Raw genomic sequence first — 52,500 nt, 5'->3', positions numbered from 1 at the left:
AGAAACAATGGTATGCCAAAGATTACCATGAGGAATGATTCAGATAGCATGAGTGGTATTAAAAATGTTGAAATATATTTTCAGTGTTTCTGAAACGGAATGAATTTATATTTTAGTAAGTTAATTAATAGAGACATATAAAGACACATATGGTAATATACTCTTACTACTGCCGTGTGTGCGTGAGAAACACAATGTTCCACTAGTAAACGGTACCGCTACAAATTTTTGAATGTGAAGTGCAGCTGATTGTATAATCCCTGGAAATCTCGCCAGGGCAAACCAGAGAACCCGTGGTGTTTTCCGTACGTGTTATCGAGCTAAATCTCGTGAATCTAAAACGCTGTTTTTCGATTAAAAATATTGGCTCAGTTTGGTACCGATAGACTCCATTGTTTTTTGCTGCGAACCGACCATCATCTACGAACTATCTACTATCCAGTTGTGGCGATGTACTCCAGCCATCTACCGTCTAAAAGTGTCTACAATAGGGGTAAACAATCTTTTTCAGGTGGCGACCCCCTTTAAGAATTTTCAAAACAGCTGATGAAAATTTTTAGAAAAAAATATGAATTAAGGACGAACGAGACAATCGAGCGTACCACATTGGATTCAAATATGTTCGCCGGCATTGCCAGAAGGCCATACAAGCTTTCTTGATTCTGAACTTAATATGAGGTGTCCAGGAAAGCTTGGAATCAAGAATGACTCCAGCGTACTTTATCTGTTCAGTCACATTGATTTCAAAATCAAAGAGACGTAAAGGTCCAACGCCATAATGGTTTCACTTTTCCGTGAAAAGAACAACAGATGTTTTACTCGGATTTACCGAAAGGCCATATTGGCAACACCAACCCTCAACTACCTGAAGAGCGTTTTGCATCAGGTCGAAAAGGGTGCTGATGCACATACCAACTAACAATGTTAGGTAGTCGTCGGCAAAACCATAAGTAGGAAAACCGCTATTATTGAGTTGCCTCAATAGCGTATCTGCTACGAAATTCCACAAAAGTGGTGATAAGGCTCTCCCTTGGGGGCATCCACAAACACTCAATTTCCTAATCGCCGCTTGACGCAATGTCGAGAAGAGATGTCGGTTTTTGAGCATTTGGTGAATCCATTTAGAAATCATTGGAGATATACCATGACTCCGTGCGGCTTTCAATATGGCATCGAAAGGCACGTTGTCAAAGGCACCCTCGATATCTAAGAAAACATCCAAGCAGGATTACTTTTGAGCGAATGTCTTCTCGATATCACTTTGTGTAAAAGAGTCACAGTGGACTTTCCAGATTGGTAAGCATGTTGGTTCACATGAGGAGGCACGTTGGCCAGATGAACATCACGGATGTGATGATCGACAATGCGTTCTTAGCATTTCAGAAGAAAAGAGGTCAAACTGATAGGTCTGAAACTCTTTGCTTCTTCATACGACACACGACCCACTTTCGGAATAAACTTTACAGTAATATCCCGCCAGGATTTGGGAATATACCCTGTAGCAAAACTGCAAACAAGTAGTTGTTTCAAAACATGTTTGAAATGATCAAATCCCTTCTGAAGCAAAATAGGATAAATCCCATCTGCCCCAGAGGATTTGAAAGGAGAAAAGCTATTAAGTGCCCATTCAATCGATTCTAAAATTATGATACTCCGAGCCGAAGCTAAAGAATCATAACTACAAGAAAAGATGTAATATCCGCACATCCGGGGAAATGTGTATTGAATAAATATTCCAAAACTTCCTCATCAGAGGAAGTGAAATCACCATTTGGCAAACGAAGTTCATTCACTTGAAAATCCTTAGATTTTGCAAGGATTTTGTTCAACCAACTGGCTTCACTCTGTGAGACTCTTTCTCTGTAATGATTATTCAACAACTGTATTCATTATTTGTATACACTTTATTACCGATACTTCAATATTACATACAATGATTCACACTCCAGACAAGAATAACAACATCTCCACATATGACAGATCCTCAATGTAAACATACGCTAAACGTAATAGAGTAATACAATAATTTATTATGTGCATAACACAAGGTACCACATCTCGTTTTTTCTCCAGATCCGCAGCAAGGTCACTCCACGTTGTTTTCGCTTATAGTCTCCTCAGTAGATGAACGTCTCGCTTCAGTCTCACATCAGAATTAGTAGTACAGTCATCCATTTGGTCATCCATCTCTGCTCGGCATTTTGGTAAATTACTTGGCCGTTACTTATGGTTGTACCTAAAAAGAAATATTATTTTGACCCAAGTATTTTCCCAAATCCCAAAATATTTTAATACTGACTGTCAAGCTAAATATTACCTTTGCTGATGAATTGATTGAATTGCTTTCCTCTTCTCAAATGTTTTCAATGACAGGTAGCATGCAAACATTGTATACTGCCCACTTTTTTTTGACATGTCCTTTCATATAAGAATCTCATACAAAAGGTATGTATATTCAGATTTGTATTCAGACATTTTTTTTAACTAATATGTCGGAACACTGCACGAATGTTACAGTGAAAAAAATATCAATATCCATTAACTCGTTTTCGATTCAAAGTGTCCAAGTGTCATACAAACACTATTTCATTTTAAGTATTTTTAGCGAACTTCGCTGGAACTCGTTTCTTGTTCAGAATATATTCAGAAGTTTGGCTTTACAAATTTTGTTTTCTAAATATCGAAGGGATTGATACTTTTTTTAAATCAAATCACGATTTCAAAAAACGTTACTTGTCCAAAGCAATATTTGTAATACTAGTTTTAACTAAATAGTAATTTGAAAACTTGAAAACATCCAGTTTTTTAATTATATTTAATACATATTGTTCACAAAACTCACACTCGCACTAGCTGTTTGAAAGTATAGTAGAATATTAATATTCATTCTTTATTTTGTTTTTCATGTTGTAATCCTATAATTATCTCAAATTCTTAATACATACATCATCGTCGCAGTACCAATCGAGTTGCAGTTGTGACGTAAATTTGAACCGGTTGCTGGTATTGCGCATCATTAAGCTACTTAAGAGCACTAATCTAAATCTAGTTGCTATGTTTATAAGTAGGTTAATTGCACCGCCAGTCACTTCGGCTTCCAACCGAAAACGTAATGATAGTAGCCAATTAGTATATACAAAGCAATAGGGTCCTAAAATGAAAAATATTTTCCCGCTTTTGGTGCATAACACGAAAGAGCATGGTTTTCTGATCTCAATGGTAATTTTTCCGAACTTAAACAATAGTAGAATAGTTAATAAACTCGAAAATAAAATAATGATAAGCAGGTCTTGTTTGACATTCGAGGTCAACCTTGACGTAACGAAAGTGAAACGGCGGGTTGCAAAAGACACCACATTGGCTCACTTTTGACAACAAATGTTCCTGTTTGACATACACGGTAAACAAAATTTACCCAAAATTGAGTGCTAAACAAGGAGTGTTGCAAAAATTATTAAAATTTTTGAAAATATATTTTATGGGCTTTACCTATAATAGGAATACTTAAAAAATGAGTAAACATGTCGTTTTTATCAATGCTTGATCGAATTATACAAAATAAATCGATCATCTTATTGGAGCACTTTTCGACGGTTCACCTATACAGGTGTCCACGTTTTTAGGAATCATCTTTCCGATAATTTCGGAATTCTCATGATTTACCATTTACCTTTCAAACTGAATGAGTTTATTTTCACGGTTTGGTCGTTCAATAGGTTTACATTCTACGATGCATATTTCCCTGCATGAACTGGTGATTCGTGCTCTATCAAATTTATTTTAACATTACAAAACCAAAAAATTGTTCCTTTGATGTCGCTCTTTTGGGTTCTGAACTGTAGGGCTTATTTTAATGGTGTACCTCCAAAATATTGCAAAAGCCCCTCAACATGTTATGTTCTCACTCTAGATACCTAATGAAGCTATTTCAGCAAGCCTTTTCCAAATTATTCGCATTCAATGTACCGTCAAAATTTAGAACTTTTAATCTTTAAGTAACTCTGATTTTCTACATATTCTCATCATATTAATAATATTCTCAGTTCGTTGGATCGGACTAGAATATTCTGCATTATTACAAAGCCCAATCATCTGTCTATCATATCACTTATTTCACATCTTTTCGATGAAATACATCCTCATTTTTTTTTGTTAACGCTTACAATTCTGACGTATTTAGTGCACACTGACCATGATTGTCTGTGTCATGATGGCCCTTACGCTTGCCTCTACGATTCATTTCTATGTACTGAAACAATTTAAAGCACGTTTTTATTCAAATTTTCAATGAACTTATTAACACAAATATCACTTATACATGTACACACATTTTTATTGGTAAAAATCCATGGATTTGATATATAAATTTTATTTGTACACACTTACTCGTTTTCTACGCTGGATCACACATAAAATCGATGGACCTTATATAAACTATGCTGCCGTGAATCGCATATCAGTCCCATCTTTGCTGGATTTCCTATGCAAATGGGACAGATATGCGATTCACGGCAGTATGTGTATCTACACATTAAAAGGGTTATCTATGACAAATTGCAAAAATCTATGTGTGCGACACATGCATACAATATTTGCAGTTTTTTCAGTGTATGAAATCTAAAAATTCAAACAAGGTATTGCCCGTTGTGAAGATTTATAGATTCCGACGCACAAAAATGATTGAGCTCATTTTCAGCGTAGGTGCATTATAAATGTTTGTTTATAATTCAAAACTATCGCCAAATGTGTACTTAACAACGCAACGTAAAATATTCACCAGGACGTGGTCTGTTTTTATATCTGTGGGCCCACGCAAGAAAAATCCACGCAACTAATTTTCGCGCAGGAGTCTAAACAGGTGGAATCTCCGCAATAACATGTTGGTAAATGGTACCTATTTGCATTAATATGCTCGACTGAAAAACAAACCTCATAATCCAGCTTTCATAAGATATATCTATTCCTGTAGTTACAGAAATGATTATCTTTTATTATTCCAATATGTTGTGCTTTTGATATACTGTACGTTATTCTCCTCAATAATAGTTTCAATACTTCTTTAACTGATCAAAATTTGTCTCTTCCTGTAAGGAAATTATTGTGCAGAATTTGTTGTTGAGCGTACTGCTGTACCTTGTTCTCTAACTTGTTCCACAGTTCTTGGCACTATATCCAGTGTTAGGCAATCATAAGTCAAAATGCCCCTCCTGACCACACCCGATACATTTTATATTCAAAGACTTCAGAAGTGATTACTCAAGAACTCACTGTACTTGAATCGCATAAACATTTAGTGGCATTCAATAGGCTATAAAGCGCTTTTTACTCGAATTCCTGAGACTTCTAGTTAGGCCGAAAAGTTTCATTTTTTTATTTTTCGATTTTTTTTTTAAATATCCAATTCAACTAGTTATTTGACTAGCATGATACTTAACAGGTTAGTGGTTAGCAACTGCTCTGAATATGTCGTCTAGCTTCAACGAATGCTTTAACTGTCATTTTGACTTCCTATCTTGCAAACTACCAAGACAGTTTAATTGTTCTCACACATTGATGTTAATTTTCTTGAAGTTACATTTTTAGTCTTGTAAGAGAGGACAAAGCATTAGTTAAATCATGTCTTTATGTTAATTTGGTTTCAAGAGCCAACCCTTTTTACGTCTCGTAGACTTATTATACTTTACTGAGCAATGAACTTCAATATATATCACCTGAGGTGGGTCCACAACAATCTCAGTATTTGCTCAGTTATATTCGCATTTGGAACATATTCAAATACTATTCGTTCCTGTTTTTCTAGTCACGCTCAGCCTAAAGTTTAGTTTTGTCTTTCGCCTTCTCAGCTGCCACTTAATTGGTGTGAAATTTCATTTTTAATGGTTCAATTCAACTATAAAACCCAGATTGGAGTTCAAGAGAAATCGCTCAAGAAACTTCTAGAACGATTCCTGGCAGAAACTTTCTACGGTGACTGACATTTGAACTGTCATTTCTTCGCAACTGCGTACTGCGATCGAAGAAAAAACGGTTTCTTGAGCGATTCAGCCAAGGAATTTCCCATGCATCAAGATAGGCCGAGAAATTCCTTCTGATCTGAAAACAGCCCTTAAATCTGTGTTGGCTGGTAACCTGTTTCTTACGAAATTTACGACACTGTTGCGTTTTTAGTACTATTTTTAATAACACAATTCGCCTTATACGGCTCTACAAAGAATCGACTATATCTGTCTTGCAGGTCTTACCGCCTTCAACGGCATTTCCACCTTCAACGGCTTTTTCCGCCTTCAACGGCTTTTCACTGTCCGACGGATCTTTCCGCCATCGACAGTTTTTCGCCTTAGTCGGCTCTTCTGCCTATAACATTTTTCCTGCTTTCGAAAAGTCTTTCCGCCTTCAACGGCTTTTCTATCTGTGATCCTTTCCGCCTTTTACGGCTATTTCAAGAATGTCGCCTTCATTAGCTTTTATCGCCTTCATTGGATTTCATCGCCTTCACTGGCTTTTAACAGCAACGGCAAAATTTGATTTCAAAATATTGTTTCACTTCTACGCCTTCCTCGGCCATCCGGTTAACAAATCAATACTTCATTCATCATTCAGCATTTAAGTCTAAATTTAGGACAACAACCCTATTCAATGAGTATCAATATCACAATCAACAAAACTTAGATTTTCTTCACAGTTATTTATTTCTTTATCTGACAATAGTGATTGTCAACGATTTGAACTAAACAATACCGATCACCATCAAAATCTCTCACAGGTTGATCATTGACATTAGTCGAAGGTATAAATAGATTGTTTGATTCATATTGAACAGTTAGTACACAATATTTACCTTTTTGATTCCAATGTTGAAATTCAATCACAAGTCATCACCTGGAGGTCATCACCACTCTGCATGCACCACACACACCACTCATCTCTTTCTTTTTCCAAAGACGACACTTCCCGAACCGAAATTAAACTAATTTCACATGCACTGTTCACCGTTCTCGTCGCCAATGTGAGAATCTTTCTCTGTAATGATTATTCAACAACTGTATTCATTATTTGTATACACTTTATTACCGATACTTCAATATTACATACAATGATTCACACTCCAGACAAGAATAACAACATCTCCACATATGACAGATCCTCAATGTAAACATACACGCTAAACGTAATAGAGTAATACAATAATTTATTATGTGCATAACACAAGGTACCACACACTCAAACTGGAAATATTTGTGCGAAGGTTTTTCCAGCCGGATCGTTCAGCAGACCGAAGAGCTTTTTGGTGGGCCTTGCGAGCCGAACTAAGCCTCCGATCCAGCAGAACGTCATCTGTTCCAACTCTTTTTACATTGTTTCCTGAGTTTCGCCAGATCAGAGTTTCGCCAAGGGGTTCCTCTTATGGTTTTCACAGGCCGCAGAGGGCAAGCTTCTTCAAAAGATTCCATGATGAAGGCCGTTGTAGTATCAACGGCATCATCTAAATCACTTGGAGTGTCAATGGATGGTGAGTATCCATGAACTTTGGCTGCAACAAAATCGGTAAAGAGATCCTAGTTAGTCGACCGGGGGTTCTTGAAACGCAAAGTTTGCGAAGTAACATTCACATGTTCAAAAAATATGTAGCGATAGTCAGATAAAGATTCTTCATCTGACACATGCCAATTGATCAGCTCGGGACTAATTCTGCTAGAGCAAAGCGTTATGTCTTACACTTCCTCTCTAGCGATACTATGAAGGTTGGGCGGTTGCCTATGTTAAGTAATCCAAGATCTGTATTACTTAAGTATTCCATTAAACTGGAGCCTCTCAAATTGATGTCTGAGCTGCCCCAGATTATATGGTGAGCATTAGCATCACTACCAATAATTTGCGGGAGGCCTTTTCAAGTGCAGTATGCAATGACTAGAAAGCATCCGTAGGGGATGGTTCATCATGCGGTAAATAAACCGAACAATAAACGTAGGGTATCGCGCTACTTGGGCGGTGGCTTCTATATTCGTCTGTAACTATAACTATAACTCAGCAAGTTTTGAACCAGTTGACTTGAAATGTTGTACACGGGTAGATATTATACCTATCTCACCGCATTTCAAAAATTGTGTCAACTGGTTCAAATTTGACTGAGTTATAGCGGAAAACAGACGAATATAGAAGCCACCGCCCAAGTGGCGCGATTCCCTATTTCCTGTTTAGGTTTCCAACAGATACATATAATGTGATAGCACATACATTGGCGGAGCCAGCCTTTTCGGTTTTCTTACTCACTCTCCTAAACATACACGAGAAAGAGCGAGATGAAAGAGGAGGCATGCTGCCCCCTCTTCTATCTTTCTCCATCTCGTGTGTGTTTAAGAGAGTGAGAGAGAAAAAAGCAAATGCTGGCTCCGCCAATGAGCACATATACACTCCCGTTCAAAAGTTTGGGGTCACCCCCTCAAAAACATGTCATTTTTTTAGGCCCATATCTCCGCCAATTTGCGTCCGATTTCAAAACCCTAGGTTTCATTCAAAAGATAATAAGTCAAAGAAACTTTGAACATGATTTAAAAGATTCTTTTTCAAAAAATTTTGTTTGTAAACTTAACCCAAAGTTGCCAAATTTTCTAAAAAATGAATATAAACTTACGGCAGTGTCGCTGGAAGTTGGGTCGACCAAATTTTAAGATGAGAGCGGTAATATGACCCATTTTCTATTAGCTTTCAACTGCTTTTTACAGAATTTAGCTAAAAAATCTAGAAAAAAAGTTATTAAGTAAATTAATCCTTGATGTCATCGACCAAAAGTTTAGGGTCACCCCTCAAAATGCTGTATCGACCAAAAGTTTGGGGTCACTATCGTAAAACATGGAAAAGTTATTTGTTGATATCTTTGTCATCTTTCTTTCAATTTTAATTCTTCTTGGCTTATTTGAAACAAAATGAATGATACTTACGGCATAGACATTGAACCACACATATTTGTTGAAATTTACATACTAACACTTAACGTAAAGTTGCCTCATTTTTTGAAGCGTGGTAAAATGTGCTAACTTTACATAACATTTTTATATACAAAAATCGTGAAATACGTTAAGTTGAAGACATCAAACGTAAATATAGTTAATTATCTTTGAAATGAGCCAAAAATAATTAAAATTGAACTATAGATGACGAAAATATCACCAAATCACTTTTCCATGTTTTACGAAAGTGACCCCAAACTTTTGGCCGATACATCATATTGAGGGGTGACCCCAAACTTTTGGTCGATGATATCAAGGATTAATTCACTTAATAACTTTTTTTCTAGATATTTTAGCTGAGTTCTGTAAAAAGCAGTTGAAAGCTAATAGAAAATGGGTCATATTACCGCTCTCATCTTAAAATTTTGTGACCCAACTTCCAGCGACACTGCCGTAAGTTTATATTCATTTTTTAGAAAATTTGGCAGCTTTGGGTTCAGTTTACATACAAATTTTTTTGAAAAAGTTTCTTTTAAATCATGTTCAAAGTTTCTTTGACTTATTATCTTTTGAATGAAACCTAGGGTTTTGAAATCGGACGCAAATTGGCGGAGATATGGGCCTAAAAAAATGACATGTTTTTGAGGGGGTGACCCCAAACTTTTGAACGGGAGTGTATCTCTAGTAGTTAGTTCAGAGATGAGTGTAGCAACGACTGCGTTGTTGACAAGCACACATGCTCGAGGAGGCATGACACGTGAGTTTGCCATTTCATTTTTACTGAAAGTAGCAAACACCGGATTCACAAGGTTTCCTAGATAGAAATACCCCTTACGAAAGTAAGGTTCTTCGACTAACGTCACTTGGGCTGTACCATTTTGCATAAGTCTGCAAAGATTGATCGTTGCTGTTCTTTTGTGCTGAAGATTGATCTGAGCTATCCTAACCGTAGCCACTATCCAAATTAGGCAAGGTTAAACTCTTAACAATCACAGCACAAAAAAGAACAACAGCAATAAAACCAGATCGGTATGGATTGGAAAACGCCAAAAGCGAGGATACACAGAATACCCTGTGTAAAACGCATAATGCATAACTATATAGGTGAAAATTTAAACTAATTAATAACATCTTCATAATCGCACCCTTATGCAGCCTCAAGTATGAGATTGAAGAAGGGTAGCTTGTTGTCGCAAACAAACACAAGGTCCACCGCGATATTGCTACGGTTAGCACAGTAAGGGCAAATACTGTGGAGGGTGCCCTGGTACTCCACAGGCTCCGTTTGCGATTAGGTTTTCATAAGACCCCCCTAACCATTCATTCCTACGCATGGTAAGCGTAAAGCCGCATAACACCTTGAATTAGGGGTCACCTGTATAGTGGACTCCTACACGCAGAAAAATGACGCTTGTTTGAAACAATGAAACGCATGGTTGATTTTCAAACTGAGAGAGGTGGTGGTTGTAGGGGTATTGGAATTCAAGATGGCGGCTAAGATTCCAAGATGGCGGTCAAAACTTCAGAATATATGCTATTAAGGCGAAACTGGATCCATTTCTCCACTTTTTGGTTTTTGATTTTTTATAAAATAACGAAGCAATATTTTCAAAATTGGTTTTCGTGCACATGTAGAGTATGGATCAAGGTATCTCCTATTTTTTTTTTCCAGGTGGTAAATGTTTTTCGTTTTTGCAGAAACCATTTTTAAACAAAATTTCACAAAAAATGGTTTCTGCAAAATAAAAAAAAAACATTTTCTTCCTGGAAAAAAATCAGGAGATACCTTGATCCATACTCTACATGTGCACGGAAAACTATTTTGAAAATATTGCTTCGTTATTTTATAAAAAATCAAAAGCCAAAAAAAATGAGGAAATGCTTCCAGTTTCGCCTTAAACGGCAATGCTGCTTCGGATACGATGCAATATGGGTATCTATTGATCGGGCTTCATGAGTAGAACTCAACCATATCTATGAAGGCGGCCACGGAATGGTAGTTTGAGCTATGATACCATGCAATATGGGTATCTTACGATCGGGCTTGATGAGTAAAAGGGTAGAGGGTCAGGGTAGATGATATAATAGTGAGCAAGGATGGGATCATTCATTTTCAATCATTTACATTCACTTGCTGTTAACTCGCTTCAGAAACATCGCAGCAAAAATCAATGTATTGAACACTTTTTCATTTTTGTTTTACCTGAAACTTTGTAGAAGAATATATTAGCGTAGAATCAACAGTTTAGTCAACAGAAGGCAGCAGACGCAACTCTCCACGGCGTGAATGTAATTTACATTCACTGCGTGGAGAGTTGCCTTCACAGCTCGTTCACGGCTTTGGTATGCGTGTGCGACCCCAATGCTATTCAGAAAACTTTCAGATAAAACTACAAGGTTAAATTCATCCATACATTGTTTTTCGATAGCATGCTTAGTGAGTATGGTAAACGATGAAGCAGACGGTCGGGTGAAAGAAAGTGTAGAGGGGGTGGGGTAGAGAGTACGGTAGAAGGTAGGGTAAAGGATAAGGCAAAGGTATTAAGGTAATAATTAGAAGACAGGGTAGAGGGTGGGGAAGATGGTAGGGTTGAGGGTTATGTTTGAGTGCAGGATGGATGGTTGGGATAGAGGGTATAGAAGATAGTAAGGTACATAGAGGGTAGAGATTTGGGTGAAGAAGTGAGATGACATTGGATAAGATGAGATTCTATCGGCAACCTTAGATTTAGGATACCTATCGTGCCGGAATTTCTGATGGGATTGATTAGCATCAGAGATTTCTGCTGGAAAAGCTTTAGAAAATCCTGAAAGCATTCGTTCAGAAATTCTAGCCAGTATTCTTTTATGGATTTCTGCTGGAATTACTTCACAGTTTTATCCTAGTATACTTTCAAAGAGTTCTGTCGTATTATATTCAGAGAACCATAGTGGAATTCTTTCCGGTATACGTGCCGGAATCTTTCCTGGCTTCTTGGGAGTTTTTCATTTATTCGGCATTTCGGGATTTATACAGTAATTCGATCCGGGATTCTTCTGTGAATATTTCAGGGATTTATACCAAGCTTTCAGCTGAAATTCCTCTCAGAATTCTACTAGATATGCCTCTCAGAATTCCTTCAAAAAATCCTCCCGGGATTCCTTCAGGCATTTCTACCGGGATTGCTTCGGAAAATCTTGGAAGGTTTCTGTCACGTGTTCTATTCAGCATTCCTTTAAGAATTACTGCTGGAGTTCCTTCAAATATCCCTTCCGGAATTTTATAAAAAAAACCTTCAGGGGTTCCTTCTAAATAGGATTACTCCAGTTTGTTTTGTTTGTTTGTTTTTTATTTTTTATTAACGATCCTTTAATCAAACATGATCATTCGGGTCGGATTACTCCAGTGATTCCAACTTGTATTCTTTCAAAGATTCCTGTGAGTCTTGAGGATTAATTTTTACGTTGGGTTATGCTACGCATAGTGAGCACACTTCATTCGATTTGTTCTTGAAATTTAAATTTGTGAAATGTTGAACACTGCAGTTGAAATTACATGAAATTACAAGGGCCATGCATACTTTGAGGCGCTTATCGGGTAAGATTTCTGCCCCAATTTAGAGGTCCTTTTTCTATTCTTTTTGAGTGGTTATCATCTCTATCACTTGTTTGGAGCTGTATTGTATCTATACGGTTCAAAATATAAAGATATGTAGCGAAGAAGTTGTTCTGAAATAGAGCATGAGAAAATGATCAGATGTTGAGGACCTACATTGAAGTTTTTTTGGAACTAAACCATAGACTTTTATTTTTTTTTTTTCGTTAAATCATGACTATTTTAATGGAATTTGACCTTTGAAAACAAATTTATTTAAAGATTTAAATTGTAAGACAACTTGGGCGTTAATGGGTTTAGTGTGTTATATGGGGTTTCAGGAGTGAATTAAGGCATTCAGAAGCGTTTTTCAAGGGTTTCAAAAAATGAAACCTCCTGAAGCGTCTCTGAGAACTACCGAAACTGCCCTGAACCCAATCTGAGATTACTGGGTTTCTCTTGTAACCTGAGACGTCTTTAAGCGCTCCTGAGACCCCTTGAAGCGCCTTGTAGACTTCTTGGAACCTCCGAGACGCCCATAAGACCCACTCAAACGCCCATGAAATCTCCTGGTACTTCCCCATGAAAATGCCCCAGTACCCCTAAGCTCCTTGGGACCGCCTGCAACGTCCCTGTGGTCCCATCTGGCCGCCATTGCCATATTTTTCATTATTAATACATTTTCTCATGCACAATATTGCTTCTGAAAAGCTCTCCCAGCAGGGCATAAAAAAGGTGCATCAATGAAAAGTGCGATAATAATCAAACATGTTCATTGTTCATAGGCTCTTAATTTCACCTAGTTAGTGAAAACAACTCCACAATGAAAGAATCCTCTACACAGAATAGAACCAACGTTGATAACGTTGGTCACTTTCGTCCGTAAACCTTGAGCTTCGCAATTCGCTCACATGTTCGTACATCAACCGCACAATCCATCATCGGTACGATTATCTCTTTCTGTCAGGGGTATTGAATTTATATAGGTCATCCCATTGACTGCATTCAGTGATTAGTGGTGATACTCATTGGTTGAAGATTTATTACTTCGAAGAACAAATCGTTGAACACAAATATAGAAATGAATTTGATCTTGCTATTAGGCACTACCTTCTGTGTATCCCCCGCAGTTTTCGCTGGTAAGTTTGAAAGCATCGTTACTTTTGGAGGAATTTGAAACACATTACTTACCTGTTTCAGCTCCATTTTCTGGATGGCTTTTTGGCGGGAAACAAATCGACGAAACTACCGAGGCACGACCGAATTTCTTCAAGTAAGATAGTCTCGGCAGTAATGAAACGGAAAATGTGCAAACCTTTGTGATTTTTCAGCAAAGTTCAACAGCTGGGTGAACGAGTGTACGAGAGAAAGCGAGAGTTCTTGAACGGTGTCAACGAGAAGGTTTCTAACATGCTGTGGATTCCACCCCTTTACACAACTACGGAAGAAACGATCACATCGAAACTACCTCACATATTCCAAAGTGATCCACAGAAGTACACGGAAATGGATTCAGACGAAATACAGAACGTTGAAATTGTAAGTCTTAAGTTTATCATTAAGTTTATTCACTTTAGTATAAATATTCAATACTTTTAATTGTACTCTAGTACGCCAGAAGCAGTTTTCTTTCACCGGACGATCTCGTCAACGTTGATGCGCCTTCAGAGACGACAAGCAAACCGATCATAAATCAAAAACTTAACATATTTGGAAGAATATGGTCTTAGGTAGGTAGACATAGAATGAAGTAGATTACATATCTTCTACTTCAGTAGACAACTTTTGTTGAGGTTGATCCGAAAAATCCACCCGGTGTCCGTCCTTGTCCAGCACAACCATTGGAGGATGATTGCATCCGATCATTTCCGTGTCGCCCGCACTCATCTGATCCGCAACAGGAGCGTCCTCCCGAAAATCCATTTGCGGTGCTGCAATAGTCATAGAACCTTGTTTCAACGTCACGTTCACCCCGAGAATGCGCACAAGTTCAAATTTCACCTGAATCGATCGCCGACACCAACAACACCACCATCACCAACAAGCAAATGACGAACTTCATTGCTCTTGTGCGCCGTTTAAGTGAACCAAAACACGCTTTACTACACTAAACAAATACACGACTCTTCCCAATCGGACGGAAGCTTGAATCGCACTGTTTGATTTCCAGTCGAACTCGCCCCGCTAGCGAAGGCCAGCCGTGGCGGGGTAGCAGCAGCAGTTTAGTAAACAGTGTTGTCACTCATCGTCGCGTCGTCGTCGGTCGGCCCATGCTGCTTCCGATCGCTCGATCGATCGATCGTTATCAAACACCAACGGACTCGACTGTGCTTAGAAACGGCTCATTGCTGGGCCGAATTCAAGCGAGCTAGTAGGTATAGCTGTACGCTACTACGAACGACAACAATTTCATCGCGAGCGTGGAATCTTGTTCAGTGGCGTAGGGAGAAGGAAGAGCATCAATTCAAGAAGTTAGGATAAAGTTTAGTGTGATCTTCTTTAGGTTGTCTGCTCTGATACTTTAGTATCCAACGTTTAATAAATTCTTAAGAAGTTTCATCGAAGATCGAATCCCACTCCCAACAAACTCATAAAATGTGATTTCTTCCTTCGGAAGGGAAGTAAAGCGTGGGTCCCGAGATAAACTAGCCTAGGGTTAAAAATCTCGTTAATACAGATAAAAAAACTGTATATTTTCCTTTTGCAGGAATGCTTTTTGATTTTTTTGTTGGAGCTTTGAGAAATTCCTTTCTGGAATTCCTACGGAGACTCTCCCAAATAGAAAGTTCTCACGAGTTTCGTCACGGAAGTTCCTCAAACATTCCTTCAGGGATTGCACCACAAACTTCTCTTGAGATTCATTGAGGCCTTCTTAAAGGACTATTTCAAAAATTTTCCGGAGACCATACAGGAATATCCTCAGAGGTTATTTCAGGATCTCTTTCAGAAATTACGTTTGGATGTATTTCTTGTCGTTTCTTCAGCAATATCACAAAAAAATCTTCATGTAATAACTGCAGAGCATTCCCCACCTTTTCAGGAATTTCTTTGAAGTTTCCCTAAAAAAAATCTTTAGAATCATAGTTTAGTTATTCCATCAAAAATTCATCCTGATTTATTTCAAATTTCTGCTGGGTTTTCTCCAAAAGTTTCTCCAGCTATTATTTAAGAAAATGTTTTAGGCGCTGTCCATTTACTAAGTAGACTCATTTTAAGCCCATCTCAGACCCCCTCCCTAGTGTAGAATTAGCAATAAGTTATAATACACAACCATTAAAATTTAAAAAAGTAATTCCTTCCTGGACAGGCCCTTAGGGATTTTTGTCTACTTCAGATATTATGCAAGAAATTCTTTGAAGAACTTTTTCGTATTTTTCTTGAAAGTTGCTCAAAATTGTCCTACACTATGTACCATATAATCATATAACTACTGTTGAAGTATAGCCCAGGATGAGTTAAACAACTTTGTCAAAGATCACAAAGCGATCTGATGCATGTGGAAATGATACTCCTAACAATTCTGGCCAAAAATTGAGATTTAATTATTGATGTTATTCCCTTACATGTAAAACGTTGGGTTACGTAAAAATGGCTGAATTACGAAAGACTGAAATAACAAAAGGCTGAAACACGAAAAGCTGAAATTACAGAAGGCTGAATGCATCAAAAGGCTGATATAACATAAGGCTGAAATAGTGATTCGACTAGTTTTCAAATGCACAAGCCTAAAGGCTAACCTCGAAACTAACAACTCAGACAAACATATCACTCCAATTGGGAAAATTACATACTACCTTCATTAATTTTACGATCTATTTGAAAATTTGCTTGTTGGTCGATTACCCAGCCGTGGCACTCGCACTGGTTTTTCTTGAGCTTGACGATTGATCGTCCTACCGTCCCTAGTTCATGGTTGGTCAAACTAAGTCATTTTTGGAATCGGAAAGTTTTACGACTGGCCATAATGCTATGGATTATGGAACGCCTACATTACTAAGACAGTATTTTTCAAATAAATAGCACATACATATTTCAAAGAAGGGAAAATCTCTGCTGATATGACAACAATTTCCAATACAACATGACTCGAAAGAATGGCTCATGTTTAAAGAAGGATAAATTAATGATATGAATACTATCAGTTCCATTTTGTGCTCCTTGGTATGCACCATTAGCCTTTTCACTATAAGCTCAGTTTCGGAACTAGAGCTCAAGCTGAGGGTTACGCGTACGATTCGCGTTCGGATCAAGAACTTTTCACTCCCTATGGCATTGAATATCTTTGTACCTGTTACACGATATGCAAAAGCTGAGAAGCGGGATCGATCTCAGTTCAGGTGTTACTCCAAGAAGAGAAAGAAGTTCTAAAACTTATATATGCATTATCGTATTTTCAGCCATTTCAATTTTCAGCCTTTTGTGCATTCAGCCTTTTGAAATTCAGCCATATGTTACAATCCCAAAATGTTAAGCGCACTTAGACGATCACAAGGTTATAACTTGTATTACAGAGTCGGATCACTTTGCAGTCTTCAGCAAAGTTTAGCAGGACATCTGAGGCTATACTTTTACATAATAGGTTACATGCATTCAGAATAGTTTTATTCTTTTATAGGAAAAATGCAAAAATGTAAAAAAAAAACAATACAATTTTCAAAAGTGATGCGCAAAGTGTAGGCATAACTAAACGTGCTTAAATTTTGTACAATCACTCCGGACCCGAAATGGAATAAACAAAAAACCTTGATCTGAAAAAAACGACCTCTATGACCCACGCTAATATATAGATTCATTCACTAACTTTTTTGTCTGCAGCTTCTGCTCGGAATCCTGCAGAAATTATGTCATGTGTTCTACCAAATATTTTTCTGAGGTTTACTTCAGAAATTCTCAAGATTATCCCTTAGAAATCTCTTCAGAAATTATTTTAGGAGACTCCTTCAGGATTTTTTGCTTGAATTCCTCCAAAAGTTTCTCATAAAATTCTTCTGGGAATTCCTCTAAGACTTTCTCTAAAAACTCCTCTGCTCAAAGATTACTACAGATTTTCGTTTCTCATGATATTCTTTTAGAAATTCCTAAAGAGCCATCCTTATGAGATCCTCCAGGTATTCCTCAGAGGTTTCTATAAAAATTAGTCCAAAGAATAATTCGGAAATTTCTTCAGTGAATTTTGTTAAGGAATTATTTGTGGACATTTTCAAAAACCTGCTTGGAATCTTCAGAGGTATTTTCAGGAATTCCTACTGAAATTCCTTTAGAGAATCCTTGACAAATTTATCCAGTATTTCTTATGTAATTTCATGAAGTACTTCCGAAAAGAAATATCTGAAAAAGCTTCTGGAAGAATCTCTGAAATTATCCCAGGAGCTTTTTCTGATGGAACTGCAGGACAGAGTGCCTAAAAGAAACCTTTTAGAAATTTGTTGTGAAGATTTTTGGATAAAATCCCTTCATAGAATAATCCTCATACTACTGAAAAAGTCTCTGGAAATATTTCCAGAGGAATTCCTGAAGAAGTTTTAGAAATAATACGTGCAGGAACTTCCGAAAGAATCCTTGAAACGTGTTTTGAATAAATCTTCTGCCTAATTTCTGTAGCAATTTCTGGAGATATTCTTAAAAAAAATCCTTGGGGGAATATCTGAAAGCATCACAGTGAAATTCCCGTAGAAAAACTGGAACATGTTTCTGGTGAAATTCCTTGAGTAATAAAAACTGTAAGAACTGTTTGGGAGACACTTGATGGAATTCTTTTAGAATTTTATGTAGAAATCGTGATAGAATCTGATACTTACTGAAAGCGTGGTGGGAATCCCTGACCTATGGCAGAGTCAATGGAACAGGGGTTGTCAACACACTTTTCACAGGGTCGTTTGCAATGCGGTTCTCCCGGACAATCTTCCCGTTAATATTCGGTGACAAGGCGAACAATACAAAAACAAAATGGCGGAAACAAGATTTTCTTTACATATAAAAACTACAACACTCAGTTAGGGTTAAGCAGGCCTTACACAATAATTTATTGAAGGGAAAAAAGGTTAAATGATTTTCGTGCACTGAAATCAAAAATATTTTTATTGGGCATCTACACAGTTGGGAGCTCACCGTTGCGGCGATGGTCAACATGCTGGAACCTCTGGAACCTCGAAACCTCAGGATCATCCAGTATTCATTCTTCTTTCACTTCTGCTTCGGTTTTCTTCCTCCTTCTCTCTTTTCCCACACTTGACTAGGGAATTACATTACACTGACGGTTCTGACCTGTATAGCGAAGGCCACAGTTCCGAGTCCGGGGAGTGGTACCGATCGCGCGCGCACTTTTACTATGTGGTCTTCATCAAGCGAGCTTGCACCACTTCTTGAGCTGGACAGTATCAGTCTTTACGGCATACCACTTTTGCTTTTCCTGCCCGCTCGACCACTTCTATTCACTGCAGTTTCTGTTGTTCACATTTGTCTTTCACCACACGCTCGCTTGATATTTTACGTACGTTAAAAACCAATGTGATTTTGAACGCGGATGGAATTAACTTTTTAACAATAGGTGCATATTCCCAACCGTCCGTGGTAAATATCACAATTGGTCCGTACTTAATTAACAATTTAGGTGTTTTAATTTTAGTGGTATTTACGCTGATTTTAGCACACCATTTAGTCCGTAAGTTTTAAAGTCGTTTTAGGGATTTAGTTTTAAGTTTTATCTCCTGACACTTACGCGGAACTTTTACGGTTAGTTTTAGGGCGTACTAATCCGCGAACCGTCACACTCTTCACTCCTCCGGACGTTGTCCAAAAACTAGAGACCGACCCTATTTTGCCCATTCCATTTATAGGCACCATGAGTTGGCACAAAATTTCATGGTCAGGGTCATGAGAGCCGATGAGAGAGGGAGAGACCATGGAGATGACGACGAACGACGGTACGACGAACGGAGATACGATGATGAACGAAAGAAACCTTACACACTAACAGAGATTGGTTGATGACCTATACTACTTTACACGCTAACTCCGACTAAACTGGCTGCATGCATAGCCTTTACAATTTATTCCCTGCACTTGTCTCCGCAATTTAGGTATAAATAAATTTGAATAAATTTGAATATATGAAAATAAATATGAAAAGTAACTCTACAATAAATATGAAATCTAAATGGTGATAAATAAAAAATGTAAATAAAGCATCTATAAAAAAAATAAAGCATCTGGACAAAAACAAACAAGCAAATAAATAGATATGAATAAATGAATAAATAAATAAATAAGTAAATAAGTAAATAAATAAATAAATAAATAAATAAATAAATAAATAAATAAATAAATAAATAAATAAATAAATAAATAAATAAATAAATGATCTAAACTACAGTCGGAGTGAGCAAAACAAACAAAATAAATAATTCACATTAGGACATCAACCAAGGGCTTTTAAATGCAAAATAAACGTCACTCAAACACTAATAAAAGTGGAGACAGACATTGATTTTACATTTAGACATTTACTTTCAATAAAACAATAAAAAACAAAAAATGACAATCATTTTGGGCTAAACCTCTAACTGGCCTTCCCACCGAATATTCTTATTGCGACCCGAAGTGAACGGTCACAAATCTCTAGAGAAACAGTTAAATTGCTTTGGGGTTGTTCATAAACCACGTAGACCGAAATTTCGCCATTTCAGACCCCCCCTCCCCCCTCGTAGACTTTTGTCCATACAAAAATTTTAAAATTTGTATGGAGCGTAGACTTTGGTTAGACTCCCCCCTCCCCCCAAAAAGTCTACGTGGTTTATGAACGGTCCCTTTGAAGTGTAAGAGAAAAAATATCATGAGAAATTTCCAAATGAAATATTAATGAAATCATAAAAAAATTGCAAAAGAACTATAAGAGATCAGAGATCAGAGAAACATATTTTTATGACAAAAATTGATAAGAAAAAATACAAACTGTTTAAAAATTACCTCTATTTGCTATCAGGTCCAAAAAGGTAGTTCGAAAAGTGCTGGCAAAAAACGAAGCTTTTTCGGTTTCTCATTGGTGGGAGAATTTTGTTCGGCGGCGTGGAAAAAACACGTCTGGCCAGTTCGACTGGCGGCAGCGGCGTAGAAAAAACCTAGGTTACGGCAAACTCGTATAATCTTCCCTTGGTAATTTTTCATAGCAAGTCAGTGTAAGTCGTATTTGTGTATGAATAAAACCGTAGAAATTGAGGAGTAAAATAATTAAAGCATCATTGTTTTCCTCCCCTGAAGGGGAAATTATGCCGTTGCGCCGAATACATATAATCTCGCATAAGTTATTTCTAGGGGATTCCAAGGGAAGTTAAAAGAGGACTTCAGGAGGACTTCAATGATTTTCAAGAGGTTTTTTGGGGAGTTTCGGGTGATTTATGGGGCACGTTGATTGGTCTTCGGATAATCAAACTGTCTTCGTATACAGCACAGGAGCGGTGAATTTTAGGATCAAACAGATTCGCGTCTTGAAAGGTTAAAGCGGTAAAATTTACACACACCTAGTTTTTTACACAGCATTCAACAATGCCACAATAATGGTAAAGTGTCGTTAATAAATAGTAATAATAATAACAGCATTCAACAGGCAAGTTTCTTTGAAGCCATCAATGTGTGTACCAAACTACAAAGATATGTTGTTTTCGCCAATTAAAAATATGTAAAACTCCCAGACAGATTCTTGTTTTTCTTCTTCTTCTTTTTTTCTGGCGTAATTCCTCCATTGGGAAAAGGTCTGTTGCTTTACTGATAGCTTCCTCTACCAATAACCATTTTTACATTCGTCTATCGTGAACAAGAAGAGACTCTTTGCCCAAAGATGTCAGAGTAATTTCCATTAAGAACAGTTCCTGAACCAGTGTACGGAAATTTGACCAAATGCCAATTGGTTGAATTAGAATCAAGGGAATTTGGAAGAACTTCTTGACATGCTAGCTGCCAATATGATAATTAGAAATTGTTCCTTCTTTCAATTATAGGCTACTCTTTTCAATCAGAGATTTGCTGGCGCTGAAACTTCCGTCTCTGATAAAAGATTTATACTTCTTTAAAACATAGGCTTTTTTTCGAGTTAAACTGATGTGGGAAACAGTGACATTATCACTTGGCTTCATAATTACCAAACGGCTTTCGGCTAAATGACCCGCAACCCCTGGACAAGCCGGTAATCTATGTATTCACCCTCAGCATGGTTTTTGTTGAATACTCGCGCGTTTACTGCTTCAGGTTTATAACTGCATAGCCCTTTCTCCCATTTTGTCATATTTAAAACTCCGTGTGAATCGGTTCTAATTCCTATAAAATACTCCTGTGGCTTGTCTAACCCATCGCCTTCTTCAAATCCAACTTAGATCTTAGAACGTTTTCTTGGGTGGGATGAGATGGTTTCCATTCCTTCCTGATAACTTTCTAAGTTATCAGTATTCTGAGAAATGAGTTTTATAAAATTTTCATGTTCACTAGCGCCGCCTAGTGGTAGAATTGCGAAACAAGTGTTCATTTGTATGAAAGTCTATGTCATACTGATCAACTTTGCCGAAGACACCAACTTTCTAAGTTATCGGGATTCTGAGATATGAGGTTTTGAAAATTTACTTGCTCACTAGCGCCACCCAGTGGATAAATTTCAAACTTCGCAACTCATCATCTGTAAGTTATTGACGTACCCAACAACTGGGATTGAATCGACTGTATGGTACAATTAACTGTTTTTGGCTACGCAGTCATAAAATGAACAAACGACGTTATTTATTTGCCCAACGTTTCGACACGGGGTTTGTGTCTTCTTCAGGGGGTACTGTAATTGATTATTTTTACTAATACTGTATGTTAATGTCTAGTTGTTTAAACTTACAATCTTTGTGTCGTTATTTGTCCTATGTTTCGTCTAACTATAACTGTCGGATCACGCTGTTTTTGGTACATGCTGTAAGGTTTGAATGTGTTACATAATGTGGGAACTATCACTGAATATACCTTTTAAAAACTAATCTTACACTTTAAAATTTCTGATTTTTCTCGCACAACTTGTACTGGCAATGGCGCAAACTTTCTACTCAACTTTCTTCTATCTTTCGGATTGATTAGCGTGCCCTATCGGTACAATTGAGTCCCTCTCATCGCTAACATTTCTCTTTGGTGCATTTTGTTCCCTTCTACTTTTTATGTCGTGCAACACTGCTGCGTATGTCGTACTCAATCACAGACCACACAGTCAATAAACGAACGGACATAGATAGATTGAGTACGACATACGCAGCAGTGTTGCACGACATAAAAAGTAGAAGGGAACAAAATGCACCAAAGAGAAATGTTAGCGATGAGAGGGACTCAATTGTACCGATAGGACACGCTAATCAATCCGAAAGATAGAAGAAAGTAGAGTAGAAAGTTTGCGCCATTGCCAGTACAAGTTGTGCGAGAAAAATCAGAAATTTTAAAGTGTAAGATTAGTTTTTGAAAGGTATATTCAGTGATAGTTCCCACATTATGTAACACATTCAAACCTTACAGCATGTACCAAAAACAGCGTGATCCGACAGTTATAGTTAGACGAAACATAGGACAAATAACGACACAAAGATTGTAAGTTTAAACAACTAGACATTAACATACAGTATTAGTTAAAATAATCAATTACAGTACCCCCTGAAGAAGACACAAACCCCGTGTCGAAACGTTGGGCAAATAAATAAAGTCGTTTGTTCATTTTATGACTGCGTAGCCAAAAACAGTTAATTGTACCCAACAACTTTGCCGAAGACGCTATCCTTCCAAATTATCAAGGTCTTGAGCTGTCGCATATCGTAACGTTTGCTTGACGACCTGATATGGTTCCTGTAGTGCAATTTAGCATCAAACTGTTGATGGTGCCTCTAGTGGCCAAGTTGCCAACTAATCTATACACTGAATTCTCATTGATACGACTTTTTCTTACGATTAAAAGATTTTTTTATACGATTTTATAGAAATTACACGATGTGTTTTTGGAAAGATTCTTCTCTCCTGGTCGCTATTTCTTTCCGACAAGGCTTAATTTTTTTTCAACCAAAGATCTCTCTTATCATCCTTGATATTATGTCAAGGGTGTCCCAAAGTGTTATAGAGGCACTAAACGAGATATAAATTCGATGTCTTTACGCTTAATAGAACACGTTCGGTGTAGTTTTAGATTCGTAGTAATGAGCTGAATTTTTGTATGGTGAGAAGGTCAATTCTCCGTTTCTGCAATGAAATGGTGCAAAACCCGTGTGTATATGATTCCTTGCCAAATTTGATGCTGTTTGAGCAAAACTTTGCATAACTATGTTGTTTATGTTGCAAGAAATGGAGAAAACAACAACACTGTTGCCCAAAATTTTGCTCAAACAGCATCAAATTAGACAAGGAATTATAATACCCTCGCTTTTTGCACCATTTCATTGCAGAAACGGAGAATTGACCTTCTCACCATACAAAAATTCAGCTCTTTACTACAAATCTAGTACTTCATCGATCTTTCCTATTGCAACAACTGTGTGGATGCAGAAGTCTTCATCTATTGTTATAACCGTGGTCGAATTAAGCAATTCTATGACCGTGTGAACGTGACTAATAGCATTATTGATTATGTCGCTGTGTTGTCACGTTTTTGTACACGAGTGAAATAGGATAATTAATCTACATATATCTATATCGGAATCGGCTTTGAAGAGATGACAAAGCTGAAGTTTTAAAGAAAAATATGCTATTTTTACGGAGAAGTATTTATCATCTTCCTCGAGATGTTATATGCTTATCAATATTATTACTATTATTTTTTCATCCGTTTTGTTTTCTTATTTTTTTTTCTTGTTCTTGTTGTTGTTTTTGTTGTTTTTTTTATGTGTTAGGATTAAGGACATGTGTTTAGTTCAACTTATATTTATATTTACCTAGATCTTTACCCGCTGCTACTACGCCTATGAAATATGCGCCGTAAATTATGAAAACTTGAATAGGGCACCCTTTTGTCAAATGAGACCTTTAGGTATTGAGTCTATAGTGGGAAGATGATAGTACACCGTTTGATCGAAACAATATTGATTACAAATTCACAAGAATCCGTTTATTTGGATGATATGTACAAGACAAAAAAAATCTCTCCTTCTGAAGTGCCCTAACACCCTAATCTCGGTGCTGCTTGTAGGGGATGTCCACCTTGTCGTCCACTTTTCGCCGATGGGTCGGCGTCGGGAGAACCGGATTCGAGGGGGCGCGATCCCACGGTTGCGGATAGACGGGACTGCAGTAGCACGGTTTCCAGTTGCCGCTCGAGTCTTGCTGGTGGCCCTGCTGCGTTTGGTGGTAGGGCACGTAGCTCTTCACATAGATGGGATTACCTGTGTGGCGAGTGAAAGCGAAAAAAGGGCCATGCATTAGTGATTTGATGTTTGGAAGGTGTGACTAGCTGCTGCATCGAAATGTGCAGAGTGCAGAGGTGATTGATTTTTGAATAGCGTAACCGGATTCCGCAGTGACCCAAATATTTCTGGTTTAGTTTAGTGAATGCGTTTTTCAGATGGGGTAAAATCAAATAGTTGAGACCAATTTTTACTACAGACAGATGTAGGGTCGATACAGCCCAGCCAGTGAACGCGCGGCTATTCAACAAGATTAAACCAATGTTATTTTTCTACAAATTCCTTCCCTGTACGGATAAAGATCTATAACGAAAAAAAATGTTTGTTTTTTTTTTCTGAGCGTACAATCTGCTGCTACTCGAATTATAAAAGAAAAAATTGTGGTTGAACTGTGAAAGCGATTTACATGCCTTGTTTCACTTTCGGGTTTTCTGAAGTTCTGCACTTAACCCTTCAGTACGCGCGCTGTTGTAAAAAGTACAACCTTATAAAAAACATCGCTCAGCGTATACAGCGCGACCGCGGTGAAATTTCGGTTGCTTGGTGGCACGCCGAGGACCTGGGATCGAATTCCACTCTTGACAAACTCGCAAAATGTGAGTTTTACCTTCAGAAGGGAAGTAAAGCGTGGGTCCTAAGATGAACTAGCCAATACCGCTAAAAAATAATTACTTAGTTCGCTTTTACCAAAGTGAATTGAATTACTTCATACTTTTCGATAAAGCAAAGAAACAGTTATATAGTGCAACATTTTCGTAAGCCTGTGGGAAATTTCTGAGACCTTACTCACTGTCGTAAGTAAGTGACATGGAAGGTCACGGAATGAAACATTATAATGCTATAGCACATGGATGCTAAATGTATGATTTGTTGTGGTATTAAAAGTAGTTGCCCGAAGAAAAAATATGCCAGAAAATTATAATGTTATAATTGCGAGAGGTACAATAAATCAAACTGACCACAAGCTAACTGATCGTGATCCAGATAGCATGTTTGCTTCCTATTTTGAATAACAAACATATTCCTTATGTTTATAAAATTGTTATTAGATAACGTTTTGGTAATGACTGCAAATTAATATTTGAAAATTTAGAAAAGGAATACTTGTTTTCTAAATAGAGGATGAGCTACTCATCTTTAAATAAGCCAACTAGTTATCCCCGGCAAACTTTATTTTGCTTACTGCGTCAAGTTAAAAGATAATTCATGTTAAAAGAAAATGTATATGTTATAATCCTAACCTAATACGGAGAAAGTACTGCAAATAAAAAAAAACTGATGGAAAAATGTGTGCAATATGACGGGGTTCTTTTGTTACAGGTTAAATGATGCAACAATTTTTAACAGTGCAAGCGCATCAAACATCACACTTTTTCTTTATGTATATGGAAAAAAGTGCCCATTTTACGGCATTTTTCGTCCCAGGATTAGGGACAGAGCTGATATCGTGAAATCCTGGGATTTTTTAGTACTTCATACCAAACAAGTAAATGTTCGAGAAGCCGAAAAATTGGGAAAATCCCCTTACGTCATAAATAGACAACCCTTAAAAACCGAAAAATGAGATAATAAAACTTAATTTACCGTATTGCAATGTTCAATCAAGTCACTCGTGTAGATGCAATGAAGATTTCAGTCATATAAATATACAAAAAAAAATACTATGACCAACACAGTACATATGTTTTTTTTGGCTTTTTGCACCAAGAACATTATACCAAATTACAAATCCGTTCTTGACATCTTCACAAAAGTAGTGTAGTTTGGTGTCAAGATCATTTTGTCTGAAGCAAGCATTGAAAATTCCAATTAATTTGCAAGATATAATAATAACACAAATTTTCAACCAAAAACTTGATAATGCCATTAAACTAAATTTTGGAGTAAACTAGCATAACCCTAAAATTGTATTGCTAGTTTTTCAAAGGTTCTAGTCTAGTCCAGTATTCGCCTTGACGGAGGCTCTCTGAGAGAATTGCGCTGTGCGTGAAATCAATTTTTTTAACATGGGAAAGGATAGGAGCTGCATTTTCAAATGCTTCTAAAATATTTTAGGGACTTCAGATTGAAAAAAAGTGTTAATGTTTTGCAATATACTTTCAATTAGCTACATTATAACTGGTTTTAGACAAAAGTTTTTAAATCACAATGTTATGTCTATAATATAGCGTATCAAAATCTCATTTTGTCGGGGCCCGTGGCGCAGTGGTCCACACGTTCGCTTCATAAGCGGATGGTCATGGGTTCGAACCCAGCCCCGGCACTTGCAATTTTTCGTCAGTTGCTCTTCCCCCCCGAGAGCAGCTGGCACCTGACCCTCTTCAGAGCATATAGCTCTAACGGACCCGGAATTCGGATATCGGCGAACCGCAACTCATAATGGACCCCCAATCGGATTGGAAAAGGAACAGCAGCCACACATCAGCATCACCGTGCTCATCATTCTACCATGGACAGGGTAGAAGAGTGAAAGAAGCACGCAGGCATCCAGTTCGATGAAGAAGAATAGAATAGAATACATTTAGGCGCGCTGTACAAAGTGGAAGTGCAGCGTCCAATTGGAATCGCTCACGTAATACCCTAGTGGATAAAAGAGCTGTAAATTAGGTTAAGTGATTAAGAATAAAAAAAAATCTCATTCGATAACATTAAGAACGTTTTGCTTGAAAAAATTTCTATAAAGAATTAGAAGCATTTGAAAATGCAGTTCCTATCCTTTCCCATGTTAAAAAAATTGTTTTCACGCAAGCGAAATTCTCTCAGAGAGCCTCCGTCAAGGCGAATAGTCTACACTTACACAGCCATTCACTGGAATAATCTTGAATAATTATAGAATCGACTACTTCTATCCAGCTTTTTACGCTGGTTATAAACGACGTTTGTTTTTGCTATTTCTTGCTTTGAAATATTATAGTTGGATCTGAGTAGGTAGGCGATACATTTGGGTTGTAGATTCAAATGTCAAAAGTTTTCACAAAGATTTGTAATAATGTACACGGAGAACTAAAATTTCCTATTTTTGGGTTTATTTTACTCAAAACTAAGTATATCGTTTAAACTTTCTACCCAAAATTAGGTGGTTAACTCTTTCTCCCCCACGGATGTTGTCAAAAACAAAGCGAGCTGCATCGACCCACCGGGGGTACTTTGGCCCAATAAGCCAATTTTGGGTAAATACCGTTTTTGTCAAAATTGGGTTGAAAAAACTCTCGTTTGGGTTGAATTTACCTAGTCTTGAATATATTTTTTTTGCTGGAGTTAAAGGCAAACTACCTAGTGTGAGTTTATTCGATTTTCTCAAATTTGAGGTATTGGGCCAAGCTATTGTGTTGCTTCAAAAGAATTCAAATTTGGGTAGTTTGACGACTCCGTGTAAATTTTCTTATTTTGTTTTAATAATTGAATTCCTTTTATAAGATTTTTGGCACCTGGATGACGTGATTTTACTGGCGGAATTAAAGCAGATTTGAACAATACATTTCTTTGAGGATCCGTGACGCCTTGAATCCCTGGGTTTCCACCGAGCAAGAACTGGGTTGGTTCTCAATGTCTCACTAACGATAGCATAACCTGGTTCCCGGTATACCCAGTCAGGGCTTTCCCAAGTGACACCGCGGAGTAGTGAGGACTTCTGAGATGTATTGATTTCAAAACATAACCCTTTTAGATCTCGCCTTGCTTCTGTTCTAGTAAGGGTTTCGGGTGAACTATCCAGTTCATTCGAATCTCGCCAGTGACTGCGACAAGGTGATGGACTCTCATGCCTACTCTTGAACATCGCTCTGGAAGGTGTGATGCGACGAGCCGGGCTCAACAGCCGGGGAACGATTTTCACAAAATCCGGTCAATTTGTTTGTTTTGCGGACGACATGGACATTATTGCCAGAACATTTGGAGCGGTGATAGAGCTGTACACACCCGCCTGAAACGCGAAGCAGCAAAGGTCGGACTGGTGGTGAATGCCTCAAAAACAAAGTACATGCTGGTAGGCGGAACCGAACACGACCGGATCCGTCTGGGTAGTAATGTTACGATAGACGGGGATACTTTCGAGGCGGTGGAGGAATTCGTCTACCTCGGATCCTTACTGACGGCTGATAACAACGTGAGCCGTAAATTCGGAGGCGTATCATCAGCGGAAGTCGGGCCTACTACGGGCTCCAGAAGAAACTGCGGTCGAAAAAGATTCACCCACGCACCTAATGCACCATGTACAAAACGCTCATAAGACCGGTGGTCCTCTATGGGCACGAGGCATGGACCATGCTCGAGGAGGACCTGCAAGCACTCGAAGTTTTCGAGCGACGTGTGCTAAGGACGATCTTCGTCGGTGTGCAGAAGAACGGTGTGTGGCGGAGAAGGATGAACAACGAGCTCGCTGCACTTTACGGCGAACCCAGCATCCAGAAGGTGGCCAAAGCCGGAAGGATACGGTGGACAGGGCATGTTGCAAGAATGCCGGACAACAACCCTGCAAAGCTGGTGTTTGCAACGGATCCGGTTGGCACAAGAAGGCGTGAAGCGCAGAGAGCAAGATGGGCGGACCAGGTGGAGCGTGACCAGGCGAGCATTGGGCGCGACCGAGGATGGAGAACGGCAGCCACAAACCGAGTATTCTGGCGTACTATTGTTGATTATGTCTTGTCTTAATGATGTTGATCAAATAAATGTATGTAATGTATGTGTGTATCTGAAATCATCTATGGAGTAATCACTAGAAGAACTATTCAGTGATTTCTTAGAAAAAAAATGCTTGAGGAATTTGAAACAAATTGTTGGAGAAATCACTTTGACAATTCACAGGAATAGTTCCTGGAAGAACTTCAAGGGGACTTCCTGGGAGAGTTCTTTATGTTTTTTTTTTGCAGAAATCCCAGTTGGACTCATCAGTCATTCCTGGAGACACTCCAAGAATTTTTTTACATTGATTGATTTCCGGCCGTCTTGATTATTTATGGGACTTTTTGGCGCTGTATCGATCTTCGGGATTCTTTAAAAACAACCGGTTTGGTTAAAAGCCAACGTTTCGTATGTTTATTAATTCATCCTCAGGGCAAACTACAAATTTCACATTTAGTCACTAACATATAACATACAGATTATACAAATTACTTACACCAAACAGTTATTTCTATGTCAAGTGGTTTTGGAACATGGATTTTAGAACGGCTGACAAAATTACTCTGCAACATTTAAACAAAATTCGGACATAGTGACTAAATTCATTTGAATGGGTCTAACATTTAACGTAGCACAAAATTTACACAGCTTTTACCCGCGCACATAATAGACCATATCTCACTCTCTATGTTTTATGTTCTCTGTTATCTCTTATTCTCTTCTTGTCTGTTCCATATTGGTTTTGCTATCTCTCATTTGAGACATTTTGATTCATAACCGTTTGGATGTGCGCGGGTGAAAGCTGTGTAAGTTTTGTGCTACGTTAAATGTTAGACCCATTCAAATGAATTTAGTCACTATGTCCGAACTTTGTTTAAATATTGCAGTGTAATTTTGTCAGCCGTTCTAAAATCCATGTTCCAAAACCACTTGACATAGAAATAACTGTTTGGTGTAAGTAATTTGTATAATCTGTATGTTACATGTTAATCAGTGACTAAATGTGAAATTTGTAGTTTGCCCTGAGGATGAATGAATAAACATTCGAAACGTCTGCTTTTAACCTAACCGATTGTTTTTAAAGAATCCCGATGACCGATACAGCGCCAAAAAGTCCCATAAATTTGTTTCTACTTATTCGTTTATTGAAGGCTCTTAAAGAGAAATTGTTTTTATACATTATCTTGCAATTGCTCCACAAATGCCTAATGTAAATATTCTTGTTCTGAATAAGTGTATCAATGATAAAAAATTAAAAACATATATCCATGATTTTTATATGCGTAATATTAAACAATAATAGGTTTAAATTGATCTTGTCGGAAAAAATCGAACAAATAATTGTTAGTATGTTTGGCATAAACGTTTGGAAATTATTGAGCATGTGTAAAATACTTTGAATAACAATACAAAAATAACAAAGTCGAAGTTTATTAAGAAAATTATTGTATTATCACTACGCAAAGTTGTGCTCTTGCTTTCTTGGATACCCTGTTGTAACGAACGCGAATCAATCAATTTGCATTTCAAACTCAAGTTGTCATTTTCCTTAAGTTATACAGCGCACCGCATGGCATATTGTTAGTTGCAATATGCGCATAGTTGACAATTCTCTGCTACCCAAGACAATTACGTCATAAACTAATCTTCTACGAAGGACCAAGAAAGAGACCCATAAATTGTAATGAAAATAGTGACGCACCGATAGTGGCGGCGATAACAAAGTAGAGATAATAAGAAAGGGACCCAAAAGATAATGAGTCAAATCAGGTAGAATGTATTGTACATTCATTCATATATATAAGGCTTAGCATTAGTAATAAAGTTAGTTCTAGACCACAGTTCTACAGTGTATGTTTTCTACATCCGAAAACCGTAAAGCTCCGGTGTCACATTTTGGTGAACTACCAGAGAGGAAAGTACTCGCGACGTTGTGTTGAAATTGTGCAGTGATACCGGCGCGCGGAGATCAACTAGAATAAGTGGAAAGGACTCCGACAATATAAAAAGTTGTCGTAATAAATAGCTACAGTGATTGATTTTGTAACGTGGTTTACTGTCGCCAGGAGTGCAGTCTGAGTGTTGTGCATTGTCACAAAATTTAACTGTTACAAATCTTGAGCCAATAGTGGCAAACATTCGAAAGTTGTGAATAGATATTCACGAATCGTGTCTAAAATACCTTGTGTGTTGAATATTAAAACCCAGAGTGGTAATTCAAGTGAAACTAGGACATTGGACATTTTTGAAAATAGTGAAACTGCAGTGTGTGAATTAACAAAAAGGTTTGGAAATACCTTTAGAAGCTGTCATCAGAAGTGAACGCGCAGATCCGGCAAAAGGAAACAGAGAAGCAAAGTAGCAGCAAACAACCAGGTGAGAGTAAAGTGAACATTTGCGATGGCAAAATCAAAAGCTATGTTCCAATTCGTGGAAAATAAGAACGGAAACTGCCGTTTATGCAAGGAAGCTGACACCAAGGATAATATGGTGTCTTGTGACGATTGTGATAGGTGGTTCCACCTTAGTTGTGTGCACCTTAAGCATACGCCGTCACAAGAAGAGCGATTCCTTTGCGCCAAATGCGAATATCTGGAAATCGAACGAGCGACATTATTGGACGTAAAAGTGAAGTTTGATTTAGCGAACCAGCTAAATGAATCGCTGAAAATTCAACAAGATGTGGCAAACAGACGTCAGTCTGAAGGTTCTTTAAATGCGACGAGGCAAGCATTAATCAAGCTTCCAAAATTTAGTGGAGAGGCTCGTGAATGGCCGAAATTCAACAGCATTTTTAAGGACACATCTGCCGAAGGTAGATTTACCAATCTCGAAAATTTATCAAGATTGGAAGAAGCTCTGTATGGCCAAGCTGCCAAGAGCGTGTCAAATTTGATGATAGGGGCTGCTAATGTTCCTAGAATAATGCAACGGCTTGAAGAAATTTATGGGAGACCGGAGGCTATTTATCAGCAATTATTGAACGAGCTGATAAAAACATTGAATCAACCCAAACTCCATACTATCGATATTGCTAACGCATTGGACGATTTGGTTGTGACAATGGAAACATTGGCCAAGCCAGAATTCCTTCATGATTATCGGTTAATTACTGACATAGTATCAAAGCTACCATTTAGTATGCAGATAACATGGACAGAAGCGCTTCAAAGAAATGTCAGTCAGCCAACTCTCCATGATTTGAATAAGTGGCTGCAAACTCACGCAACGACATTACGGAGATTAGCACCACCTACAAGAAAGGAACAAAAGCCCAGAATCAATATTCATAACAATCCTTCAAAAATGCAGTGCAACATTTGTAAGCATGAGCATCAAACGTTCAAGTGCAACATATTGAAAAACCTCAATGTTGAGCAAAGGCAACAACGAATTCAACAATTGAAACTGTGTTTTTCTTGCCTGAACAAAGGACACGGTAGTAAGTTTTGCAGAAGCAAGCGAGAATGCAAAATAGACGGTTGCAAGGGAATGCACAATCGTTTATTGCATAAAGCAGCCGTCGAGAAACCCAAGGAAAATCAAAATCTGGAGAAGGACAAAACTAACAATAATCATCATGGAAGTCGAAAATCAACGGTATATTATCAAATAGTACCAGTAACGTTGCAGAATGGAAACCTCTCTTTGGAAACATTCGCTTTCCTTGATCCCGGCTCGTCATTAAGCCTTTTGGATCAATCGGTAGCGGATAAACTTGGGCTCTATGGACGGTCAGAACCACTGGAATTAACCTGGACGCAGAACGTTTCAAAGGAATCACCTAGCCGAAGAGTACAGCTGTGGATACGCGGACATGGAGGAAAAACTTATTCAATGAAGGATGTCAGGACCATCGAGGACATTGAACTTCCAACGCAAACATTGGATATTAAACACATGAAGAAGGAGTTCACTTATTTAGCTGATGTTCCAGTTCAGGGATACGTCAACGCCAAGCCCACGATTTTAATTGGTATGGAGCACGCTCATTTGTTGTTGACGACCGACAGAAGGATAAGTGACGAGAACTCGCCGATGGCAGCGCGTACCAAACTAGGATGGTTGATTTTCGGTAAGGTATATAGAGGTGAGCCTTCATATTCTTTTTGCATTAGAGAGCATGAAAGTACAGATTTAAGAGCAATTTTTGAAAATTATTGTTCTACTGAAAACTTTGGAGTCAACGTCGTTAATAAATTACCAAAATCAGCAGAAGTAGAAAGAGCTGAATCAATTATTAAAAATACAATTAAATATGAAAACGGACATTACTCAATAGGATTATTGTGGAAAACTGAAAGCATGAGTTTCCCTCCAAGTTTTAATAATGCTTTCAAACGTTTGGAAATATTGGAGAAGACATTAGCTAGGAAACCAGAGCTAAGAAAATGGGCAATTGAGTCATTTGAAGGATTTGTTAAAAAGGGTTATGCCCGTAAGCTTAGCCCACGTGAGCTACTACAGGAACATCCAAACACCTATTATTTGCCTCATTTTATTGTGACAAATAAAAACAAAGTCCCACCTAAATCAAGAATTGTTTTTGATGCAGCTGCAGCAGTAGAAGGAGTATCTTTTAACTCAGCACTGCTTTCCGGTCCTGACACAGTAAAATCTTTGTTCGGTGTTTTGCTAAGATTCAGAGAGTTCAAAATCGCTGTTACAGGGGATATACAAGAAATGTTTCAGCAAATAAAAATTGTTATGGAAGATCAGCCTGCACAAAGATACCTTTGGAGACAATGTGAGGCCGATAGGGATCCGAGCGTATATGTGATGGAATCAATGATTTTTGGATCAACGTGTTCTCCTGCTTGTGCTCAAGCAGTGAAAAATTATAATGCACAGCTTTTTAAGGATGATTTTCCAAAGGCTTCTGAGGCTTCTGAAAATAACTTTTATGTTGATGATTATTTGGATAGCTTTGATGAAATTAAAGAAGCATCTGAAGTTGTTCAGGGTGTTATAAATATTCAACAGTATGCTGGATTTCATCTAAGAAATTTTATTACAAATTCGCAACAGCTTGCCAACGTTATTCCTTCAGAAAGACTTCATGTTTCAGAAATAAAATGGTTCGAGAATAAAGAAATACCAACTGATAAAGTATTGGGTATCTATTGGAATACAACAACTGATTTGATCGAATTTCAATTAAAACTTGATCGATTGGAATTCACAAGGTTGATTACAAAGAGAGAAACTCTCTCGTTTGTAATGAGTATTTACGATCCCTTAGGGTTAATTTCGAACTTCACAATTCATGGTAGAATTCTTTTACAAAAATGGCATAAAGAATCTTCTGATTGGGATAGCCAGTTACCAGATAGTTTATCAAATTTTTGGAACTCTTGGATAGATATGCTTAAACTTGTCACCCATTTTAAGATTCCAAGATGTATGACCTTGAAAAATGCATTGTTTTATGAGTTGCATATGTTCGGAGATGCTTCGGAAAATGCTTTTGCTGCCGTTGTGTATCTGAGAAGTGTTACTGCAAATGGCACTGATGTGAATATAGTATCAGCAAAGGCAAGAGTTTCACCGAATAAAATGTTATCCATACCACGTTTAGAGTTGCAAGCAGCAATATTAGGGATAAGATTGTTGAATACCGTAAAGAAAGAATTAAGAATTTCGATTTCAAAATGCGTCATGTGGTCAGACAGTCAAACTGTCCTAGCCTGGATTAATAGTCAGCATAGGCGGTATAAGCAATTCGTAGCTCATCGAGTTGCTGAAATCTTAGAAACAACTTCAATGGATCAATGGAGATATATAAAACCATCATTAAACCCTGCTGATGAAGGTACAAAAATTAAAAAGGGAGCATCATTATGGCTCAATGGACCATCGTTTTTAAGAAAATCAGAAAGTTATTGGCCAAACTGGACAGTAAGTATGGAAACTGATGAAGAGCTGAGAAACTATGTAAACATTCATCAAAGAATACATCCTTACTCTTTTATTCAGGACGATTATTTTTCGGACTGGTGGCGTTTGGTTAAGCGAACTCTAATAATAAAAAAGTTTACCGATTGGATTAAAAATAAAACAGATTTTGATCGTAGCACTAATTATGATGATGTAAAATGGGTTGAAAACGCGATATTCAAAAAAGCTCAATGGGATTGTTTCGCAGAGGAAGTAACATTACTGAAAGAAGGTAAAGAAATTGAAAAATCCAGCAACTTACGAAAATTGAGTCCAATGCTTGATAATCATGGAGTACTCAGAGCAAGAGGAAGATTGGAACACGCAAGAAGCATACCCGAATCAGCAAGAAAGCCAATTATATTACCATATGAACATAATATTTCTTTTTTAATTGTAAAGACATATCATGAACGGTATTTGCATCAGAATGACAATGTCGTGATTGCAGCTATTCTTCAAAAGTTTTGGATTATTAAACAAAGGTCACTTTTGAAAAAGGTCAAGAAATATTGCCAAGAATGCATTATTGCTAACGCAAAACCAGTACCACCCATGATGGCACCCTTACCAGATTATCGGACCGAATCTTTCTTGTATCCATTTACGCATACTGGAGTGGATTACTTTGGTCCATTTGAAGTTGCAGTAAAACGATCAAGAGAAAAACGTTGGGGTGTGATTTTTACATGTATGTCTAGTAGAGCAGTTCACATCGAAATGGCTGAGAAATTAGATACAGATTCTTTTATTGTCTGTTTGCGTAATTTTCAAAACAGAAGAGGAAAAATTAAGCACCTTTACAGCGATAATGGCACCAACTTTGTTGGAGCTGACAATGAATTAAAAGAACTAATTGTGAATATTGATAAAAGAATGAGAAACGGTGATGCGGCAGCATTAGCCTTAAAATGGACATTCAATCCTCCCGCGGCATCCCATTTCGGCGGAGTATGGGAGAGGCTTATTAAAATCATAAAGTTATCGCTATATAAAATGCTGAAGCAGTATGGTAGTCGTTTACCACGACCAGCAATTTTAAGATCTGCTCTGATCCAAGTAGAATTTATTTTAAACTCTCGTCCATTAACACACATACCAGTAGAAGATATCGACGACGAAATAATGACACCATTTCATATTCTAATTGGTCGTGCTGGAGAATATGTACCACCTTATGATCCAACTGCAATTCACTTAGAAAAACATCATTGGAAAAAGGTTCAAAACTATGGGAAATATTTTTGGGATCGGTGGACGAAAGAGTACCTTCCATTATTGTTGAAACGAAATAAATGGACTAATCAAATTGAACCTATTAAAGTTGACGATATTGTTGTAATAACTGATGATAAGGCACCTCCTGGAACATGGTTGAAAGGTCGAGTAATCAGTGTTAGAATGGCTAAAGATGGACAAGTAAGATCTGCTGAAATTAAAACATCTAAAGGTATTTATGAAAGACCAGCCGTCAAAGTGGCAGTTTTAGATGTTCGGAAAATTCAAAAGCCAAAGCCATCTTTAGAAACAAATGATGATTTATTTCAACAAACTCAAAACTTTCAAGGAAGTCATGACACAATTCCACTTTCAGAACCGAAGAAACTAGATTCACCAGATTTAATCCCGAATCAAGATGATCATGAAGAAATGTGCAATCTACGTTCGAATAAAACCATAAGAACAAAAAATCCTAGTAACTTCATATCGTTTATGTTGCTTGTATACATGTTTACATTAATCTTTGGTTTCGAAACTAGAGGATTGATAGCATTTGATTGTGCCAACCCAGAGGTAAACATGACAAGTTACTCGCTTCTTGATGTAGCTTCTTGTATTCCTCAGAAAAGTAATTTGAGTTCAACAGAAATAACAATACAGGTTTTACAAAGGAATGTAAAAAGTTTAACTAAAGTTCTTCAATGTAAGGTAATAATTCGAAGGTCCATAAGACATTGTGGAGCATTTTCGCATACTTCAGATTATCAGTATGGATATTCTTACATCGTCAAAGAGTTCAATTCAGAAGAATGTACAAAGGTACACGCTTTAGGAATTGTATCGCTGACTCATGACAGACAAATTAATGAGCTGAAGTTAAATTCCACTACAAGGGGTGAAACGCTTATTGTAGGTAGCGTGACTGGAAATTCATGCAACGGAGGCACATATAGTACACCATTCTATACATGGACTGGGGCACTAGTTTATTATGAGTACGAGATTGCTCTATACGACTATATTGCAAATATTGACCTTGAAAATGATCAGATATATTTGAAAAATGGTTTAATGTGTTCGTATTCAATTGGAACATGTCTAGATTCCGAAGAAGGTTATTTGACCTGGAATGTAGACTTGAATCAGTCCTGTGAAACAACTGAATTTGAAGTAATTTATGAAGGACTTGTCAATAAAACTACAAGTTTAGAGGGTAATATAAAGCAAACTCATTCAGTGGTTTACAGCACTATTTCAGAAAAGCAAGTATTTTCGATCAAAACACGAGAAGATACTCGCATTTGTGGTTACAACGGATTTACTACTGATCATCCTAGAATTTTAATAATTGAAACAGAGAGTATTAGATCTCCATTTACACGAAAAGCAAACAGTGGAAAAAATTTGGATTTGTTTACTTATTTTAATTCCAAAATTACTCTTGTAGAAAGTTATATTGGTCAATCTTTAAATGATATTTACAATATGGTTATGGCTGAAATGTGTAAGTTAGATAAAGTTCTTTTAGAAACTAAGCTTACACTGGCTAGGCTTAACCCGAATGAATTCGTCAGCAGCATAATGAAGAGAAATGGTTACACAGCAGTAGTCGCTGGCGAAGTTTTGCACGTTTTGGAGTGTAAACCTGTTTACATTACACCAAGATTTACTGAGCAATGTTATCAAGAAATTCCCGTTTTTTACAATAATGTGTCAATGTTTTTAGCTCCAGTTACACGCGTTTTACAAACATTAGGAACAGAAATAGAGTGTACTCCTCTACTTCCTGCCAAATTCAAATTTGGGAGCAGATGGTACACCACAGATGGAAGATTACGAGAAACCACTGCGCCAAGTAAACTATCAACTGATATTGTTACCAGCTGGTCATACACGCCATTGCCAAACTTAATGGAGAGTGGGGTTTATGATTCCAACAGTTTGGTCAAAATGAGGAACATGATATATGAACAAGGCGAAAGACGTGTAGCATCTTCTGTAGTTTATAAAATTTTAGCTGGACAAAATCCTAATACTCAAGGCTTTAGATTTGATGCTTTATTATCTGAGAAAATAATTGATGGTGCAATACATAAGTACTGGAACAAAGTGTTGTCTTGGAGCACATGGTTGGGAAACACTACGTCAACATTCATCGGTATTTACCTATTCGCTCGAGGTTTAAAATTTATTGTTGATACAATCATACATAGTCAGATATTATATGACATCTATGGTTTCAGTTGGAAACTAATAGCATCATTCTGGGACTCATTAACTAATTTTTTGTCGCATAAAAACATTAGAAGGGAGACGGTAAACAAAATGGAAAATAATAGATGTTCAGAAGAGAATCAACAACCAAACAATGAAACAGAAGAAACAGAAATGAACCTGTATAGAGGAAATGTGTATCCAAAATTCAACACAAATGTCTAGTCCTAAGTAAAAAGACAATATTAATATCATTTCATATAATAAGTAATAAATCGCTTCGACAATTATTATTGTAAATCTAGTAGATTTACGGGGTCCGGAATGTAACGAACGCGAATCAATCAATTTGCATTTCAAACTCAAGTTGTCATTTTCCTTAAGTTATACAGCGCACCGCATGGCATATTGTTAGTTGCAATATGCGCATAGTTGATAATTCTCTGCTACCCAAGACAATTACGTCATAAACTAATCTTCTACGAAGGACCAAGAAAGAGACCCATAAATTGTAATGAAAATAGTGACGCACCGATAGTGGCGGCGATAACAAAGTAGAGATAATAAGAAAGGGACCCAAAAGATAATGAGTCAAATCAGGTAGAATGTATTGTACATTCATTCATATATATAAGGCTTAGCATTAGTAATAAAGTTAGTTCTAGACCACAGTTCTACAGTGTATGTTTTCTACATCCGAAAACCGTAAAGCTCCGGTGTCACACCTGTATTGCATAAATGAATGATTCATGACAATTGCTCATATTACAATTAGGAGTGAAAATGAAGTATCACATACCCAGATAGCATTTACTCACCGTAATAATCGTACTCTATCCTCCTGATATAGGGCCTTTCAGTGGTCCACAGCCCCACCGGTTGATACCGGTTCCACCCATCATGGGGACCAGAAGGTTTTCGATCATCATTATTGTTAACGAACGTAGTTGGTCTCGCACTCAACGTAACTCCTGGTCGTTTTCCATTTAAATCATTCGACGAAGTTGGTTTGGGCGTTTTCCCCTTTGTGGGTACTCCTGCCATTCCTTTGAACACTGGCACACTTGCATTATCGTCGTCGTCGTCATTACTTTTTCCGCTTTTCTTCCCATTCGAACCGGGTCTCTTTCCGGAATCCTTTTTTCCATCCACTGTGTTAGTTTCATTCACTGATTCTTCTGAAATTTCAATGGTAATGTCCGTTTTCACCCCGATTGTTGGTCGTTCAACCGAGTCTGATCCAGAACTTCCGGAACTGCCCGAACTACTATCTTCACTTTCCGCTTGCGAAACGCGTTTCAACTTGGATGTATCAACCGTCACCTGAATCTTCGGGTAGTTTCGGTACACATTGACGAACCCAGAATCATCGGCAGGATCTTCCACGTCAGTAAAATCCACATTTGAAGAAGGTTTCACAGCACCACATCCTAAAATCAGCACCGTCACAAGGACCACAACTCCCGGTAATCGCTTCATCCCGCTCAAATAGGCCTTCTAACACAGCGGCGTTAGAACAAACAAACGATCTCCAGCCGCGTCAAGCGACGAACTCTAACTGATCTACAGATTCTGAGATATATTCGAAATTAGCTAAATTGATTCGCATGTCTCGTTGGTTGGCTGGCTTGACCATCGCGGCTGCGCGTTCTCATCGCTGCTGGCTAGTTGTCGTCAATCAAGTCGAGCTGCGTCGTTGTATCTTCCACGAGAACCCACCCATCATCGTCATTGCTTAGGGTCATTATTGTCTCTTTCAAACAGAACTGCGAGTTGAAGGAAAGTATAGAACATGCTCAGATTTTTCATTTCTCTAAAAGTGTTACTTGAACGACAAATTTTGACGATAAGTCGTTTCCCATTTCAAGTATTACCTTAAAATGGTTATACAAAGATCAAACAAAGCAAACAACTTAAGAAACCATTACCAATCATTTTGATTTAATACGAGTAATTATCAACCAACAATGAATGTGATAAAAGAGCAATACCGTTTTTTATAGCAACTCATCAAATTTTCAGTATTTATAAACGCAAAATACATAATATAACCTAGAGTATCTCGAGATCGATTGTCATTGTTTGTTACTCGGAAGCCACACATTATTTTCAACAATCAAAAAGAGAAGCCCCCACAGTTGTTGGGACTGAGAAGGAATGGAGATTCAACTCTGCCACTTAATTCAGCGAGCACACAATCGTTACGCCTTAGGTACGTGGTCAATTGCAATTTTCACGGCCAAGATTAGATGTGGTGATAGAATTAAGCGATTGGTGATGGTGGGTGGGTGCTTGACTGAAAATGGAAGAGCATGGGAAAGATTTCGTTGTGCCTGTTCTTCTTTAATCAGTTAAGCTGAGTTTGCTGGAATGTTTTATTTGATGCGTTAATTAGGATGAATCGACAGAATCAACAAAACTTATGGACTTATGCAAGCATTAGAATGGGAACCGAAATAATTTAGCAATGGGATGAGTATAAGAATTGACGTCATTACATTGCTTCTAGAGATTCGCCTAATTGGTTTTTTAGATGGTACAGTTAAACAATGCACAGAGTAAACCTTTCCCTGCAATGAGCACTTGTTTTCATTTGCCAAATGTCAAACAAAAAAAAATCGATGCGGCAGACAATAAACCAATGATCGATTTTTAGAAAAAAAAAATCACTGTACATAGTTGTATGGATCTTGGATTATTTCAAAAACTTTATGGATCGTTCCCAAAAATGTATATAGCATTTCCTATATTTTATGGATCGTTTTCCTGTTTTCTATGGATCATTCTTTGAATCGTTTCAGCCATTCCTCGGAGCAATTTATAAAATTCTGGAATTTATTAATGATACATTTTTGAAAAAAAAAGAGCCCTTTCGACAATTTTTCATGGATCCAAATGATTGCTTTATGGTTTGCTTCTGTGGAATATGTAAAAGTTATCAATCGATCATTTGACAATTTTTGATGGATCATTTAAAAAAAATTAACGGCGCAAACAATAGGCTGCCGAAATCCATAAAATTGTAAGGAGCACTCTCTGAAAGATCGTTGACGGATGAATAACAAGAAAATCCCAGGGAGAGCCCGAAGGGATACTGAGATAAGGAAGAGTGAATTTTTTTTTGAATTGCCGAAAGAATCCTGGAAAATTTCCATTGCGAATACTTATGTATCGAATTTCAGAAAGAATCTCGGGTAAAATCCGCAGAGGTAAACTAGAAATAATCCTTCAGAAAATTCCTCAAAAAATTTTGGGACGAATCTCCAAGAGAAATCTGGGAGGAATCAATAATGGAATCACTGATGGAACGCCTGGAAATATCTCTGAAGAAGTCTAGGCAGATCTCCCTGAAGAAATTCCGGGGGAAACTCCAATGGAATGCCAATGAATATGCTTGAAGAAACTCGGGAAGAATTGCATGAAGAAAACCTGGAGAGAATCTCGGGAGAAATCCTGTAAGAATTTTCTAGAGGAATCCTGGGAGGGTACAATGGAGGAATCCCATGGAGAATTTATGAATAAATCCTGGAAGCAATCCCAGATAGAATCCCGGAAGGAATCTCGGAGGGATTCCCGGATAGAATCCCTGAAAGGGATACCGGGAAAAATTCTTAAGGAGTCCCGGGAGCGAACCCTGATGGAGTTTCGGGAAAAATCCCTGAAGGAATCCCAAGAGGAAGAATCTGAAGAAATTTCGTGGAGAATCTCTTAAGGTATCCCGGAAAAAATCCCTGATGGTGAGAAAGAATCAGGAAAGAATCTCTGATGGAAATATACCTGAATAGCTCCTTGAAGCAATCACGGAGGGGACTCATAAAGGCATCTCGGGATAAACATTCCTGAACGACTAACGGGAGAAATCCCTGATGTAATCACTGGATGAATCCTTTACAGGAATCCTGGATAAATTAATAAACAAATCCCGGAAAAATCTCAAAAGAATCTCGTGAGAAAGCAATGGAACAATTCCGAAAATAAATCTAAAAAAAATCCCTCGAAAATCTTGAAGAATTCTCTTAAAAGAATATTTTCGGTAGGCGTAGCAATCCTTGAAAGAATCACTGAATGAATGTAATAACAATTTTTTAATGCATACCCGGTAAAATAGAAAAAAATAATACCAAAGTTCTAAAAAATGCCTGAAAGTAATCTCGGATGAATCTCTGGAGTAATTTTTGGAAGAATTTCTGGACGATTACCTGCAGATTACTGGAAAAATTCTTTGAGGAATTCCTGGAGAAACTCTTGGAGGAATTCCTGGAGGAATGTTTGGAGAATTTCTAGAGGGATTCTTTGAGGAATTTTTGGCAGAATTTTTAGAGAGAAATTCGGAGAAACTCTTGAAGATATTCCTGGTGGAATTCTTGATTACTTGAGGTAATCTTGTAGGAATTTCTGGTAGAATACTTGGAGGAACTCCTGGAAGTATTTTCGAGGAACTTCTTGAAAAATTCTTCCTGGATTTCTTGGAATACCTGAGAAGATTATTTGAGGAATTCTTGGCGATAGTCTTGGAAGAATTCCTGAAGGATTTTTTTGGAGGAGCTACACCGATAAGGTAAAGAGATTTAGTATAGCTTGTAGAGCTTGAAGGTCTTTATTCCAGAATAACTTGAATGGCCTAGATCACCAAGTGAATGTTGCTTAGTTATTAGAATTGCACTCCGAGGCTAGAGTAGCGCAGATTATATTCCACGAGCATTCGCTACAATAAAAATATCAAAAGATTTACAGATATTGCAACCCATACTTCAAAATACATTGGGTCCATTTGAATACCAGTGGACACCCAAATAGCTACACATAGAGATGCTCGCAATATAATGAGGTGCAACAGACACAAACGTAAAAGAATTATGCCGATAGAGTGAACAGAAACAAGAGTAGAGCCTGTAGACCTTGAAGGTCCTAATTCCAAATAGTTTGGAAAGCCTGGAATACCCCATGAATGTACCAAAAGCATTATAGTTGTGCACTGAGACTCCATCAGTAGTATAGACTACATCTCACGAATACTGTTTACAATTCAAGCATGATACAGTATGTAGATATCGTTATCCAAACTTCAAAGTGTTTTGGAGGCCTTTTGTATTTCACGGAATGACCAACTACCACGATATCGAGTTGCTCGTAGCATTGCGAGGTCTAATGTACATCAACGTGACTAAATTTCATGAACAGTGTGAACACAAATGATGATGGATGTTGTAGATCTTAAGAAATTGAATTCCAGAGTAATTTTGATGACCTAGATCACCCAATTCATGTACCATGAATATTCTAGGAATGCTTTGAGGCTTTCTGAGTAACGTAGACTATGTTCTGTGATGATTAATCGTGTATAAAATTTGGTATAGGATGTTGGATTTGTGAAACAAACTTCGGAGTACTTTGGAGGCCTTAAAATAGCCCTGGGAAAAAAACTTCAACAGACTATGATGGATTGTAATACATTGCATGTCAAGGATCAGTGAAAACTATTAATGATTAGCAAAAAGATGAAATTTGAGTAAAAACATGTAAAATTTATAAGAAAATACAAAAAGCAACGTATTTTCGGTTACCAGCAAAAGGTAGGAGGGTGCAAAGGGGGGGGGGGGGGTGTGGTACCATGCATTTCTTAGCACAACTATTATACGAATCATAATATATCTACTTTCGTGACTACTTTTACCCGCAGTCAGAGATACGCGCGAGACAGTCGCCTAAGAAAACAGACCTGTTTTCAAATTTCCCATCATAGTGCTCTTTGATAATTCTTGAAAAAAGGTCACCACATGGCCGGGTGGTACGATGACTGCTGCGGCTGCACGTGGCATTTGCACTGCGATAAAATTTTGTCCACCATTGAAGGCCCTGGAAAGTAGTCGCCATAATTGTGTTTTTCTTGCAATGCACAATATTTCCCTTGACTATAAAAAAAATCAGGGTAAAATGTTTGAAAACAAAGAAGATACACTGAAGTTTTTTTTTACGCGGTTTTTTTACGCGGTTTTTTTTACGCGGTTTTTTTTACGCGGTCCGTCCTAAAAAAAAAACCGCGTTATTTCAAGACCCGTCGTAAAAAAAAAACCGCGTTATTTCAAAAACCGTCGTAAAAAAAATCCGCGTTTTTTCAAAAACACGCGTAAAATAGTCAGCACCACATCTAACGTGACTTGACTTTTTTTACGACGTTTTTTGAAATGACGCGGTTTTTTTTACGACGGGTCTTGAAATAACGCGGTTTTTTTACGACGGGTTTTGAAATAACGCGGTTTTTTTTTACGCGGGGCCATTACCGTCGTAAAAAAAAACTTCAGTGTATTGCATTTCTGCCAAAAGTAGAGCATCCCAGGTGTTTACGAGTCAATAACTGCGGAAGTGCTCAAAGAACACTAAGTTGAAGCGAGGCAGGCCAAGTCCCAGTGGGGACGTCGAGCCCTAAAGAAGAAGAACATGTCGGGTCTGAGACCATTTGGGTAGGAGCACCTATTTTGGGCACTTGCTGCTATGTATAACTAAGTCAATTTTGAATCGATTGACTTGATTTTTGAGATACGACTAGAGCCGGGTTTAACTTTTAACCCGAACGGCGATTGATAACAGCCGCATTCTTGTGTTCCGCTGATTTCTAGTTTTCGAATTTCTCCCGATTCGTACCACCCACCCAACATCCTACTGGGGTGCTGGTGATGAACGGAAAAGGTGCAGTGTTTTATGGAATAAAAAACAGACAAACGATCGTGTGCAAAGTACGATCTTTACAAGTTGATTAAGATCGAGCCCTGAGGAAGATCCAACCCAAGGACCGAAACGTTGGCAATGATATAAAATTATCAACGCTTTTTCCCGTGACTGAAAGCCGAAAAATTCCGTAGCTATCAAATTCTGTAAGTAACTCGTAAGTTTGCTTTTGAGACAGATCTTTAGGATCCGCTATCCAGCACAAAAGAAGTAAAGAAAAACCCCTATTCGATTCTCAAAGCTACTCGTTGATTGACAATACAATCGTTCCTGTTTGTCATTAAACAAAGACGCAATATGTTCCAACTTGGTAATTAGCTGTTTTGAAATTCTACTCCACTTTTCGTTGTAGTCTCAGCTTTGCTGAGAGTCTCAGCTCATGCCGTTTCTCCGTCTTAATAGTAATGTCACCTCTCACACGCCACAGAAACGGAAGGAAGTTGCGTGATTTTCCAAGAGCTCATCTTCATGCGACGAATAAATCAACGTTTGATCATCAAAGCGAACGCGGCGGTCAAATTCATTGCCACGGTCACAACCCGTCCGCAGCGCAGAGCTTTAAAGCGTGTGCGGCGAGGTTTTTCCTCGCGCCTCAAGGGGTTAGCGCGTGATCCGTACCCTCTCAGGGTGGATAATTTATGGCCAATTGTCGACCCACCATGTACCGCCCCCTTCTCACTTGCAACGAACCGCTGACTGCAGAGCTATACACAACGACAGTAGTAGCGATCTTAACTCACAGATCGTCTCCAGCATGTCGCGTTGAGGGCATCTTCCAGCAGTTTTCCGCGAGGCGATCAATCAGCTCGAGTAGGTACACACAGAGACGAGGAGTGATTTACCTGTAAAAACCAAGTGGCGTCGTTTTTCAGACGACGACGACGCCCATTGTGTTTCGCTGGAGTGAAAACATTCCCAGCAGGTTGCCATGCAGCCCATCAACCTGAACATATACAGAGCTATGAGGAGTGTAGCCAACCCGTGCACATTTTTGAGCTCATTACTCGACGATGACATTTGCTGGCGAGGAAATCGAGATTGACCTTGCAAGCACTTTGCTCAAATCCCACGACGATTACAACTCAGTAAGAACAATATGGTAAGATCGAATATCCGGTACGGTGGAATGCCAAATTCAGAACAAAACGGTTTATCTACAGTCTCACGATCTATCAAACGTTTTTGACTGGTTGGGAGAAGAATGGAAAGGGGTGTACATTTGCAATAGTGTTAAACGGTGTTTATGTTTAGATTAAACCACCATTAACATTAATACTGAATTAAATAGTAGTATATATTGCTGGGAAATCATGACATTTCAACCTCCTTAGGAAGGACAATTGCGAATCATTACTCAGTTAAGGTAACATGAGGCTAACTGATAAGGTTTGTGTGCATTTTAGTTGTCATTATTACAAATATGGCTGAGAAATGTGTAGTGGGAGCACGGCTCAAATAGGTTGCTGTTCAAAAAATTTTTAATTTATAATAAGAATGTAAATGACACGTTATAAACCAATACATGAAAGTTATCATCCTATCATGTCAATGTAGAGACTGTTTATATGGAGACATGCAAAGAGGACTTTCCGGGCTTCGGATCGAAAGTCGGGTTTTCATGTGATATTTATACCCTTCTTATAGGTGTAGGAAGGTTAAAAATATCATTCATTCATTCCAAAAGATGAGCAAGCATTTTTGCAACTGATTTTTTTTTAAGATATAACAGAAAACCTAGCGAAAGAAGTTTGCTTTTCTCTATATAATATCGAAAAACGCATATCTTCCAAATCCAATCTTGCCGGATAAAACATGAGTTATGGTGAATGTTAATAAATATGTGTAAGATAAATACAAGAACAACACAGCCTCCCTTATCGTTACACCTGGAGATCACCACAGCAGACGGAATCTCAAATCGACCACGTTCTGATTGACGGACGGCACTTCTCCGACATTATCGACGTCAGGACCTATCGTGGCGCCAACATCGACTCCGACCACTATCTGGTGATGGTCAAACTGCGCCCAAAACTCTCCGTCTTCAACAATGTACGGTACCGGCGACCGCCACGGTACAACCTAAAGCGACTGAAGCAACCGGATGTCGCCTCAGCATACGCGCAGAATCTCGAAGCCGCGTTGCCAGACGAGGGCGAGCTCGATGAGGCCCCTCTAGAGGACTGCTGGAGTACAGTGAAAGCAGCCATCAACGACGCAGCAGAGAGCACCATCGGGTACGTGGAACGGAATCGACGGAACGAATGGTTCGACGAAGAGTGCAGAACGGTTTTGGAGGAGAAGAACGCAGCGAGGGCGGTAATGCTGCAGCAAGGGACTCGACAGAACGTGGAACGTTATAAACAGAAGCGGAAACAGCAGACCCGCCTCTTTCGGGAGAAAAAGCGCCGCCTGGAAGAAGCGGAGTGTGAAGAAATGGAACTGCTGTGCCGTTCCCAAGAAACACGGAAGTTCTATCAGAAGCTCAACGCATCCCGCAACGGCTTCGTGCCGCGAGCCGAAATATGCAGGGATAAAGACGGAGGCCTCTAGACGGACGGACGTGAGGTGATCGAAAGGTGGAAGCAGCACTTCGATCTGCACCTGAACGGCGTGGAGAACATAGGCATGGGAGCCCACGGCAACGGAGGAAACGACGACGCCAGTGCAGCGGAGGACGGAAATGAACCAACTCCCACGCTGAGGGAAGTTAAGGATGCCATTCACCAGCTCAAAACCAACAAAGCAGCTGGTAAGGATGGTATCGCAGTTGAACTCATCAAGATGGGCCCAGAAAAGTTGGCCACCTGTTTGCATCGGCTGATAGTCAGGATCTGGGAAACCGAACAGCTACCGGAGGAGTGGAAGGAAGGGGTAATCTGCCCCATTCACAAGAAAGACGACCATTTGGTATGTGAGAACTTCCGAGCGATCACTATTTTGAATGCTGCCTACAAAGTGCTATCCCAGATCATCTTCCGTCGTCTGTCACCTAAAACGAATGAGTTCGTGGGAAGTTATCAGGCTGGCTTCATCGACGGCCGGTCGACAACAGACCAGATCTTTACCGTACGGCAAATCCTCCAGAAATGCCGTGAATAGCAGGTCTCAACGCATCACCTGTTCATCGACTTCAAAGCGGCATACGATAGTATCGACCGCGCAGAGCTATGGAGAATCATGGACGAAAACGGCTTTCCTGGGAAGCTGACTAGACTGATTAAAGCAACGATGAACGGTGTGCTGAATTGCGTAAGGGTTTCGGGTGAACTGTCTAGTTCATTCGAATCTCGCCGGGGACTGCGACAAGGTGACGGACTCTCATGCCTACACTTCAACATCGCTCTGGAAGGTGTGATGCGACGCAGGCCCGGATTAAGGATTGTGGGGGCCCGGGGCCCGAGCGGATGTGGAGGCCCCTCGGAGAGATGACCAAAAATGTTTTTCCTTATTTTTGAACAGTACTTGAGCAATATGAAAAATAATGCTAATGTTAGTAACTAAAAAAGGTTTTTGTGGGGACCCCTAAAATGTGGGGGCCCGGGGCCCGGTCCCCCCCCCCCCCCCCGCCCCCCCCCCTTAGATCCGGCCCTGTGCGACGAGCTGGGCTCAACAGCCCGGGAACGATTTTCACAAAATCCGGACAATTTGTGTGCTTTGCGGACGACATGGACATTATTGCCAGAACATTTGGAACGGTGGCAGAGTTGTACACCCACCTGAAGCTGAAACGCGAATCAGCAAAGGTCGGACTGGTGGTGAATGCCCCAAAACCAAAGTACATGCTGGTAGGCGGAACCGAAAACGACCGGATCCGTCTGGGTAGTAATGTTACGATAGACGGGGATACTTTCGAGGTGGTGGAGGAATTCGTCTACCTCGGATCCTTACTGACGGCTGACAACAACGTGAGCCGTGAAATTCGGAGGCGCATCATCAGCGGAAGTCGGGCCTACTACGGGCTCCACAAGAAACTGCGGTCGAAAAAGATTCACCCACGCACCAAATGCACCATGTACAAAACGCCAATAAGACCGGTGGTCCTCTACGGGCACGAGACATGGAGCATGCTCGAGGAGGACCTGCAAGCACTCGGGGTTTTCGAGCGGCGCGTGCTAAGGACGATCTTCGGTGGTGTGCAGGAGACCGGTGTGTGGCGGAGAAGAATGAACCACGAGCTCGCTGCACTTTACGGCGAACCCAGCATCCAGAAGATGGCCAAAGCCGGAAGGATACGGTGGGCAGGGCATGTTGCAAGAATGCCGGACAACAACCCTGCAAAGCTGATGTTTGCAACTGATCCGGTTGGCACAAGAAGGCGTGGAGCGCAGAGAGCACGATGGGCGGACCAGGTGGAGCGTGACTTGGCGAGCATTGGGCGCGAACGAGGATGGAGAGCGGCAGCCACGAACCGTGTATTATGGAGCAATATTGTTGATTCAGTTTTATCTTGAATTTGATGTAATACTAAATAAATGAATAAATGAAATACAAGCATAAGCAAGGGAACGATGAAAACGTACATCTTAAAGTTTCAGTGAAAAATCCGGATTTCAAAAAAAGTTTTTCCGTATTTGTGATTTTCTTCACTGTAGTGATGGTGAACAGTGTAGTTTGTTTAGGCAGTGTAGTTCTATTTTAATTAAATTTTCGTGTGAAATATTGGATTTGCCGCTAGAAATTTATTTCTATTGCGAGCATAATAGTGTTTCGAAGCAGGATAAATAGGAGGCAAATTGTCTTGGGTGCTTGTTTTTGTTTAATTGTACATTTATTTTGCCCCAGCACCGGCTGGTGGCTGGTAAATTTTTGATTTATTTTGTCTCCTCTGTGTTAGCGTTGCGTGCGTGTTTTGTCTGTAAAGCCTTTATCCGCAATAATCGGGACACAGAAAAACGGCTGTAACTCTGCAATAGATTCATTAAAATTGCTCAAATTTGGCCTGATAACATCTTAAGATGTGTTTATTTCACCTGCAAAATTTCATGTGAACCGGTCCAGTACTTTTTGTTGTAACAATGAAACAGTAGAACGCGTGCAATCGAATTTTGTATAGCCCCTAGTTTAGCTTCTCAGCACTGTAACTTTTCAATTTGGCAATGCAAATGCCTGAAATTTTTAATACAAACCACTCAATCCACATATTTTGAACAGGCAAAATTTCAAACAAATCGATGCACTATTAAAAATTTTATAGTCAAAACGTGTATTTGGACTGACTGTGATTTTAACCCCTCAGACAGACATTATTCAGCACCCCTTATTGCTTCGATTGTACTGTTGAAAGTACTATACCAATAAGCATCAAATTTTGCAGGCATAATGTACACATAATCAACTACCTTCTGTGAAAATTTCATGAAAATTGGCAGAGACATTCGAAAGTTATGAATAGGCAAAAATCGCACATGAAAATCACGAAACATTTTCACTAACACTCACTCCTATCACTACCAGTGACTTTCAAACCAATTGATCAAAGTTGATGAAATTTTGCAAAAAAGTGTCCCAATAAGTGTCATGACTACTTACGAAATTTCATAATTATCCTCACAGAACTTTGAATTGTAGAGGAAAAAAAAAAACATTTACTATGTGAATGAAAATTGGGCGTGATTGTACAAAATACTTAAAACCACATTTGTTTGTTTTTCATCCACAGTTAAAAGTAATGCATCAAATTTTGCACAAATAATAAACATACACCAAAGAGTTCTAAGTCAATTTTTGGCCAATTTTACCGATTCATTACAAACTTACAGCTGTACCTGTGTGTCCCGATTATTGCGGATACAGGCTTTAGTATCGTGTATTTGGTAAGCCAAACGAGATGGCAGAGTGTGTTTGCGGTAGTTCCATACTACCGTCGGACATACCAACTGCATGCTCGAGGTATTCTGAAGTGTACCATTACAAGTGCACTCCTCTGACGAAAGATGTAGAAAAACTAGTCAGTGAGAACGAAATTCTGGAATTCAAATGTGGGGATTTTTTATCGTGTAAGTGTTGTGGCGAGCAGAATTTTGTACTCTCGACCGTCCAAAAGTTCTAAGAAGAAATGATGAAGATGTCTTCGATTTCTGACTCGATCAATGGCGTACCAGAGCAAATTGCTGCTCAGATATATGACGCGTTAAAGACCGGGATGGAAGAATGTGGGAGAAGTATAAATAGTGCTATGGAAAAGGCTGTTTCTGAACTTAGTAAATCTGTGAGCAAAGAGTTGCAAAGTATGAAATGTTCATTTTTCGAATTTAATCCGTCTAAAACAGTAGCTGATAGCCGAGGCCCGTGGTGTAATGGCTACACGTTTTCTTCATAAGCAAATGGTCATGGGTTCGATCCCAGCCCCGGCACATTCGTCAGTTGCTCTTTCCCCCTGAGAGCAGCTGACATTGAACCTCTTCTGAGCCCATGGCTCAAATGAACCCGGATACTTGGACATCGGCGAACGCAACCCATAATGGACCCCCAATCGAACTGGAAATAGGAACAACCAACAGCCACACATCAACATCCTCGAGCTCATCATTCTACCATGATAGGGTAGAAAGTGAAAGCAGCGCAACGGCAACCAGTTCGATGTAGTACAATTAGACATAGAATTCATTGAGGAGCTGTACAAAGTGTATGTAGAGCTTCCAATTAGAATCGCTCACGCAGTGCCTTAGTGGACAATAGAGCTGTTAATTAGGTTAAGTTATTAAAAAATATAAAAAAAACAGTAGCTGCAATGAATAGTAAGCAAGATACATCAAGAACGGCTTGCTGGAGATATTAATATCAATTGGTGTGACAATCCGAATTCGAATCATTTGAAGCTGACTTTTTTAATTTGAAACAGACAGTAAATGTTTATACGCGT

The 52,500-nt window shown here is 38.6% G+C and overlaps 2 protein-coding genes across 2 annotated transcripts; one reads left to right on the top strand and one right to left on the bottom strand.

The window, feature by feature from the left end:
• Positions 1-13,149: 13,149 nt before the first annotated feature.
• Positions 13,150-14,296, top strand: LOC109414381 (uncharacterized). Its single transcript, XM_019688195.3, has 4 exons — positions 13,150-13,661; positions 13,723-13,795; positions 13,854-14,061; positions 14,133-14,296. The coding sequence occupies exons 1-4, from the start codon at positions 13,604-13,606 to the stop codon at positions 14,250-14,252; spliced, it is 459 nt and encodes a 152-aa protein (XP_019543740.1). The 5' UTR covers positions 13,150-13,603; the 3' UTR covers positions 14,253-14,296.
• A 10,119-nt stretch (positions 14,297-24,415) lies between these two features.
• LOC109420593 (uncharacterized) lies at positions 24,416-40,684 on the bottom strand. Its single transcript, XM_029853680.2, has 2 exons — positions 39,728-40,684; positions 24,416-24,896 (listed from the first exon to the last, which is right to left on the bottom strand). Exons 1-2 carry the CDS (start codon positions 40,386-40,388, stop codon positions 24,682-24,684), a joined length of 876 nt encoding a protein of 291 aa, XP_029709540.2. The 5' UTR covers positions 40,389-40,684; the 3' UTR covers positions 24,416-24,681.
• Positions 40,685-52,500: the final 11,816 nt, after the last annotated feature.

This window comes from Aedes albopictus, chromosome 2 (assembly GCF_035046485.1).
Source record: "Aedes albopictus strain Foshan chromosome 2, AalbF5, whole genome shotgun sequence".
In the NCBI taxonomy this organism is placed as follows: Eukaryota; Metazoa; Arthropoda; class Insecta; order Diptera; family Culicidae; genus Aedes; species Aedes albopictus.
This window is presented reverse-complemented; position numbering and strand designations above follow the sequence as displayed.

What these genes read in the sequence shown, in the direction of transcription:
- LOC109414381 (XM_019688195.3), top strand. Translation starts at nt 13,604, where the DNA reads ATGAATTTGATCTTGCTATTAGGCACTACCTTCTGTGTATCCCCCGCA. An exon ending in ATCCCCCGCAGTTTTCGCTG is followed by an intron (nt 13,662 to 13,722) that starts GTAAGTTTGAAA and finishes TACCTGTTTCAG; the next exon opens with CTCCATTTTCTGGATGGCTT. An exon ending in GCACGACCGAATTTCTTCAA is followed by an intron (nt 13,796 to 13,853) that starts GTAAGATAGTCT and finishes GTGATTTTTCAG; the next exon opens with CAAAGTTCAACAGCTGGGTG.
- LOC109420593 (XM_029853680.2), bottom strand. Translation starts at nt 40,388, where the DNA reads ATGAAGCGATTACCGGGAGTTGTGGTCCTTGTGACGGTGCTGATTTTA. An exon ending in GATAGAGTACGATTATTACG is followed by an intron (nt 24,897 to 39,727) that starts GTGAGTAAATGC and finishes CTCGCCACACAG; the next exon opens with GTAATCCCATCTATGTGAAG.